At 43.0% G+C, this 72089-nt stretch overlaps 1 protein-coding gene across 2 annotated transcripts; it reads right to left on the reverse strand.

Moving 5' to 3' along the window:
- Positions 1-26503: 26503 nt before the first annotated feature.
- On the reverse strand, positions 26504-59380 carry snx19b (sorting nexin 19b). 2 transcript variants are annotated; one of them, XM_055896002.1, is made up of 12 exons: positions 59064-59380; positions 56847-58550; positions 56016-56154; positions 55795-55895; positions 53817-53936; positions 53022-53128; positions 50709-50802; positions 50418-50589; positions 49055-49184; positions 30781-30965; positions 30178-30265; positions 26504-29409 (listed from the first exon to the last, which is right to left on the reverse strand). In XM_055896002.1, exons 2-12 carry the CDS (start codon positions 58518-58520, stop codon positions 29286-29288), a joined length of 2934 nt encoding a protein of 977 aa, XP_055751977.1. In that variant the 5' UTR covers positions 58521-58550; positions 59064-59380; the 3' UTR covers positions 26504-29285. The 2 variants fall into 2 exon arrangements, with proteins under 2 accessions (XP_055751977.1, XP_055751975.1); XM_055896000.1 differs by having other exon boundaries at positions 59049-59379.
- Between the last annotated feature and the right edge of the window lie 12709 nt (positions 59381-72089).

A 72089-nucleotide genomic window follows, 5' to 3' on the forward strand; every position in this document is an offset into this window, starting at 1 on the left:
TCATCTTCTGCACATCTATCATTCCAGTATTTAATTGCTAAATTGTAATTATTTTCGCCACTATGGCCTATTTATTGCCTTACCTCCCTAATCTTATATATTTTTAAAGTTGTTATTCAAATCCCAGATTGCCCCTCAAACAGCCGACATAAATGATCAAAATATTCTGATATCTATGTTTATTAAGTGGCTTTTGATGAAGTCAGTATAGTATGTGGATTTATCCATGCATGTTATCAAGGTAAGAATGAAAATCTGTTCCACTTTATTTGTAAAACACATGTGAGAGTCACATTTATCAGTTCATTAATTATTAATAGCTTAAAGCTGTATTTTTTTAACGTTACATGCATTTTAAATAGCCACTCTAATTTAATAAAGTACCAATGAGTGTCACGCCCTGGCCTTAGTATTCTTTGTTTTCTTTATTATTTTAGTTAGGTCAGGGTGTGACATGGGGAATGTTTATGTTTGTTGGTTTTGGGTGTTTCTATGGTAAAGGGGTAATGGGGTGTAGTATATGGGTTTGTGTTGAGTTCAGATGTCTAGCGTTGTCTATGTATGTTTAGTTATCTAGGAGAGTCTATGGTTACCTGAATGAGTTCCCAATTAGAGACAGCTGATTTCGGTTGTCTCTGATTGGGAGCCTTATTTAGGGTAGCCATAGGCTCTCATTGGTTGTGAGTAATTGTCTATGTGATACGTTTGTAGCCAGTGTGTGCACATCGTTGTTTTAGCTTCACGATCGTTTTCTTGTTTTGTTTAGTGTTTAAGTGTTTTTGTTTCGTGTGCCTTCTTCGTCAATAAAAGAAGATGGCATATTTTCCTAAAGCTGCGTTTTGGTCCATCAATCCTCCACACGATCGTGACAGAATTACTCACCATAGGACCAAGCGGCATGGAAAGCGGCAACAGGACCTACCTACACAGGATTCATGGACATGGGAGGAGATACTGGATGGTAAGGGGCCGTGGGCTCAACCGGGAGAATATCGCCTTCCTCGTGAAGAGCTGGAGGCAGCTAAAGCCGAGAGGAGGCGATATGAGGAGGCAGCACGGAGACAAGGCTGGAAACCCGTGAGTACAACCCAAAAATTTCTTGGGGGCGGCCTTAAAGGGAGTGTGGCGAAGTCAGGTAGGAAACCTGCGCCTACTCCCTGTACTTACCGTGGAGAGCGAGAGTACGGGCAGACACCGTGTTACGCAGTAGAGCGCACGGTGTCTCCTGTACGCGTGCATAGCCCGGTGCGGTACATTTCAGCTCCACGTATCGGCAGGGCTAGACTGAGCGTTGAGCCGTATGTCATGAAGCCGGCCCAACGCATCTGGTCACCAGTGCGTCTCCTCGGGCCGGCGTACATGGCACCAGCCTTACGCATGGTGTCCCCGGTTCGCCTACATAGGCCGGTGCGGGTTATTCCACCTCCCCGCACTGGTCAGGCGACGGGGAGCATAGAACCAGGTAAGGTTGGGCAGGCTCGGCGTTCAAGGGAGCCAGTACGCCTACACGGTCCGGTATTTCCGGCGCCACCTCCCCGCCCCAACCCAGTACCACCAGTGCCTCCTCCACGCACTAGCTATATGGTGCGTGTCTCCAGCCCTTTACCACCAGGGTCTAAACCATGCACCAAGCCTCCTGTGTGTCCCCAGAGTCCTGTGCGTCCTGTTGCTGCTCCCCGCACTAGCCCTGAGATGCGTGTCACCAGCCCGGTGCTACCAGTCCCGGCACCACGCACCAGGCCTACAGTGCGCCTCAGCCGGCAGGAGTCTGCCGTCTGCACAGCGATGACTGAACTGCCCGTCTCCCCAGCGCCATCTGAGCCATCCGTCTCCCCAGCGCCATCTGAGCCATCCGTCTCCCCAGCGCCATCTGAGCCATCCGTCTGCAATGAGCCTGCAAAGCCGCCCGTCTGCCATGAGCCTGCAAAGCCGCCCGTCTGCCATGAGCCCACTGAGCCGTCCGCCAGACAGGAGCCGCTAGAGCCGCCAGCCAGACAGGAGCCGCTAGAGCCGTCCGTCAGACAGGATCTGCCAGAGTCGCCAACCAGACAGGATCTGCCAGAGTCGCCAACCAGACAGGATCTGCCAGAGTCGCCAACCAGACAGGATCTGCCAGAGTCGCCAACCAGACAGGATCTGCCAGAGTCGCCAACCAGACAGGATCTGCCAGAGTCGCCAACCAGACAGGATCTGCCAGAGTCGCCAACCAGACAGGATCTGCCAGAGTCGCCAACCAGACAGGATCTGCCAGAGTCGCCAACCAGACAGGATCTGCCAGAGTCGCCAACCAGACAGGATCTGCCAGAGTCGCCAACCAGACAGGATCTGCCAGAGTCGCCAACCAGACAGGATCTGCCAGAGTCGCCAACCAGACAGGATCTGCCAGAGTCGCCAACCAGACAGGATCTGCCAGAGTCGCCAACCAGACAGGATCTGCCAGAGTCGCCAACCAGACAGGATCTGCCAGAGTCGCCAACCAGACAGGATCTGCCAGAGTCGCCAACCAGACAGGATCTGCCAGAGTCGCCAGCCAGCCATGAGCAGCCAGATCCGTCAGCCAGCCATGAGCAGCCAGATCCGTCAGCCAGCCATGAGCAGCCAGATCCGTCAGCCAGCCATGAGCAGCCAGATCCGTCAGCCAGCCATGAGCAGCCAGATCCGTCAGCCAGCCATGAGCAGCCAGATCCGTCAGCCAGCCATGAGCAGCCAGATCCGTCAGCCAGCCATGAGCAGCCAGATCCGTCAGCCAGCCATGAGCAGCCAGATCCGTCAGCCAGCCATGAGCAGCCAGATCCGTCAGCCAGCCATGAGCAGCCAGATCCGTCAGCCAGCCATGAGCAGCCAGATCCGTCAGCTAGCCATGAGCAGCCAGATCCGTCAGCCAGCCATGAGCAGCCAGATCCGTCAGCCAGCCATGAGCAGCCAGATCCGTCAGCCAGCCATGAGCAGCCAGATCCGTCAGCCAGCCATGAGCAGCCAGATCCGTCAGCCAGCCATGAGCAGCCAGATCCGTCAGCCAGCCATGAGCAGCCAGATCCGTCAGCCAGCCATGAGCAGCCAGATCCGTCAGCCAGCCATGAGCAGCCAGATCCGTCAGCCAGCCATGAGCAGCCAGATCCGTCAGCCAGCCATGAGCAGCCAGATCTGTCAGCCAGCCATGGGCCGTCCCTCAGTCCGGAGCTGCAGTCCCTCAGTCCGGAGCTGCCATTCCTCAGTCCGGAGCTGCCATTCCTCAGTCCGGAGCTGCCATTCCTCAGTCCGGAGCTGCCCCTTACCCTGGTGCTGCCCCTTACCCTGGTGCTGCCCCTTACCCTGGTGCTGCCCCTTACCCTGGTACTGGCCCTGACCCTGGTACTGGCCCTTACCCTGGTACTGGCCCTTAGTCCGGAGCTGCCCCTTAGTCCGGAACTGCCCATTAATGCAATGGGGTTCATGTGGAGGGGGGTCATTTGGAGGAAGCCTAGGAGGTGGTTAGGGACTGTGGTGACGTGGGGACCACAACCTGAGCCGGAGCCGCCACCGTGGATGGAAGCCCACCCAGACCCTCCCCTAGACTGTGTAATGGTGCGCCCGGAGTTCGCACCTTAAGGGGGGGGTTATGTCACGCCCTGGCCTTAGTATTCTTTGTTTTCTTTATTATTTTAGTTAGGTCAGGGTGTGACATGGGGAATGTTTATGTTTGTTGGTTTTGGGTGTTTCTATGGTAAAGGGGTAATGGGGTGTAGTATATGGGTTTGTGTTGAGTTCAGATGTCTAGCGTTGTCTATGTATGTTTAGTTATCTAGGAGAGTCTATGGTTACCTGAATGAGTTCCCAATTAGAGACAGCTGATTTCGGTTGTCTCTGATTGGGAGCCTTATTTAGGGTAGCCATAGGCTCTCATTGGTTGTGAGTAATTGTCTATGTGATACGTTTGTAGCCAGTGTGTGCACATCGTTGTTTTAGCTTCACGATCGTTTTCTTGTTTTGTTTAGTGTTTTTGTTTCGTGTGCCTTCTTCGTCAATAAAAGAAGATGGCATATTTTCCTAAAGCTGCGTTTTGGTCCATCAATCCTCCACACGATCGTGACAATGAGACATTATACCCTTGGGTAACTTTTAGAATTAACTAAATAGTCTTATTTGACAGTAAAGCTAATGTCCATGACTTAGTTTTGTCTAAAAATACCATGCTATTTTAGACCCTGTCAAGATCATATTGTTAGATTTATGGACGGAATGTTTGGATTTCGACCAAAGGCCTTTTTCCAACTACTCACGACCTTGCTCACATGAACAGCAAGGCTTCAAAATGATATTGGCCATTTGCACTCTCTTGAATAACAACTATGTTATTCAGAAATGTATTCATTGCTGAACACATCCACAGATAAGTCAATGAGAAAACATTCTCATGTAAGGTTCAATAATCAGTAGTCTTTTAGTTACTCCACAAGTTATTCTTAGAAAGAAATTGCGTTGAACATCCAAAAGAGAGAGACACAATAGCCCAGATTTACAAACAATGCTCAAACCCAACATGGCTGCATTTCTTTGACCTGAAAGAAATACATTCGTCTGAAAACAGATGACCATGAATGTTAAGTATTCATGCCCAAAGTGAATAGTGAGAATTATTTTTGAGAAAATGTATTTTTTTTTCTCTTCACATTTTTGTAGAAGACTCTAAGGCCTGAGTACCCTCTTGTTTTGTCAACTGATAAGGATCAGTCAAAAGCAGCGGACCTGCCACCATCTCTCCAACATAATAGGCTCCATGGAATGAGAGGTCAGAGAGCCACTGGGTGACTTTAAAACAGTGGGAAAAGCAGGAGATATCGGAAAATATCACATTGGTTCCACTCAAGGTGTTGTTAGTGTATGGAGAAGGAATTTGGAACTTAGGGCCTCACAATAACTTCATAAACTTCACCTTATTTGTTAAAGTTGTCATCAGCATGTGTGATTCAAAAAACATCTACATAAAGCAAAGTCATGCTACATAAAGCAAAGTCATGCTACATAAAGGATGATATGTAATGTCATTACATATGGTAGTTTGCCAAATCTGGCATAGCCCCATTGCCACCCATTGCATTTGCTTGTGAATGATTTCTCAAGCATCTAAATAGGTCTTATAAAGGGATTAGGAAGGCTTCCCTAAGCCTCAAAAGTTGTAATTTGTGTTAAAAAAAACAACGTTTACAGTAGTTAGCTAGTTTTTCAATAAATTAAACCACTGACCTATGTTATCGGACTATATTCAGTGCCTGTCATTGGTGAGTCCACGTTAGTATAAAACTTTCATTCAGTTTCTCCAACCTTCAACCTCCTGAAGAAATTGGATGAAATTCCAGGGTCTGTGAAAACAATTTCAGAGTGTCATGGCCCTCAATGACCCCAATGAACATGTGTTTTCACAAGAGAGAGAAAAAGTATCTCCATTTACATGATTGGGGTGTGGTATTTCTGGGTCACTGTCCAGAAACCAAATCGTAAGCGTGCAAAAACATCATTAAGACAAGACATCCATCTTCATCTAAATTATAGTGTGTACCACTAGCAGACATTCATTGACCGTCCCTGGAGGCTCCCTTGACTTTTCCTCCTGATACTCACTGCACCATCTGCTACTCCTGAAGGAACATATTTTATGGGTTTGTGATCATTTCCCCAGGAGCCTCAAAGCCTACCAATTATCAAGAAAATAGTGTTCTCACTGTCTCACCTTCATCAAAGCTAAGCACCATACACCCTAAGTGCAGCCCAGAAACAAACATGAAACAACTGGCTTGAACAATGCAGAGAAAATTAATCTGAATAAGCGTCTCTTCTCTATAAGCTTAAAGGCTGGAGCTATGGGATGCCTGGTTAGGGAGGACCTATTTCCCCTACAGTGTGTTGTCAATGTCAAGGCTACTCACCATTCTAGAGGTTGGGGTTGGACACTTCTGCTGACAGTGGATGTCTTCAGAGGGAAACTGTGGAGAATTCAGTTAGTAGGATAGATCAGCTGCCTTGCACACATGGCCTTTTTTACTCACAGCTTTCAGGGTAGAAGCTTGACATGTTACTACTGGACATTTATAAATGGAAATGTAACGTAGTTTGCACTCTTGAGCAAATTGTTTTCGGTTTTGGCCATTTTCGCACTTGTTGCTGAGGTGACGAAATGGAAGTAAAATATGTTGTTGTTTATATATATTTTATATTTATATTTATATATATTATATATTTTAACAATAATGACAATATATTACAGAGTAGATGAAATGACCTCACATATCTCTCCCTCTTTTCATTTTGAAAAATAAACAGCCACCCGCCAACCTTGCCTGAATCTTTTCTAAATGATCTCACCCTTGTGGCATTTTTGTGGCAATTTTTTTCTAAGTCACTAAAACCAAAACCTCTGTCACTTGATACTTTATGAAATAACTTATAATGTTTTTCATAGATGTTTATAGTGGGGTTAATACGCATCTGGATGTGGTAATGCACCAGTCATATCATGATGTCACCCGGGACAAATTTACTGGAGAAAAAAATATATTCAGAATTGTATTCTGATGTCTAATGCGCCAACAGCCTATTAATGTCTATAATGTGTTGTCAATTTAACAATAGCTTGCAGTTGAGTAAGAAGAGCACTGTTGAAGAATTGTTGCAAGAAGTGTAAGCTGAGCAGGTATGCTCTGTTGAGAAAATCCCAATTGTACTGTTTGTTGTCATTCCTGCCATTCTAAGAGTGTCCCCACTGGGCACAGACGTCAACTCAACGTCTATTCCACGTTGGTTCAACGTAATTTCTTTGAAATTATGTGGAAACAGCATTGATTTCAACCAGTGTGTGCCCAGTGGGTCTCCTCAAGGGTCATGTAAAAGCATGGTAAGTACCGGTAAGAGCAATTTCAGGATGTTTGCTGAAGCGGTTTTCTTTGGAGAACTGTTTGTGGCTGACGTGATAAATGAAGATAATGCAGAAACATATTGTCATGGGGTGATTGACAAATGAGGACATGGTCACTAGCTGTGTGCTAACCCCTTGTAACTGCCAACACATAGTTCAATGAGGGGGGGATCTTTGATCGGGGGGACCCTCCGCTGTGAACGTGGTGGATGGAGAGGAACATGTACAACACATCAAGAATAAACATGGATATTAATCACTTGATGTCAAGGGAACGTGTGGCTGAACCAAACTCACTCTTCCAGTTCTGTCTGGGACAACAAATTAATGCATGTGAGCATTTGTTTATTGAAACCAGTCATGGCTGGTATGTTAATGGGAGGACATGTGGGAAACAAGGACTATTTTTTACAATGTTTTTGATTGTTTTTAATGTTTGAAAAATGCAGTGGTGTAATGTACTTAAGTAAAAAATACTTTAAAGTACTACTTAAGTCATTTTTAGGGTGTCTGTACTTGACTATTTATATTTTTACCAACTTTCACTTTTACTTCACTACATTCCTAAAGAAAATAATGAACGTTTTACTCCATACATTTTCCCTGACACCCAAAAGTACTCGTTACATTTTGACAATTCACACACTTATCAAGAGAACATCCCTGGTCATCCCTACTGCCTCTGATTGTCACACCCTGGCCTTAGTTATCTTTGTTTTCTTTATTAATTTAGTTAGGCCAGGGTGTGACATGGGGGATGTATGTGTTTTTGTATTGTCTAGGGTTTTTGTATGTTTATGGGGCAGTGTTCAGTCTAGGTGTTTGTATGTCTATGGTTGCCTAGATTGGTTCTCAATTAGAGACAGCTGTCTATCGTTGTCTCTGATTGGGAGCCATATTTAGGCAGCCATAGTCATTAGGTAGGTTGTGGGTGATTGTCTATGTGTAAGTTGCCAGTGTCTGCACTTATTGTTTGTATAGCTTCACGTTCGTCGTTTTGTTAGTTTGTAAAAGTGTTCGTTTCGTCTTCATTAAAAAGTAAGATGTATTGTTATCACGCTGCGCCTTGGTCCTCCTCTCTTTCACTATACGACGATCGTGACACTGATCTGGCGGACTCACTAAACACAAATGCTTTGTTTGTAAATGATGTGAGTGTTGGAGTGTGCCCCTGGCTATCCATCAATAAAAAATAAACAAAAAATTGTGCCGTCTGGTTTATACTTTTAATATTTAATTACATTTGAGCAATTTCATTTACTTTTGATACTTAAGTATATTTAAAACCAAATACTGTTAGACTTTTACTGAAGTAGTATTTTACTGGGTGACTTTTACTTGAGTCATTTTCTATTAAGGTATATTTACTTTTACTCAAGTATGACAATTGAATACTTTTCCACCACTGGAAAAATGTTTGAGGAGGACCGTCTCTCTATTTTTCCCAGGTGGAGCCTTCACTAAATGAAACACATAAAATGTGTGCTTTGTTTCCTAATCAGTTAAGTGAAAAATCTGATTAAGAGAAAGTTAAAGAAATAAAATCCAGCTCAATCAATATGGCATCCACGCTTTGTCCACACATAAAATATCGGCACAGAGGGAGAAGGCGTGGAAGACTGTAGAGAAATACAAGCCTTTCTCTGTATATCAACACCCACAATTAAAAAACCAAATCAAATCCGGGAGAACACAGTACATAGCTTCATCATGCTATGATGCATATTTGAGAGGAAAGGTCACTCAATCAAAAAATTGTGCCCGACACAGCATTGTGATGTCTTTAGAATTAGCCAAGGAAAATTACTCACACATGAACTGATCAAACATACAATAGAACGATGCCAAGCACTTTGCAGTGTTTTCATCAACAACAGAGACGTCAGACCCACTGGAGACGAGGTCCCTGCAGTATTAAGGAATCTGAGTTGAGCTGTGGACTGTGGTGTAAACGTGATGGGCTGGTGTAAACAGTCCCCCTGTGGTTCTGCAGCTGTGCAAACCAATCGCGCTACCATCTGTCCGACACAGACAATCCCATGATGTCATCGCAAGTGAGGTCACTGCTGTCACTGAGCAGAGTGACCGGGAGTAGCGTGCTGTCAGTCAGGAGTGGACACAGGTGCGGGGACATGCTCAATGCTCCAGCCCAGCCGCCTCACTGCAGTCTTTACCGACCGGCCAAAAGCAACAGCTCATGGCTGGTTGGGTTTTACTCTCCTTCAGACGTCCCCCCACCCACCGCTTTCCACAAAAAAAGCCAACATTTCCCCTTTCTTTGTCCCAGGTGAACAAATATCTGCACACAGGATTTAGTGGAAATTCGATTACCCTGAAACAGTGGAGGAAAGAGAATGTCTCGTAGGGTCATGAGGTCAATGGCTCTTGTTCGCCCTATCATCACAAAGCGGTGTCATTATTATCATTCTATTATTTATCCTCAGATGTTCCCAGTGGAACGTGACATCAAAAATACATCATTGTGTTTGTAAACCAGTAAATAAGACATTATAGCTAGATCACTTATTTTTTCATGACGACATCAAGTCATGTTTTGTTTGTTACAGTTGAAGTCGGAAGTGTACATGCCATCCAGGACCTCAATATCAGGCAGTGTCAGAGGAAGGCCTGAAAAATTGCCAAAGAATCTAGCCACCCAAGTCATGGACGGTTCACTTTGTTACTGATCGTCAGACGGCACCGAAGCATCGGCTCTCGGACCAACAGCTTCTACCTCCAAGCCATAAGTCTAAATAGCCGGACTGCAAAATAGTCCATTTATGGTCCCCAAACTATCTGCACTGACTCTATCTTGTACTGACCCTACACACACTCACTAGACTACGTAGGTGGTCAGACCGGATATAAAGACGTATTTTTCTGGTCGCTAAAAAGACGTTAACAAAACTTCCTTTCACAACTAATATACAATGTGGCCTGGACTTCACAAAAACTATCTTAATGACGTCATTGCAACCAGTTTGGCCCGCTAGGGTTAAAGTAATTATATTTTCTAAATGTGGAGGGCAATATTCCTCAGCAGCTTTGCATTCCAGTTTGTCCCTCCCATACAAAATAAGTTGCTTCTCCTACGTAGTGATCACATCTTGTGTCGTTTCCAAAACGCCAAGGGCTAAAGGAGACCCTGAGCAATCCGCCCCAGGCATCAGTGACTTAGAACGAAACTGGCAGCTCAAGACCTTTGCACACTTCCCGCTGCATGCTCCCACAGCAAAGCATGCAGAGCCACAACCAGAGTCTGATCAGTCAGGGAGGAAACGTGACTGACTACTGAATAATCTCATCCTCCAGATGAAACTAACTGTACATGTATCTGAAAAGCTGCTTTCTGAAGCCCAACAAGTACAGCAGATATTGATAGTCGAATCAGTGATCTGGTTGGAGGTTGTTTTGGAAGGCAGTTAGCAGAGAATGGCCAAACAGGCTGATGTCAACATTTAAGGTATATATTGTATTAAGATAAGATAACCTGATTACTACTACCAATATTCAATGTTATGTGATGCACTGTAGCTACATTTCTATGAGCTGGGAGATTACCCTCCTATATACGAGTGTTGATAAGCAGATATGAAGCCACATAAAGTACTAACGAGAGAGAGAGAGAGAGAGAGAGAGAGAGAGAGAGAGAGAGAGAGAGAGAGAGAGAGAGAGAGAGAGAGAGAGAGAGAGAGAGAGAGAGAGAGAGAGAGAGAGAGAGAGAGAGAGAGAGAGAGAGAGAGAGAGAGAGAGAGAGAGAGAGAGAGAGAGAGAGAGAGAGAGAGAGAGAGAGAGAGAGAGAGAGAGAGAGGCAGGCAGGCAGGCAGGCAGGCAGGCAGGCAGGCAGGCAGGCAGGCAGGCAGGCAGGCAGGCAGGCAGGCAGGCAGGCAGGCAGGCAGGCAGGCAGGCAGGCAGGCAGGCAGGCAGGCAGGCAGGCAGGCAGGCAGGCAGGCAGGCAGGCAGGCAGGCAGGCAGGCAGGCAGGCAGGCAGGCAGGCAGGCAGGCAGGCAGGCAGGCAGGCAGGCAGGCAGGCAGGCAGGCAGGCAGGCAGGCAGGCAGGCAGGCAGGCAGGCAGGCAGGCAGGCAGGCAGGCAGGCAGGCAGGCAGGCAGCAGGCAGGCAGGCAGGCAGGCAGGCAGGCAGGCAGGCAGGCAGGCAGGCAGGCAGGCAGGCAGGCAGGCAGGCAGGCAGGCAGGCAGGCAGGCAGGCAGGCAGGCAGGCAGGCAGGCAGGCAGGCAGGCAGGCAGGCAGGCAGGCAGGCAGGCAGGCAGGCAGGCAGGCAGGCAGGCAGGCAGGCAGGCAGGCAGGCAGGCAGGCAGGCAGGCAGGCAGGCAGGCAGGCAGGCAGGCAGGCAGGCAGGCAGGCAGGCAGGCAGGCAGGCAGGCAGGCAGGCAGGCAGGCAGGCAGGCAGGCAGGCAGGCAGGCAGGCAGGCAGGCAGGCAGGCAGGCAGGCAGGCAGGCAGGCAGGCAGGCAGGCAGGCAGGCAGGCAGGCAGGCAGGCAGGCAGGCAGGCAGGCAGGCAGGCAGGCAGGCAGGCAGGCAGGCAGGCAGGCAGGCAGGCAGGCAGGCAGGCAGGCAGGCAGGCAGGCAGGCAGGCAGGCAGGCAGGCAGGCAGGCAGGCAGGCAGGCAGGCAGGCCCTTAAGTCCTCTAGGGACACTGACCAAATATACCAGCATTTTCCCACCATGCAGCTGAGGGCCCTCAGCAGGTGCAGCTGATTAACAAATCCTACTCTCTTAAGGAAAGTTATGAGAGGGAAAAACTCTTTTCCCACTGAGAACATTTGCTTTTCGTCCATTTGGCTTGAATCCAGGAGGAATAGAGAGCTCAGCTCAGCTGGGTTGGATCCTATCAGTCATCTAACCTCCTGTCTCAACCAAAGAGGAAACTATACTTTCCATCACAAGCTGAAGAGCTATCAGTAAAACTGAATTAGACACGCTTTACCTAGGGACTTTATCATACCATGACAAGTGTAATGTAAATGAGAAATGTTGAGCACACTACATATTTCAATTGAAACAGAACTATGGAGTGTAATTCTAGTGTTAAAGCTCATGTCATGTGTCATGTAGCATAATGGTCAGATCTAGAATCCCATTTGAGAAGTATACTGTATGTGCTAAGATGTTGTTGAAAATTATTTAGCATTTCATTATTAACAAATGTGTATGCGGAATTGGTTGAATTCTGAGGTACTCAACAAATCCTCAACGAAAGAATGGTATAAATACTGTACGTGGACCCTAAATGTCTTGGTTAAGAGGGTGGTCTAGGCTGCTTATCTCTGTGGTCTGTTTTTAAAACCCTCTCTGGTTTAAAAGATATCTCTAGATCTCTGGAGATGGCCATGGCCACTCAAATAAAATGCTGATAGTTGCTGTAAGAAAAGACTGATAAAAGAGGAAACCTTTTAGCTCAGCGCCATGTCCCAGAGCCTGTGTAAGAGAGCATTGCTAACTATTGAGAACATGTATTACATTCTCATAAACACAAAATGGCATGACATATACAATGATTAAAGAGGCAATCTGCAATTGATACATCATTTTTTTTAAACTTAAATTAGTGACATGTACCCACTGATTCTTGATAACTTATAAATGCCTTATAAATGCCTCACGAGCTTAGTTCAACTGTCGTACCCATCAGAACCCAGAATAGAAACTTGTTTAACACCAATGTTTGTAAACAAAGTAAATGTAAACAAACACTATATACCGTTTGTTGGTAGAGCATGGCGCTTGCAACGCCAGGGTTGTGGGTTCAATTCCCACGGGGGGACCAGGGTTCAATTCCCACGGGGGGACCAGGATGAATTTGTATGAACTTTCCAATTTGTAAGTCGCTCTGGATAAGAGCGTCTGCTAAATGACTTAAATGTAAATGTACTGTAGCCTCAAAACATGGTTAAAACTATCCTTTTGATACCATGGATGGTCAGCGCTTACATCCATAGCTCTGTTTATGTGGTTACATTTCTCCAGCCCCATCCCTCAGCTTTTTACAGAAACAGGGGCGGAGAGACGCTTTGTTATTGTTTCAACTGCTGATTGAAGCTTTAAGGTGAGCAATTTGGCATGAGTATCAATATGACAGTATAATGTTATTTGACCCGTTTATGGCAAATGGAATTATGATAATGTACTTTTTGTCTATGTTGAGCATTGCCATATCTACAATCTATTGCCCAGCTCTCACAGCTGCATTTTAGCTGATGCCTATGGTCTCTGACTCCTGTGAGACCATAGTTTAGTTATGAATGCGTATACATGTTGTAAGTAGCCTCTTCATTTCCTATTACATCCACCAATGGTAATACAGCAGCAGTCATCCTGATATAGAAAAAGTCCATGATATGACTTTTGACTCAATATCCTCTCCTTATTATGTAGGAAAGAGTTTGGGAGGAACCGTATGCTTCCTAAAGCTACGGCAGCTACAGTATGTGATGTGTATGGCGAAGTAGCTTGCGGGAGCCTTGTAGCATTAGGTCAACTGACTTGGTGGAAAAGTCAGAGCATCACCTCATCAGATTGGGCAGCCAAAGGATCCAGTTTGTCTTGGCCCTGTATAGTCACAATTCAATTGCCAAGGAAAAACACTACAAATATGGTCTGGACGACACAACAGAGTTACATGTCATGAATATTGGAGTAAATCACAATGGATAGATGCAGGCAAAAATGCTGGACACATGCTGGAAATACAGGATTCAAGCTTTTTGAAGAATCTTTATTAGCTCCCCCAAGCTAATAACGAGGCTTTGGCTTTGAGGGCTAAAAAAGACCATGGTTTGAATCCCAGTCAGTCGTATAAGGACACCCTAATTGACCTATTGAGTGAATATTCCAATAATGTTTCATTGTTTTTCATATTGACATTTCTTTGCGATTACTAAGAGTACAAAAAAAGCTTTTGCCATATTGTCTGATGAATATAGAGGATTTTGAATGGTTCTTATTCTACGGGAGTGACAAGAAAAACAGCATCTGTGATCTTACAAATAACTGTCTAATCAGTCTGCTACCCTGTCATTCATCAAGTGTAACAAGAGTTGAACTCTTTATCTGTCACGCCCTGACCTTAGTTTTCTATATTTTCTGTATTATTTTGGTCAGGTCAGGGTGTGACGAGGTTGGGTATGTGTGTTTTTGTCTTGTCTAGGGTTTTTGTTTATCTATGGGGATTTTGTATGTCTAGGTAATGTAGGTTTATGGTGGCCTGAATTGGTTCCCAATCAGAGGCAGCTGTTTATCGTTGTCTCTGATTGGGGATCCTATTTAGGTTGCCATTTTCCATTTAGGTTTTGTGGGTAGTTGTCTATGGTGAGTTGTATGTCAGCACTCGTTCTATTTAGCTTCACGTTTGTTTTTGTTACTTTGTTAGTTTGTTTAAGTGTTCTTCCGTTATTAAAAGAAGAATGTATTCATATCACGCTGCGTCTTGGTCTCCTCAATACGACGAACGTGACATTCTCTAAATACTTACCTCATTCCCTGCATTACTGGCCGCATTATGAAGGACAGCAGGATTATAATGTTTTGATTTATTTAACCTTTATTTAACTAGGCAAGTCAGTTAAGAACAAATTCTTATTTACAATGACGGCCTACCAAAAGGCAAAAGGCCTCCTACGGGGGCCTTGGATTTAAAAAATTAATACAATATAAATACAGGACAAAACACACATCACAAGAGAGACACAATACTACATAAAGAGAGACCTAAGACAACAACATAACAGCAAAACATGCCAACACTGTTAACACAGTAAATGGATCAGCTGTACTGTTTATGACACTAGAGCCGTCACCATTACAATCTCTCAAGCACACATACTTTATCTACTGTAAACTGTACATGATTAATGGTCATTCAACAGCTTTTCAGCTCTCCTCCAACTCAAACAAGCACCTCAAATCAGATCATTGATGATGTTGATGAATTTTGCTATCGTTTTCTTTTTTGCTCCTTTTCCCCCCTCACACACGTCTCTAAATTAGCAGAAACGTTCACATGACTGCCACTGTTGATGTGTCTAATGTGCCTGTGAACGGATCGCTTTACTTTCCCACCAAAAACTGTCTCTCTGTGCCTCATTGCCTCACTGGCGAACAATGTGATATGCAGGAGCTGTGATGGAGCTGCATCTGTTTAGGCCACTCAGGAATAATAGGAGGGGGAGAGATCAAATTGTACTTGTCACATGCGCTGAATACAACAGGTGTAGTCTTTACCGTGAAATGCTTGCTTAAGAGCCCTTCCCAACGATGCAGAGTTTTTAAAAATCAGACAAAATAAAATATTAGCACAAAAGGAATAAAATACACAAGAATGAAACTATATACAGGGAGTTCCAGTACCAGATCAATGTGCAGAGGTACGAAGTATTTGAGGTAGATATGTACATGAAGGCAGGGTAAAGTGACTAGGCATCAGGACAGATAATATTATGAGTAAAATAAAGAACAGAGTAGCAGCAGCAGCATATGATGCGTGTGTGTGTGTGTGTGTGTGTGTGTGTGTGTGTGTGTGTGTGTGTGTGTGTGTGTGTGTGTGTGTGTGTGTGTGTGTGTGTGTGTGTGTGTGTGTGTGTGTGTGTGTGTGTGTGTGTGTGTGTGTCCGTATGTAGTGAATGTGTGTGAGTTTTGAGTGAGAATGTAAGTGTGTGTGTGAGTGAATGTTGATATAGTGTGTACATATAGTTGTGTGAGTGTGCATCGAGTCAGTGCAAGACAGGGTCAATGCAGATAGTCTGGGTAACCATTTAATGAACTATTTAGCACTCTTATGCCTATTTAGCAGTCTTATGGCTTGGGGATAGAATCTGTCTCTGAGCTTGTTGGTCCAGGAGACAATGCTCTGGTACCATTTGCAGGACTGTAGCAGAGTGAACATTCTATGGCTTGGGTGGCTGAAGCCTTTGGCAATTTTTCGGGCCTTCCTCTGACACAGCCTAATATCGAGGTCCTGGATGGCAGGGAGCTCGTACCCAGTGATGTACTGAGCTCTCACCACCTGCTGTAGAGCTTTGCCTTCAAGGACAGTGCGTTTGCCACACCAAGCAGTAATGTAGCCAGTCAAGATGTTCTTGATGGTGTAGCTGTAAAACTTTGAGGAGCAGAGGGCTCGTGCCAAATCTTTTCAGCCTCCTGAAGGGGAAAAGGGGGTGTCATGCCCTCATCACGACGGTGCGGGTGTGTGTGGACCATGTTAAGTCCTTAGTGATGTGGATACCAAGGAACTTGAAGCTCTCGACCTGCTCCACAACAGCCCTGTCGATGTGGATGGGGTGTGCTCTTCTATAGCCCACGATCAGCTCCTTGGTCTTGCTGACGTTGAGGGAGAGGTTGTTGTCTTGGCACCACACTGCCAAGTCTCTGACCTCCTCCCTCTAGGCTGACTCATCGCCGTCTGCCTGCCACATCATGCCATCAGCAAACTTGATGATGGTGTTGGAGTCGTTAGTGGCCACGCAGTCGTGGGTGAACAGGGAGTACAGGAGGGTACTAAGCACACACCCATGAGGGGCCCCCTTGTTGAGGAGAAGCGTGGTGGAGGTGTTGCCTATCCTCACCACCTGGGGTCGGCCCATCAGAAAGTCCAGGATCCAGTTGCAGAGGGAGGGTTTCAGTCAAAGGGGCCCTAGTTTGGTGATGAGCTTGGAGCGGACTATGGTGTTGAATGCTGAGCTGTAGTCTATGAACAGCATTCTCACATTGTTATTTCCCTTCTTGTCCAGGTGGGAGAGGTCAGTGTGAAGTGCAATTGAGATTGCGTCATCTGTGGATCTGTTGGGGCGGTATGCAAATTGGAGTGGGTCTAGGGTGTCTGGGATGATGGTGTTGATGTGAGTCATAACCAGCCTCTCAAAGCACTTCATAATTACAGATGTGAGTGCTACAGAACGATAGTCATTTAGGGAGGTTACCTTGGAGCTCTTGGGGACAGGGACAATCGCTTGAAAGATTTTGGGATTATGGACTGGGGCAAGGAGAGATTGAAAATGTCAGTGAAGACACTTCCCAGCTGGTCTACGCATGTTCAGAGAACCTGGGAGGGAGGAAGAGGACACACCAACACCCACAGTAGATGGAGAGACTCCCATCTGGATAGACAACTGGACAAGAGAAATAGACATCAGACATCCATCAGAACAGGGAGACAACTACACTTTATGACACCAGAAGGCTAGTATGGCTTGTTGTTCCCCATGTAGGTGTGCCAGATAAGATAAGACATTATTCAGTTATCACTGAAACCTTTGCCCCGCCTCTTACTGTATATTCCCCCATAGAGAATATCACTGGCTTTTGACTGCTGAAACACAAGCTAGTATTAATGATGTATGGTACAACTTCCAAGCTGTTCAACATTGTGTTATTCCTGAAGTATTTATTCCTAGGTTTATCTATGATCATGTTGATAGTACAACTACAAGTATCACCAGGAGTGCAGTGAGTGTAATAACACTGGCAAGGTATACAGTTCGTAACGGCTTTGCTCATATTGTCTGTGGTACTGCTTTGGGTAACTGTCAGCTACGTATTTCTCCAGCAAATAAAAGAGGGAAAGAAGGACAGATGAGGTTTCTGTTCAGGTTTTGTTTTCAGTTATTGGATGGGAAACATTCCAAGGGGAAGAGAAAAACTAAAAAAATGTATTTTGCATAATCATATACTTGGAAAAAGTTATGTGGAGAATCAGTTTGATTTAAAGTGAAATATGAATCCCTCCCCGTTATGGATCCAGAGACATATAACAGATATTATGTTAGACAACTGTCTTCATTCAACCTGAGGTCCAAACTGTGGGGGGAGAGAATGGAGTACTGCCCAGAATGGGTGGTCTGTCCATAGAAATAGACTACCCAATGGTCGAGACACAGTCTGAGGGGCTTTGTCCCTTCTAGTAATTATTTTCTAAGGGTCTGTTGCTCAACTGTCTCGACCAATGATGTATATAAACCCTAGATTGCTGATCCTATGTATTTCACCATTGAGACGCTTTGAAGCAGTTCTCCATAGGAATGAATGGAATTCTACAGTATTTCAATTAAATGTTTCAAGGACAAAATTACATGTATTTAAGTATTATTTTGCTATTGTGGCAACAGTAACATTAGTCATCTCTAAATATTATACTTTAAGGATATTTACCAAATATATATTTTTTAAATGTAATGTGTATGTTTAGCTCATAATATAATTTAAAGTATGCATTAAGGTGTCTGTAATAGAATAAACATGGCAAAAAATAATGTAGACATTAATACATGCATTTCTATAGATTCCAAAATATTTTTTACAACGGTGGGGTAGTGCCAAGATGGAGGCTTCAACACAGCGCCCCATACAGTCATCTAGTATATACATAAACCAATGGTCTCAACTCAATCTAACTTTAACATTTTAAACAAGGACCCAATACTTCCAATTATTTTCTGTGATTGAAACTCCAAGGCCAGCTGAGCCTGTCCTGACCTGTCTGTTAGAGAAGCATGATTGAAAAAGACAGCCGCTGCCGCTGAGAGACAAGACAGAGGTATTCATCTGTAATTCAACATAGCAGACTCCTGAGAAGCAGCAACTCCACCCTTGCAGATGGTCTTGTCAGTGGTACGACTATATCCATACAGTGATGTACCCTTTGGAAGTGGAGATCATTTAGCCTGGTCCCAGATCTGTTTCTGTTGTCTTGCCAAATCCTGGCATGATCAATGGCAAGACAGCACAAACAGATCTGGGACCAGTCTAGGTATTATTTTGGGGGTAAATGAGGAATGATGCTCCGGGTGAATGGATAAGGGTTACTTTGTAAGATGATATGGGAAGTAGAGTGGATTTCAATGCAGCAGGTCAGGTTTGATCAGACCATCTGTCACCAGAGGAAAGGCAGATGTAATACATGACTGTGCCTACAGCTTTTGAACTGCCAGAACCAAATACTTCCCGTTTTATTTCATCAATTCATCACTGCTGCCAAAATTATGCATGGCAGCATGCAATTTAATTTAATGTATTTTTTTACTCCATCTGAGGGGGAATATTTCTACCTTCTACAGAGTAAAATGTATTAACTTCTATATGAAAGTGTTTTTCCCCCCTTATCATGCAACTCAGAACCAAGTATCCATTGTACAAAACGCCACTGACTTATAAAGAAAGCAAATATTTGCTATTCTTCCATAACAACTCTGGACCAAGCACAGAAACATAGGATTTAGCGTCTGCCTGAGGACATGCCAATAGGAGTTCACTTGTGCAATAAACTCTTAACATGACAGCACTGTGCAGTATCTGCTCTTTGTCGTCAATTGGCAGTTCCCAGTTAACGCTCTGCTCAATCTCCCTTTAAATGGCCCTATGTAAATCTTTCCTGAGATCAAGCTGCAGCCTGATAGAGTCAAACAAGGGTCAGGCTTTGATCATTGACCAATCAGGAGCACCATAAAGTCAGTTGCCATCTAAGAAGTCTGATAACCATCAGGTCTCCCTATAAAAGAGCCATTTTAATAGGAACAAATTCTATCCAAATAAATCCTGTTTTCTTTCTTTCGATTGGCTCTGGGGTCACAGTCATTTGGAGTCACGGTAATGGCACCAGTCATTCATGAGTTAACCCCTTCTTTGCCTTCTACTACCCATGCACTGATAGCTTGGCTTGGGGAGGAGCTGCACAGTGGAGCAGAGGTAACTCAATTTTGTGAAATGGATGTCAATTTTGAATCCGTGTGTGATCATTAATGTCTCCATATATTTTTCCTAAAAGGTCCCTTACGAGCAATAAAGCGATGGACCAGCAATGAAATGTATGAGTCTTCTCTAAGACAAATGAACTTGAATTGAGATGCTCCTTTGAGGAGTATGATAAACAGAGGAGATCTTATCATTATTTGCCCAAGATTCCTATCATGGCTGATGCATTTCTCTTTAATTGACTAAAGAGCAACAGCTGAGACATCATAAGGAGTTATATTAACGTGGTATCACAAATCAACAATTTACTTACATTGATTTAAGTGTTAGTACAAAGGCTCAATAGTATAGGCAGATACAATTTGATAATAATAGACATTGAATTTATGTCTGTGCCCAGTGGGAAGCAACTTTATCAAGGAGGAAACTGTTGATTTCATGTGAAAGAAAGCAAAGTCTTACAATCTGAGTACAGCAGCACACTGGCCTAAAAAGGCTCTCATGTGTAAAGTGCAACCACAAATACAAAGATGGATGAAATGAGTCAGATACTTAGCTTTTCAGGAGAGCAGTAGGTTTGTGTTTCGGCATAGTATGACTAATGAGCTGTATGATCATCAGCAAATACAAAGTTCTGTGATCTGCTTGGGCTTTTCTCAAACATTCATTGCATTCTATGCACCTGTTAGATTTGGCAGCAATAGTGATGGGTTCCCTACCAGACCACCGCTGTTCAGCCAAACCTAATGACTGAAACTAAATGACTATCTAATGATCTGTTATGAAGGAATATTCAAATTGCTAAGGGCATTTTCAATATCGCAGGCATTAGCCCTCTCATTTTGTTGGAGCAATCAAAACAAATATTGTCCATTCGAAAAGACAGGTGCAGTCAATTATGGGAAGAGAATAGATTTTGGTCACAGCTGTGAGTGAGAGCATTTTCTCAGTCTGTGATCTCCGGCCGCATTGCGACACAGTCAAACTGATATTTACATCTGAATCCTCTGAATGAAACGACTGTATTCCTCCCATCTCTCGGCATCAAATAAAGTATAACATACAGTGATGCTTAGCTGACTGCACATGCAGAAACTAGAAAGTACTCAATTATTTGTAGACCCAAGGAGGGTAACACTGCTTTCTGAATGGATTATGAGTATTAAAACATTCTGAAAGGAGGTAACTTACTGACTGATAGAAGAGATGAGAAGATACGGTAACAGGTGGATCCCAATGTTTTATGTTTTATGATACTGCCTCCCTGTTGTTGCTACATAAGTCATGTGGATTTGCACTAAAACTCAACTATTTGACCAAAGCTCCCCCTGGGGGCAAATGTGCTCACTTACAACCAACAAAAATGATATGAACATAAAGATGGACAGAAGTAATTTATTTTTGAGTAGAATATTGTGCAGGTGTGCATAACGGATGTTTAATGTTTTTAAACTCTTGTGATATCAGGGGAGAACTAGTGTTTCATTAATTACCAAGATAACCAACAAACCAGCACAGTACAAAGAATCACACCTTTCTGTATTTTCTAGTTGCAATGCAAACTATTTGCCAAGCTTCATCTGAAGATCTACACTGATCTACACTTGGACACTTGGAAAAGATACACTGGATACTATCTGTGTAGCTACTACAACTATAACATAGAGCAGGGAGTTTGTCAATCGACATGTACCTTGGCCATATGACAGGAAGATAACAACCACCAGAGGACACTGTTGTACAGCAAAGTGACCTTCCTCACCATCTCCTACTGTCACATACCGTAATGAACACACACCCCGCCAGGGATCATATAAATCAGAGTGTGTGGCTCAATAAAGACACAGTCATGATCTCATGGATGACTGAAGTCAGGGATATTTAAACTCATGTTATAGTGTGTTTCATCGACATTACAATAACATTTAGTAGGATAGGCGTGGTATGGTGTGCAGATCATGCGTTAAACATTTTATGTAAAAAGGAAATACTTTTTGAATATTTCACCAAGAATAAGAGGTAGGATTAAAGGTAATATATATGCTAAACTATGTATACACGTTTATATTATAGCATATATCATGCTCATAGATTCGATGTATAAAGTCACTATTACAATGAACAGGAGAGGTTAAAATAATAGCCGCAATGTGAGACACATTATACAGAAAAACATATAGGTTACAAATAAGTCCACCAATGTGGTATTACTAGTAAGCGAAGCGAGCTTAAAAGACTACCTCAAACTTCCTTGTTCTTCTATCCCAGTAAAATGTCTGCCTGGCACGTGTGTCTACATAAGATCGAAAAGAAAACTAAAGAAAACAGGCACGATGTGCCTTTCAACACTGCCAAAAACCCAAAGCGTGTCAAATAATGTTGGAGATTCAAGCTCTGGGGATTTCGTAACTTTCAGTGAGAACATATGTTTTCGATGTAAATGAGGACATGAAGACTGGTGGGGTTCCTGCTGATTTTAAACAAGTCTTTCTTTTATTTACTCGATTAAAACTCGATGCTGTGTGCCAACAACAAATACCTGTGGGCACCATCCATCTGGAGAGCCCCATCCATGCATGCCTTGCATCAATGCTATGGCCTAGTTGTGCCCAAAACCTGAGCAACTAACTATATGGATGATCAAAAGTTATTTCTTTTTCAACTTACTGCTTGCTCATGTAACGGATGTGAAATGGCTAGCTAGTTAGCGGGTGCGCGCTAGTAGCATTTCAATCAGTTACGTCACTTGCTCTGAGACTTAAGTAGTGTTGCCCCTTGCTTTGCAAGGGCCGCGGCTTTTGTGGAGCGATGGGTAACGACCGTGCTTCGTGGGCAACCGTTGTTGATGTGTGCAGAGGGTCCCTGGTTCGCGCCCGGGTCGGGGCGAGGGGACGGTTTAAAGTTATACTGTTACATTCACTTGGGGAAATAGCTGTCAGGGGTGAAATAACATAAAAGTCACCTTTGGAAATGACAGAATTAACATTACAATTTTTTATATATATATATATTTAAATGTAAAAATGGAGACATACTATTCTATATCCTCTCTCCCTTGTTGATTTATTCTCTCCTCTCTCAAGGAAGTTATTCCATGCTGGGGCACAGACATGCATTTTCTCCCCCAAATGTTCCAGCTTTCTGCATAGTGAAAATCGTACAATTTTCAATATCCTTGCTTCCCTACTCAATGTCCTGCCCCAGTAAAGGAGCTTCATCGATTTACTTGTTCTACTCTCCGGTGAAGAAGAAGCTTCTGTATAGTGGTGGGGGATGGGGAGGAGTTCACCCCAGCAACCACAGGCCTCGCTCTGGATATGTGAGAGAAGACAGATTGGCCTGAAAGCCTGCTTCCTGGGGCCTACATTTTACTGACATAGAAGTCTCTGACAGCCAAAAGCTGGAACCTTCTCAGTTGCCCCAGCGACCCGGGCCTGACAGCCTATAAATGTGAGGTTATGGTGGATCCATAAGTATTTCCTTTCACCCCAACACTGAGTCTGTGTCCTAATGGGCCATGGTCAAAAGTAGTGCACTAAATAGGGAATAGGGTGTCATTTGTGACGCACTCCTGATTCTCTGCAATACAAAATCAATCTCCTTTGTTGCACTCGGTTTCTGATTAAACAAGGCACAATTTTACAAATTCCTTCTAAAGAGAGGGAGGCGTGGAAAAGTGCAGTCACTGTGACGTGTGGCCTGCAGAGGCATGTACTCTATGTACTGTAGATAGGCAAACTGTTCCCTGGCTCACGCCACATCACAGAGACCCCCCACAGTTTGACAAAAGAGGACACTCAGAGCCTTCGTCCCAAATGGCACCCTATTCCCTATACAATGCTCTACTTTTGACTAGGGCCCGTAGAGCGAACTATGTAGGGAATAGGGTGCCATTGGGGACACACCAAGCATATCTCTCCAAAAATAGCTGGCCAATTCAATAGGACAGGGCCTCTGAAGGAACAATCAAATTCAAATAACTGCCACCTCGCATAAGATAGAGAGAATACCCAGATTTTAAGCCTACTCATTCATCATACTGTAGCAAACATTTACAGAGTGTAAATGTTAATATGACATCTTTATCACTACATGTAAACCTTAACATAGTTCACATTGTTTCATTGATGGACTGACACACACACACGTTGATTATGTTTGAATGAGGGACAACTTCTTTTTCGGTCCTTTATGTTAGTTGGGCAATCAGAACCCATTGGCTTGCATAATGCAGTTCAACCTTTACGTTGTATAATGCACAGTTATTTGCCTTTCTGCTAAAGTTAAACACGGGTTCTGCATCAGTGAAGCCATGGTCAAGGTTAGCTAGGCTACACTAACCAGCTTGGTCTGTCCATGACTATTGTGTAGGGGCTTGTCCACCCATCTGCGTCAGATCTTTGCATGGGAGCTTTGAGTTTTGTGATGTACATACCCATATAGAAATATAATTATGCATCACAAAACCATGTCAATCATATTGTGTGTACCCATTAGTGTTCCGGTCAAATTGCTGTGGTCTAAGGGTCATTGTCCCTTCTGGTAATCCTATTTCTATGCATACACTTTCCCCTGGTGTGTATAATATGTATAGAGTGTGATATACCACTAGATAGCTTCTGTGTATGTTTAAGGGGGCAAGCCAAGCCTTAATGGTTCAGAAAACCGCCCTCTTAACCACAGTTCCAGACCAGAACTACTGTGTATAGCCTAGTCAAACCAAATTATTCCCCTTTTATCATCTCCACTTCACCCAGCTATTACGTAAGCATTCAATCTAATCAAAGCTGTCACTGAAACGTTCACGGGAGTAGAGGGAGAGAGAAAAACTGTGGAAACACGATACAGATCAGTTGATGTGGATCCCAGGCACTTCATGGAAACATCGACAGAGAAAATCTATCTAAACATTTGCCCTTGGTTGGATGGGAGACTTTCATGATAAACAAACCTAGAACGTAAGTGCCTGTTGGGGACACATTTAGCTAATCTCCATGCTGGATAACAGGCGCAGAGATGACGATGATGATGGTCTTGGGTGAAGCTGGAGATGTGGGGAGTTGGCGGTAGTCAACTTGATTTGACAATTGTGTTTAGTATGTGTACTTTGAGAAAAGATAATTCATGAATTAAATAATCGTCTGACTTGTCATATTGGGCACTTCAAAGGAGGTACATAAAAGACCATGTGACAATGACCCTGTTCGTTAACAGTTTTGACTAGATTTTAAGAGCAAATCCTTTTATCGCCATTGGATTATACTTCAGGGTCATTTAGTGCCATTCTGTAAAAAACTGTTTGGGATTATACAAGCAAGCAAAGAACAATCGGTTCCAAAGGTCTGTTCTGATTTTAATTATGGTAGGTCTACAGATTTCATCCATTTTCCTTATTACCATCGGAAGTGAACCATTTGTCTTCAGGGCACAGTGGGGAACTTGGCAAGGCGCTTCGGCAGATTTATTTTTTCACACTGATCCATAAGAATAGAATTTTGAGTAGTTGGATTTTTGATTTCAAATGAATATGCAAACTTAAACTCTCCTTCTCACAGTGGGCCAGAAAGATATGTGTGTGTGTGTGTGTGTGTGTGTGTGTGTGTGTGTGTGTGTGTGTGTGTGTGTGTGTGTGTGTGTGTGTGTGTGTGAGACTGCGTTTGTTTGCGTTTGTGTGCATGCACGTGTTTGTTACAGCTATCGTTTTATAAGAGATCACTTGAGAACATGAGTGATGAGGCTGCGAGACTCACACCCTAGGGTGAGTTTCTTTGGATTATTCAGTAAATATATTGGTCTAGTCACAGTGTTCGTGCAACGCTCACCCATGTATGGGTAGTATAGTAGTATAATATTAGACTGGGCTTTTAGACTCCAGAGTAGGCCATAAACATCAGAATGTACCACTCCTTTGGAGACAGCAAATCTGTACCAAAATATTTGGCTCTCATTGGTTGGTGGTTGTATGCATTTGGTTTTGTAACTTCAACAAGGGACCAATGCAAAGACCAGGGTCATGTTAAGTAGGCTGAAACTGGGAGGGACGACCTGGACTGAAGAGCGTCTGCTAAATAAATGACCTGTTAGCCACCAAATTTCTATTTCCGTTGCAAAACTTTTTAGAACTGTTTCAGATGCATGTCCTAATGAACACAGACCAGATTTGCATGTTCTAATGAAAATATTCCTTGATAACACTACTATTTTACATTTACGTGTTTTGGCAAAGCAGGCCCTGCACAGAATACCATTGTTCTCCGGTCAACAGGTGCTCCCCTCGACTCACCATATGGCTTTGGTTAAAGATGGCGTCATCAGGATCAGGGCATGGACACCTGCAGACAGTGTTTTCTCTCTTTACACCTGTGTTAATTTATGGTATAGCCTCTCGTTTGATCAACACAGAGAGACAAAGGCCAAACAAAGCTCTCAGGTACAGAGGCAATGACTGTGTTTGATGTTGCAGCTCTGGGCGATTGTTTAAAGAAGATGGATTACCTATGTTCCATTCATGAACACATCCTGGCCCTTCTTAAATGGGAACATGCTGGCTATATGGCTCTGAGTTATAAACGATTTAGCCAATGAAACGCTCAAATCAAAAGAAATTACTGGGCCTTAGCCTCACTGTTACGGTCTGGAGAAAATGTGTTTGCATTCATGTTAAATGTTGATGACACTTGAGCTAACGCTGAGAAATAGAATGCATTGTTATGTAGTTCTAGTGTATTGTACAGTTGTCATAAACAGGCGTGAGCACCTTATAAAGTAAACTATTAACAACCATTTTGTGTCATTGAGGCAATCTCCTACAAAGAGAAACATAACGAATAATTACGCTTATAAGATATAAAAGCACGTACATCAATTTATTTATTTTTTGCCTAGTTTGATAATAATTGAACAACAAATGGTATACACTTATCAACTTTTGGTAATTTTATTGGTTTTGGAAATTATCAACACCAGCAAATGTAAAACCTTGTGATGTAGTCCAGTTATAACACACTGACAGAGTTACAAAGAGTCACATTCAAAGCATTAATATGTACAATTCTACACTCAAAAAGCCTTCACTGGTGTAAACTGAATTGGGATTGTAATGTCAAATCAGACATGTAATTAAGTGATAAATTGTATTTTCTTAATCCCAAATCCCTCCCCTCTGACCTTCTCCTCCAATGTGTTTTGAGAAGGAGGCAAGGAGATAAGACAAGAGGAATTGAGGAAAGACAATTGAGAAAGAGCTGAGGTGTTGACAAAAGGGAAGTTAGGGAGAAATGGCGAAACTTCAATGGAATAGCAGCTAGCAGCCATTGCGTGCAGAACCCTTCTGACGAGAAACCAAATAAATGCCAAACAATACCACTTCTGTAAGTTAATTAATCACTGATAACTTATTTTTATCATGGGGTAAACAAATTATTGTGTCTATAATGGCACCATACAGAGTACATAAGATAAATTGACAAACTTTTTTTTTTTGTTCAGTACTCAAACAACTTGCTACAAAAGCCACATAACAAACTTTCACAGATTTGCAATGTGTTCCATGTGAAAACGGCACTCACAATTTTGTCAAATGAGTTATGTGTTGAACATGAACATTTCATGTGACGTGATACATTTGAGGACAGGACAACTGTCTTGCAAAACGCAAGCTACCCCTAATTTTCATCGCAAAGGATTCAACAGGGATAGAGGTAACAGCTAGGAACGTGTTCAGGAGGGAATAAACATTACACAACATTCAGCACAGCATCAGAACACACCTTGTCACTGGGGTTTGCTACTACTTTGTGACACGATGTACAAAAGGCATGTCCACAGACTACATAGTAAAGACAGACGAGACCTCTTCCAGCCATGTTTAAGGCAATTTAAAAGCATTTCCTACAGGTATTAATTCTCTTCGGTACCACTGGTATCCCTGTCATTCTTTTTGAGCAATACACATTTTCACAGAAAGCATCATTACAATCGAACAAACAAGTTAGACACAATCAAATAAATCAATCACGTTAACAAGAATACAGAAATAAAGAATGACTGCAATATTATGTTCTTTTAAGACAAAGATGAGAGTGCAACGGATTGTGTAGGACACATTGGACCTCTGACATCAGACGTACGCTACTATGCTGACTGCATGAGCTTTACCTGGCGTCAGACCTACTGTACACATATAAAGGCAATAATAAGCATCAGTAAGAGTGAGGAATGTCAAACACGGTGAACATCTTGTGTCACGGAATGCCAATGTTGAGAAGTCTTTGTGCCAGTTTCACAGACATAAGTCACACATAGTTAGGCGATTGCACACCAGCATGACCCAAAAAGATTTGGGTCATCTCAGATTGTTCTGCCAATTCTCACATAAAAACTTAATTGGGAGGAAGGATGTTTCACATGCTTTTTTGAGAAAATCCTGATGAAAATTGCCATTTTAGGCCCTTTTACGACCTACCTATACATGCCTCCTGTAAGACCCTATGATCTGTGAACAGTACGTGGTACAGACATCTTGGTGTCATTATCCTCCTTATAGTGTGTTCTGAAATATGGAGTATGTCTAGATTTAAAAAATAATAATCACATTAACTGATTCAACATTAACAACATTATTATAAATATCTCAAAAGTACCATTTTTTATTTAGCTTCGCCATATTGTTTGGAACAACATGCTCTTAAAACACATCACATTTCCAGAGAGGGCTCTCTGCTACTTTCAAAGAAATTATAAATGATATACATCGAAATGTACATTATAGGTCATTAACCAAATCACACCCTCCTGTAGGATTGCACATTCAGAAAATGTTTTCCCCATTAACTGTGTTGGTGATGCTCTTAAAATGTATCATAACTTTAAAAAGTAGCAGAGACCACTGAAAATTGGATGTACTTGTATAGTATATTACTTAAAACCACCATTTCAGGCCCGTGGGAAAAGTGGCCATCAAGAGCTTCAAAGTGCAGTGGCCTTCATCATACAAGTTCAAAACGTGTGAGTGACCACTTTAACAGAACCGTATCAGTGGACCATATCAGTACGAGCCAGGCCTCAGGGGGGTCCCAGGAGTGAGGGAGTACAGTATTAATGCAACACAGCACATGTGCTGCTTGGTGTAGAGCCAAGGGGATCAAAAGAAATAGGGGCATATAACAGAGAACACAAAGGCAAGTCATCCCGAAAGGGCAAAGCACGACACAGTAAGCCTAAAGTGGGGAAAAATCGAACTGGACTTCTCCAAACCACTAGCGATTCTAGTAAACTTCTAGCTCCAACAGGATACAGAAAGACCACGAGGGATAACGATGGTGTGAAGTCCATCTGAAATGAGTTTGGTACAAAGCTGGAGGTTTTAGGAAGCAGGAAAAGGGTGGATTTGGGAAGTTTGGTGTGTTGGGCTTTTGGAGATCAGAGAGGTATTCTGATCAAACAGAAAACAGGTGTTGGGTAATCAAAGCTGCTCCGGATGTGTGGCCGATGTTTGAGACCCACAGACGTCATGGCCTAAATCGGAGACAGACCCGGATGACCTCGGGTCCAAAGTTTCAGCGGTGAAGGTGGCGACACATGAATAATGGAATTTATCCAGATGCGCTAGGCTGGACTGCGGGGGCTATTCACTGACACAGTTGATTAAACGTGTGTGTGTGCGTGCGTGTACCCGAGGATCTCTCCCACGGCTTTTATGGTGGTAGTTTCTCTGCGTTTTTGGACAGACTTTGCAGCAGGGTTTTCTGAAAGTCCTCCTCAGATGTTTCAGGGACGAGGAACTCGAGGAGAAGGTCCCAGATACAGTAGACCAGGTGTCTGTACAGTGTAAGAGTCACAGGTTAAAAGGTCAGGGGTCTTCCAGAAATCTGCTGTCCAACATTTCCTCTCTCCAAACGTATACATCATTTCATTCTGGCAGGTGGACATTTTAAGTTTGTTTAAAATTTTGAAAACTTCCTTTGTGGCTAGCGAATTTTACAATGGGTCAAATCACAACCTGATATTTCTGCAATTGTGTTGCAATTTCCCCCATTTACATTAAAGCATGATTTAGACAAAAGCATATAGGCCAAGAGGACCAAAACCTCCTACAAGGTTCAACGAGCAAAATTACTTCAGCAATGAAATCCTTACAATTGAGACAACTTTCTTGATTCTAACAGCATGTTTCAAACACTACAGGGACTTAGTTGAGTCGTAAATATATTATACTGTACCTTACGCACACACACCTTATTTGAACATTTCAATAAGAAGATTAATTGTGAGACATGCTGCTATAATCAAAACTAACGTATCTTAAGAACAAAGGGCTGGCAATGTATAAATATTCAGCTTTATGCACTGGAAACGTGTCTGGAAAGAGGTATATAATATCAAACACGCTATAAAACTTGGCTGATGCCCACTGATTCACAACCAGCTCATCACTTGGCTTTAGAACCCTTTATCAATACCTCATGTCATGTTCCTTCATAATCTATTGCAAGACCATGATGTCAGGCTCTTTATATCATGGCCAGACAGACAGGCAAGTGGTGTAGTGTACGTTACTTTGTTGTGTGTGTGTGTGTGTGTGGTCACCTGTTTATGTAAGGGTCCTGCAGAGATTCCAGTGCAGTCTGCCAGCTTAGTTGGTATTTGTCTGAGCCCAGCATATCTGAGAGAAGATCTGTAAACACAGAAGAGTACAAATATAGGACCGTGAGGCCGCACAGGACTCCACAGGGAAAAACTAAAAACCATAGCTAGTTGGATATAGTGAGACCCTGAAATGGCTTCTTAGAAAGATCAATAGTTAGTTGAAATGATTTAATTTACATTAAATACCATTGTATTGCACATAAGCAATATCTACGACTGTAATACTGATGAATTATATGTTTGCAGAGCTCGATAGGAATGAGTGTGTATGGGAGTTTTTCCTGATCATGTGCTGTACTGGACTCCAGACCAAAGTTATAACCTAGTTCCTTTTTCATGGTCAGGTCACAAGGTCAGGATACACTCCTGGGTCATGTTTATTAGTAAAAATTAAAAAATGTCTACAAATAATAATTGGAATGGAAAAAGAAAAATTAGCGTTTGCTATTGAACAAGTCCATAATCCCCCGGTTTCAGTACATTTCCTTCCATTTGGTGCCTAATGAACACCAGCCTGCCTCTTCATTATTAGTGATCCCTTACCTGGCAATAGTCTCATGAGGCAGTGCAGAGACTGCTGCTTGGTGTCCTCCTTCTGTTGGTGGCTGCGCTCTGGGCGGGGCTGAGCTGGTAGGCTGCCCCCCGGCCACACAGCCTCCTGGAGCACCCGCAGGTAGATCACCCAGTACTGGGTACAGGTCAGGTTAGCCACGCTAACGTCAAGCCACCTGCAAGTGACAGACAACACACACATCAGGGACGTGATCAGGACAACATATTGTAGATAGAAAATCAGTAAAGATATAGTGTATTCGGAAAGTATTCAGACCTGTTGACTTTTTCCACATCCTGTTATTTTACAGCCTTATTCTAAAATGGATTAAAACAAAATATTCTCCATCAATCTACATACAGTACCCCATAATAACAAAGCAAAAACTTTTTTTTAAACATTTTTGCAAATGTATAATTTAAAAAACTGAAATATCACATTTACATAAGTATTCAGATCATTTAGTCAGTACTTTGTTATATATATATATATATATATATATATATATATATATATATATATATATATATATATATATATATATATATATATATATATATATATATATATATATATATATATATATATATATATATATATGGGGAGTTTTTCCCATACTTCTCCGCAGATTCCTTCAAGCTCTGTCAGATTGGATGGGGAGCGTCGCTGCACAGCTATTTCCGGGTTTAAGTCTGTGCTCAGGAACCCAGTCGGAGGTCCTGAGTGCTCTGGAGCAGGTTTTCATCAAGGACTGATCAGTTCATCTTTCCCTCGACCCTGACTAGTCTCCCAGTCCCTGCCGCTGTAAAACATCCCCACAGCATGATGCTGCCACCACACTTCACCGTAGGGATTCTCCCATCTCCACAGAGGAACTCTAGAGCTCTGTCAGTGACCATCGGGTTCTTCTTCACCAAGGCCCTTCTCCCCCAATTGCTCAGTTTGGCAGGGCGGCCAGCTCTAGGAAAAGTCTTGGTGGTTCCAAACTTCTTCCATTTAAGAATGATGGAGGCCAATGTGTCCTTGGGGACCTTCTATGCTGCAGACATTTTTTGGTACCCTTCTCCGGATCTGTGCCCCAACACAATCCTGTCTCGGAGCTCTACAGACAATTCCTTCGATCTCATGGCTTGGTTTTTGCTCTGACATGCAATGTCAACTGTGGGACCTTATATAGACAGGTGTGTGCCTTTCAATTTCAAATCAATTGAATTTACCACAGGTGGACTCCAATGAAGTTGTAGAAACATCTCAAGAATGATCAATGGAAACAGGATGCACCTGAGCTACATTGAGTCCCATAGCAAAGGGTCAGAATACTTACATAAATAAGTATTTTTATGTACAAAAATATCTAAAAACCTGTTTTCTCTTTGTCATTATGGGGTATTGTGTGTAGATTGATCAGGGGGGAAAACAAGGCTGTAACGTAACAAAATGTGGGAAAAATCAAGGGGCCTGAATATTTTCTGAAAGCACTGTAGAGCTGTAAAGATAGGAGGTCAGTGTGGGAGTAGGGTAAATGTTCATGAATAGAGGATGATGGCAGAGAAGCAGAAATTCCTGATGAATCAGGGAATATCACATCAGTAAAATTATCAGGACAACATAGAAAGTTTCACTGAGTATGAATAGAGGATGACGGCAAAAAAGTAGGAATTCCTGATTTAGCAGCAAAAAGCAGCACATCCCTGCACGCTATACAACGGATATGTGAGAGGCTATTCCAATGGAATAATTCCAAGAGTGCAAACCCTCCATGTCTGGCATTCCAGGTAGGCTCAACCAAATGCTCAGCGTATTTGGAAGATTTAAAATACTAGGCTATTTGGACACGAGACGGTATTGCCTTCTTGCTTGGTTCGTGCAGCATGTGTCAAACCAGCAAGCGGACGTGAGGTAGCCTTGACATTCATCCAGACTGCGAATCTACAGCATTGACAAGCTAAGATGTACCTGTGGAACTAATTTACGTGGTGAAATACCACCTGGAAGCACGGATCACGGCACAGTGCAATCCCGATGTCATCACAGTTCCTTTAGTTGAAACATCAATTTACTTCTGACAAGGTAAACCGTCCACTTCTGACAAGGTAAACCGTCCACTTCTGACAAGGTAAACCGTCCACTTCTGACAAGGTAAACCGTCCACTTCTGACAAGGTAAACCGTCCACTTCTGAATGAAGACGTTGTGTATGGCGATACTATCACATAGAGAGGATATTTAACTCCCAACGAGATTAAAACCCAGACTGACTTACATAATGTAGGCACAGAACGCAGCAACCCGCCACCCACATAACGTGCAGAGGTTTTTTGAGCACAAGGTAATGGCCGTACAACATTCCAATAACTTTATAGAAATACTGTAAATACTGTAAAATGCCACTAAAATATGTTCAACAGAATATGTCCTTCAAGGCCAAATGTCATGCTTCGTTCATGGCACATTTCATGTTCCTTTAATTTAGTTATTTCATGCCAGGATCTTTCGTCCTGTGTTGCCACACACTGTTGAGGGACATGGTCGGCTCTGGGAAAACGTGGATCTTGTATTTGTTTTCTTTTCACTATCTTACACCTTCTCATTCTTAATATGTTTCATAACAGCGAGGCTGGCCTCTCAAACCAATGCATGATGACATCCTGACATCTGTGTGGAACCATGATGTGGAACTGTGAGATAATGTTACTGTAAAGCCTATGAAGGATTGCCTGCTAAGAACCTCTGGCAAGATTGATGTGAGCAATTATTATCGTTGCACATATGTTGTATGCCTTGGAGGGAGAGAGAAGATAAGTTAATAGGAAAAATACATTCCAATGAGAGAACTTCTGAGTTCAACTAACAAATAACAATGACTAGGAGTTCTGAGGAAAATACAACTTATGTAACACAAGTAATATGGATTCCGTACAAAAATGTGTTGCACATTGAGCTCAATACTTCCTTGAATGAAGAAACTGTCATGTCTCACAGAGCAGCTATGAATTCTGGGAAGTGGACCTTGGTATTGGTTTGCCACGGATCTCCTACTCTTCACGCTTCTGAAGTTTACTCTGCCGTTTTATTTTAGCCCCCTTGGAAGGTGGACAATGATGTGTGTCTGTTCAACGCCACATACAGTACTGACCGGAGGCAAGTGCATTTGCCTAAATATTGGTCGCTTACGACGACAAAACAGCGGAGACGAGTCGAAAACACAAAGACGTGGGCACGAGCTGCCAAGGCCAAACTTACTTTCTTTCAGCCAAACATTATATTTTCCCCTCATTTGAGAAAATCTTTGGACATTGCGGCAGATCCTGCTGAAAGCATTGGGAACCTCCCAAGTCTCCCCCGTCTATAATGTCATGGGAGGGCTGGTCTGGTCTGGTCTGGTCTGACATGCACGCGGTCGTGGTTTATGTCTTGGGGAAGGAGCAGTCACTCCAGCTCCTCCTACCAAGTCACTGGGGAGGTTTATAGCAGCCCGACTGCACTATTTCATCAGGAAACACGGAGGCCCTGGAAACACTCCCAGCAGTGATGTCTTTCACAGTCGGCATCAGAGTAAGTCATGTTCACGTTGAAATAACCTCGCCCTGACTCGGTGCACCTGGTGAAGGTCTCCTGCCATGAGTAACGATGCAGGGAAACCAACCTAATAAGTAAGCCTACACAGTGGGCGATGTTGTCTCTGGAAAAGATCATGCATCTTGCTATATCGATGAACGGCACCCAATTCCCACCACCACATACTTTCTAAATATGTAATACAATACTTATTACAGTATCATTGATGAAAATGAAGCAACACAACGCGCAATAGCTAACCAGACACTCAACATCAGCGTCGGTGGATGGAATGCAGGTCTCTCTGGGATAACAAGAAGACAAAAGCTGCACTGGTCCAGACAAACCATTTAAGGGCTGACGTTGGACCACAGCTAATGTAAGGAGATGGAACTAAAAAAGCGAGTTGTTCGGAATCAACAGTAGTACATTTTATTCCTACTACTGACCCGTCGGGCAGTTTATGAAGTGCAGTCCATTTTGACTGGCAGATGCTTTGACAGGGACACGCAGCATTAGCAGAGAATACATTTCTCCACCTCAGGAAGAATGGAAAAAAAGGGTTACTAAGCTCTCCCGTAGCCAGCCATGTTTAAACAATCCCATTTCAAATTCTAATAGGTGCCTTGATTTCTTCTGACACTGCAAAAACATCAACGTGATAACTATATTTATTTTGGAAAAGTGCCTAATTGACGTGAAATTCGCTCAGAAAAAGTGACACAGCCCACGACGTGGTGTTGTTCAGGTGGGCAATGGAAAGTGGAGTGAGAAAGACAGTTAATTTATTGTCTGACAGACAGAGACCGACCCTGATGCACATGCTGGGGGGAACCCTTAAATATCAGCAGATTTGGAGCATATTGGCTCTGCTAGTTGATTGTCATTTCTTCTCACTGGAACCCTTGGTGGAACTCCCTAGCTGCTTCGAAGTGACATGATAGTTGAAATAGAAGGAGTGGACCCCTCTCTCACCTTCATTTAATACCTTGATACACACAGGGTTAATGAAAAATGAATGGAAAAGCATCTTTTTTTTTTACGTAGACCAGGGGTGTCAAACTCATTCCATGGAGGGCCTAGTGTCTGTGTGTTTTTGGTTTTTCCTTTCAATTAAGACATGGACAACCAGGTGAGAGGATTTCTATACTAATTGGTGACCTTAATTCATCAATCGAGTACAAGGGAGGAGCGAAACCCTGCAGACGCTGAGCCCTCCGTGGAATGAGTTTGACACGTTACGTAGACGATTGTCAAAGTGAGGACTTTAGGATTGAGAAGTCCATCAATGAAGAAGGCACTATAGCACTTCAGAATGAAGAACCTGTGCATTATTGTTAGGGTTATCCTGCCATGGCAGTGGGCTGCGAGCCTGTCAAACCAGTTTAAAACGTGAGGCCTGTCTGGGTTCAGACTTTAACACTCATTCCATGTGATCTGTGTAAAACCATCCGGTGCCAATCACAAACTGTAGTTATTATTCTAAAGTCTTGGGTGAAAATAACACAAGGACTTGGGACTCGGCAGCCAATAGTAAAAACACTTTTTCAAACAATAATGTGGAGAAAGACATGAAAGTGTTTTTATGGAGCTCAAACAAATGGGGAAATAAAACGACTACTTTCTCTAACGTCGGACTCCAGCACAGCTGAACTAGCAGACATTGTGTACTAATTTAGAAATAGCCGCTGGATTAAAAACCCCATCCAAATCCTGCATCACACTTCAGTTTAAATTACGACAACGCTTAAAATCGTCTCGATGACCTAAGAAATATCTGATACATTTCCACTTCACTCAAGACTCAAAATTGCATTGAGTTAATTACCAGAATCAAAACATCGAACAAAAGTCAGAATGATGGATTTTAAGCATGGCCTGAGTGCAGGTGTTAGTGAATGCAGGTGTACTGTGTGTGCACAGGGTAATTTAACAAAAAAAGGCCATCGTCCAACCATCCATCCAACTGCTAGTTGAATTCCCACAATGCTGTTGCCAAACAGAGCAAGATGCCAAGGCAGCCAAAGAGCTGAATTCCATCAATCTATTTAGCTAGCAAAATAATCAAACTGGGAATGGAGGTCTGCAGCCAGCCTTTAAACAACTCATTACATGTTAACAGACTGTTACACAAACCCAGAGGCACACTGGACTGAGACAAAGTGTTCCTCCTCAGTGCAACGTGCCTGCCTTAGCTCACAGTTATCATTTGCATCAACAATAGTAAAGTCTGTCATACACAACAAGAGCATTTTTCTCCTCAAACACCTAAACCAAGGTCCGGGGAAAGATTCCAAGGGCCTTAAAGGGATACTTCAAGATTTTGGCAACAAGGCCCTTTATCTACTTCCCCAGAGTCAGAAGAACTCGTAGATACCATTTTCATGTCTCTGCGTGCAGTTTGAAGGAAGTTGTTAACTAGCTTTAGCACGATGACTGGAAGTCCATGGGTATCTGCTAGCATGTTAGTAGATACCCTTAGACTTCCAGTCATTGTGCTAACGTTAGTTAGCATTGGCTCACAAAACTACCGCTAACTTCCTTTGTACTGGACACAGACATAAAAATAGTATCCGCGAGTTCATCTGACTCTGGGGAAGTGCCAAAATCCCGAAGTATCCCTTTAATGGAAGACTCGTTTGTTTGTAAAAACCTAAACCACACAACCACACGGACGTAATAAAGAGTGAAAGACAAACAAATAAACAAGTATTACAGTACGGCCGGTTATACGAGAGCTACATCCCCAAAGTGGCTCCAGATGGGCTGTGCTGCAAAAACTCTCAGATGACAGCTAGCCTTATAATGAACGAACATGGCCTTTAGCTACAGACCAACAACACTGACTGGAGAGGGGGACAGCTAGGGATTATTTCTGACCAAAGAGACCACCATATCGTACAACAACAAAATGAATGCTACTCCTCAGTCCAAAGACAATAGAAAATGGTATGGCTAGGCCACCGCTAACTGCCAATCACCTGAAACACAATGCCATTCTCCATGTATCAGAGCGCTAATGACACATCCACAAAACGTCTATTTGGAGTTTTAACCATAAGCAAAAAGAAACAACTTAGGAGCTTGAGATAGGATAAAAGTGAACAGAAATGTCTTCCGACAGACGGATGTCATCTCATCTGCTTGACGTCTTTCTTCCTCAACACCGGTAAAACCACCTCTACTTCAGTCAGAGGCGCTGCGGCTGCATCTGAACCCTGATAACATCTCTGGACATCGATGTGAAGCCAAGACATTGTGTACTCTGGGTCTCAATTAGTCTCAGCCCTCAAGGCCAAGTGCTACATCAGAAGTTTGTGTAAAGTACAAGAGGAGAGATCTCAGGCTTAAATCAAAGCCAAGCCAGAGTTTACATCTCCGAAGAGGAGAACATTGGGCAGATGGCCTGAGCAATAAGGCGCATCATTGAGGGGCTCTTGAGAGGTCTGTCTCTGTCTGACAAGTCCTGCTAGAGGAAACTCAACTGTCTATATGTCCAGAAGAGGGGGGGGGGGGGTTAAGGCTGATAGTTCTGTGTGATGAGGGGTGTGTGGGACAGGGGCATAATTTTCAACTTGTAAACAGGATGTTGCCCCCCTACCACCCACACCATAAAAAAGCTGTGTCCTCTTCACTTGAGAGCTCACAGGGAAGAGCACATATTTTTTTCTTATAACCCAACATCTTGACTGTCCATAAATTGTAAAGGACTTACGGGAAGTCTGCCGCTGTATGACTCATGTTAATTACAGGCCCAGCAGAACCTCATAAGGAATAGAGGTTGGGGGGCTGACAAATAATGACACAGCAGAGTGGGGGCTACTCAGTGGCAGTGCTGGGGCATCATTTGAAGAGCTATAGCACTGCAGGCATACTATAGACACGCACTACTTGGCTCATTGCAGCTCCCACTAAAAGGGGCTTAGGGGGCAATGTTATAATTCTCCTCTGGATCTGACAATGCCTTGGAGGGAGACTCATGAGACTGTTAAAAACCAGGGGTGGATATTGTGTGTGAAGTCCTGTGAACACGTGTGGTTGCACATAGGCCTGCCAGCACAGTGTGATCATCAGAGGGAGACTGATAGCTTGGTGAACCCCTCAAATAACCCCTATTGACCTCAACAGAACACACTATGTTGTGCTTCTACATAGGCCTATTAGGCAAGCTTAACAAATTGCTTTCGATCCGAATCTGTAGTAGAGACATGGAGAGCATTTCACTAAAACTCACACAATGCAATCCAAAATCCCTTAACAATCTCCCTCTGTTCTTTGCGCACAAGTGGTCAAGAGAGGTTAAAATACTAAATGAAAAAGATGGTAGAACAACATGTTAACAAAGATTCAGAAGCCTTTGCGAAATATTTTCATTACAGAACCATAGATTATCAAGGGTTAACTATAACTTGATACCTCAAGCTATTAAAATGCCATAGTTATCTTGTTGCCAGAGAGTTCTTTAAGTTTCTTAAATTCATTATAATGTCAGTCTCCTCTGTGATTGTTGATGGAATGCATTCAATACACTTCCAGCGTTGATATTACAGCACAAAGTGCATGGTATAAATAACCACGTGGCAGACTTGAGCTGTGCTTACCGTAACCACCTCCAAGAGTGGGAAGTCTTTTGGATGGGACAAAATAAGCAGTTGGCCAAATTGGCCAATGTAGTTGTAATGAAGTGTTAGTAAAAGCCCCACTCTATACAGTCGACTTCCTGGTAAGAATGGAGGAGTGTGATCATCTGGGGTGCATTTCTCTTCAAATAGATCCATCTCCACTGTGGTCTTTATTCTGAAAACCTTGTATGGTGTCTGGTGTCCTAATCATTCTGGCATGCCTGGGTAAGTGAGGAGAACGCTGCATCAGAGAACTAGTGCTTACCAGACCTGGGTTCAAATAGTATTTGAAATACTTGTTTGCTTGAGCCTGCCTGGAATGTGCCAGATGGGTGGGGTTTGCACTCTTAGGACTATTTCAGTGGTCCCATTCCACCAGGCGAGCTCAATCAAGCACGGCTTAAGTATTGGAAAGATTTCAAATACTATTTTTAAAACCCAGGTCTTGTGCTAACATGTTCCGTTGAAACCTCTGTTGAGCCAATTAGCATCCAAAAGGTGTCTGGCAGACTGAGGCCTCCAGGCGGATCGTGAGCCAGAAAGGCCAGCAGGAGCAGCACAGTACAGTACAGTATTACCTAGTTCTCCTCTGGCCTCTACAGGCATTTGATGTGTCTGTTTCCACTGAGGCACAGGCTGGCCTAGCCTAACCAGGTATGGTCTGGCGTCATCAGATCACCGTCTACATCCACCATCCACCCCATCCATGCTATGTCGGTGTATGTGTGTGTACACGTTTTACTATACTTGTGAGTACCAGAAGACCTCACAAGAAAAGTAAACCAACTAAAATTCAGAGAAGTGAGGAAATGTTGCTGTCCTCACTTGTAAAAAATACAATTTTGGGGTTTGGTTATGGTTAGAATTAGGGGTTTGTGGTTAGGTTCAGAATTTGTGTTAGGTAAATAGGATTTTGAATGGGGATCAATTGTTGGTCCTCACAAATATAGTAAGACATATCTGTGTGTGTGCATCTGCGTGTGTCTTGTGTGTGTCAGGGGCTGTTTTTATTGGGAGTGTCGTGGCACCGCATTTCATCGGCTGGTCAACACACTGACATCTAACGTTACCGACCGTGTGTGGCTGGGGCAGGTTTTCAGAAAGGCTGATTTCACAGTCTAGTGCATCACGCCAGGGACAGTTAGAGGCTGTGTCTCTCCAACATCCATCTCAAAGTGCCCTTTTCCTGCTACTAGTCTCAGACTATAGATCGTATCCCCCTTTGATTCACCTTGCGCATAGGGCAGACTTCCTTGAACCAATTTCTGGTAACAAATGGCATGTAAGTCTATACCAACGATTGTGGTCTGGAGGACTACGGCATTTTAGCTACCATGAAAACCATCAGAAAGTTGAGAAAGACTGGATACTGCAATGGCGTGGAAACCAAAGAAAGTAGAAGGAAAATGTTATACACCTAACATTCCAATATGATTTGGGTACTGGCTTGACACCTAACACAGGCAACACAGCTCATAGAAGTCAGAAACAGTATTTGCATGCCTGTGCCCCTGTATGTTTTACCAATTACCATACATGGATTGGATGAGTTACTTTGCCAATAGCCTGTTTCAATTCATGGTTGTCATTTGCAAACCCTTAACTTCCATACATATTAGTAAAGGAGAGTGATTGAATATATGCAGCCTATGAGACAGTTATAGAAGACGTAGTAGCAGACCAGTCAGTCTGGGTGAAATACACGTCTCTCACATGAGAAATGAGAGGAGGAACCTGCCAGACAGTATTCCTCTCTGTTAGTAATTACTTGTGGGTTGGGGCTTGCCAGACAGAGCAATTTACGGCAGCAGGTGACATCTCATCCTGAAAAGAAAATCACCCAGCAGAATTTCCTTGTGGTCAGAGCGGCACCCGACGAGAAGAATACCAGGAGCCATGAGCGACCGCCAGCCCAAGATAAGCACGGACCAAGAGAGGGTGATGGAGAGGAGCTGTACTCGCCAAAATCCCATCCTTATGAAAAAAGATTGCTGTCAGAGTGGATTGCAGTCAGAGTGCAGTATCACTGCAGTACGCGTCAGTATAGCTGCAGTTAAGAGTCCGGTATAAATGCAGTATGCTGCGTCTAAAATACCACAGCCAACTGCACTTTTACTGCAGTTTCAAAATGGCAATCTTTTTTTTGTAAAGGCAGCCTGGTCATAAATAAATAGTACCTCAAAGCTCAGAAGACCGCTCCAATCAAATCCAAGATGTCAATCAACTCAAGTGACAGTTTCAGAAACAAAGCCTAATCAAAAGGCTATAAACACTTTATGGCAGGGCAACTCTAAATATAGCGGGAAGGATAGTTATAACGACATTTATATAAAAACATCAACGTCAATAAAAGTAAACCCCTCTGCCACTAAACCACTTGAATCACTGCTTAACCCAGGGTTTCCCAAATTCGGTCCTGCCCACCCCCCTGGTGCACGCTTTGGTTTTTGCCCTAGCACTACACAGCTGATTCAAATTACCAACTCATCATCAAGCTTTGATTATTCAAATCAGTTGTGTAATGCTGGGGCAAAAACCAAAACGTGCCCCCAGGGGGGAGGGGGGCAGGACCAACTTTGGGAAACCCTGGTATAACCTACTAGGGTAATCCAACATTTCAATACACATGGCTCTCTTTTACTGAGCTTCAACTAACACATGGTAGTACCTTGCTCGTACTAACTAGCCTACAGTCTAATTTGACTTTAGAACTCAGATGTTACACATAATAAATGATTCAATACGAAGAAATACCCGTGAAGGCAATTACAATCAGAGCCCAATCAAAATAACTTTAACTGTTGAATTAATTAGTTTAAATTCCTTAGTTTAAGAAAATATAGATTGAATGCTTGGTCAGGAATCAGTAATAAAGAAAACTGAGGGCCAGTCAGGCTAGTATATGCATAAAAGATTGTCAAGTTGTGCCTGCAACGATTCACGTTGTTGACACTGGGCTGCATTGCTTTAGCTGAAGACTACCATTTTTGGTCAAAGGGGCATTGATCTGTTTGAACTAAAATTACCCAACAACTTTTTTTTGAGCCTGAGTCACTGCAGAACTATGCCTTTGGTTTGTCGTAGCAGAGCACGTTGTCCCCATGCAGCTCAGGTGGAAGAAAAAGGTTGGCTGAAGTGTGAACAAAGGCATTAAGCCTACCGCTGACTTCACCTCACTGACAATGACAAGTGCGTTTATCGCTTATCAAGGCTAATTTTACCCAGCTTCAGATCGTGTTGCTGGTTGTGCACTTTTCAGGAATCAAACAATATCTCCCCTGGACCCTTTTGGGCTGACTGTGTTGACCAGAGTGGACTCCATCATGTCCTTGATGTCCACTGTCAGGAGCACGGGGGTGAATGCCACTAAATGGTGCAGCTTAAAAGGGAAACTTCACTCAAATTAGAATTTCGGGTTTGTTTACCTAGCCACTGTCCAAAACCGCTAACTTTCGTACTTTTAAACCAAAAACCAATAGGAAGTCAATATGTCTGATATATGCATGTTTTAAATTGTTTTAAAATTGCAAGTATCCTACAGACACAGCTAGCTGACTGAACTAGGGGGAATACAGCGTAGAACCATGTATTTCATAACGTTTGCTTCGGCAGGGGGAAAAAAAACCTCACCAAGACATGATCCTTGCCTGGCAGATCACTAGAACCCACACAGGGTGTCCGGACACTTTCCGCCAGCCATGCTGTTAAGTAGTGGTGGGTAACGATGGAACCAATGCAGCCTGGTCCAAACCTGATTGCAACATGGTCACGAGGAACCTTCCCTCCATCAATGGCCTTTCTATTGGGTACAAGTTCAACACTGATATTGCTCATTGTCTTTGTCTCGGACAGCATGATCACACTGTTGAAGAGGGTGCCGTGTCAGAACAGACTGTTGGGGATGTCACACCTCAACAGAACAACGAGTGATAAGGGCTCTTTTCCATCCCTGCTATGCCAAATCTCCTGGAAACCAATGGCCTGACCACCAGTGCAGTGGACTCAAACAAAAGCTGGGCGCCTGCAATGGGGTCTTCCTCCACCCCTCCTTCCCTGCTGGGTGAACAACTCATAACTCACAGAGTATGAAGCACAGGAAGACCCTCTGTGCAATGAAAATAACCAGCACCATTGTTAGAAACCACCATCTCTGAAGGATGCTTATTTTGGGGCCAATCATTTAGGCTGAACAGCCGAACTCGCCCTGGCTGTCAATGAAAAACATTCACCATTAAAGAACAACAAAGCCTCACACTTACTTAACTCTGGATAAAAAAAATCAGCTTTGACACCTCCCCAAAAAGACAGTTAATGAAAAATGTAAGTTGAGAGAAATAAAAAGTCTATACTGGGACAAGGCGGAATCTATAACAGGACACCAACAGAAAAACATTGCCTTGAAACAGCTGGTGTTTTTTTAGGTTCTAAATAAAAATAATTCAAGCAAACTATTGGGTAACAGTAATACACATCTGTAACATTTCGGGCCTGTCCACCAGTATACTGGCAGGACCCATCATTCAATCTTTCCCCTCCGAAAATGGATGTCGGCTGTGGACTTGGCGGGAAGCCCTGCTGTACACTACAGCGCAAATGACCCATTTGACATGGCAAAACATGTCACTGCATGGATCTGCTCCACACATGACAGCAGAGCTGGAGAGCTGGGCTGTACAAGCTGTGGTCAGACTGGTCCTAAACTGGGTTAAAGATGTCAAACATACAGTAGAGTTGTTTGCCGCCTCAACTCCATCACAAACAAGTGCTACATTCAACGTCCTGAGAAAGGCAGTGTGCTGATGGAGTCGTAGGGTATTTCAGGTGCCACTCCAGCAGGGAACACCTGTACTTTGTCTATTCTGTCAAGGGTCATACTTGGCTTGCTGTCGATTCATTACCCAAATATGAAGTATTTTCTGGACTTGGGGAGCAAAATGTTCCACACTGGAATATGTTATCAACTATGCTCAGCTGAGGCAAAAGGTTGCACCGAAGTTAAGCTACTTCATTCAACTTGACTACTGGGAGGTTTCAATCATCACTTCATGTATCACTGTTATGTCAATGCCAGTAAGACTGTGACATTGGATGCTAGAACAACAGTCCAGTACTATATAGGCATGCCCCCGTCTCAAACTAAAACTACAGGTGTCAGAAATCGGATCCAAAATGAGCAAAAAGAGGAAACTATCATTCTATTGAACTGATAATAGACAGGGGCTAAAGGGTGAAAATGAAATAGAATGGGAAAACGGTACAGGCGATGTGATACAAAACAGTGGAGAAGGACACAGACACCTATTTTTCAACACCTCTTCTCACCTTGGGAATGCATCTGAACACATTTGAGAGCCATGTCATGCAAAACAGATCTCAGATTCCCTTGGCTTAAGATAGTCCCTTAAGTACACTGATGACTGAAGGATACTGCACATAACAAAACAAGCATATCATCACCCTGTGGGACCACCTTATGGGGAAATGTGGTATATTTAACGCTTACGACGTTACTCACTGTTCAGAAACCAGACAGAGTGAGAGGACTGTTTGTGTGAAGTTCATATCTGTGTATATGAAATTGTTGTCATTCACAAAGCCTAAAGATCATTTTGCTGCTGTACCCTGTGAGGCTACAGAATATATAATATGTCACTAAGAAGATGATTTTATCCAAAGAGAGTTACAAAACAGTGAGTGCATAAATTGAGTATGTGTGTATGTGATCCCTGCAGGAATTTAACCCATGACCTTGGTGTTGCTAGCACCACACTCCTACCAACTGTACCGGACAGTATATGAGGAATATTGTTCAATGCGATAAGATTGTCAGTCATTCCTTCGATGCCGTTCCTCTGAAGATTGTGCTTGCTTCATGTACAGACAAAAAGACACAAATATGGCCTCGAGTGGATTTTCCAGACTTCTGTCTAAGGGTGAATATTTTCATCTTAGATTGTCCCAGTTTCCAGTCTATAAAATTATGCATCTCCCTAACCAATGCCTTGGACCCCATTTACGAGAGCATGTCTCCAGCCAAATCCTTCACACAGACGTTGTGTGTTGGAGGCCGGGCTCCATCCACTCGCGGTTCTTGATTAAAGCAGAGCAGACATGCAAGCGGTGCCGGTGACAGTCATGGACCGGGTTTCCATGGCCCGCATCTCCTTTGCATTTTACTAAACACTTATGTCATACTAAATAGGTTTAGCGCTGGTTTCTTGGCGTTTTAACTGTAAGTAAACAACTCAAACTCTGAAGTCATCGATGCACTGCACTGAGAAGTACTGCGAACCTTTAATCAAATTCGGTAGTGTCTTGAAAACCTGAACAGATAGACAGTACAGTCAACAGTAGCCAAAGCTATATGCCTAGTAACTTAGCCTAGCTAACCTTTCCCTTGTTAGAGAATTTAAAGAGTGAAAGAATTTAAAACGTGTTTTCATCTACTGCTATCTCCAGAGGCTATCTCCAGGGGGCCTTAGGGTATAGCTAGCATAGCTGAGCAACATGTAAAAAGATGAGGACTAGTTGCGACAGTGAGAACGGTCTCTGCTGACAGACTGATGCTTTAAATAGCTCGGACCAACAACACAGGGGCCACTAATACAGGGCCCTCTGTCTTTAGGGAGGGTTAGGTGACTTAGATCACACAAACCCAGAACATTGTATGCATGTTGGGTTTACTGCTACAGGTTCAGCTATACCCGTCTATGACCGAACCTCTGTGAAGTTGTTGCTGAAGGCATTCTCAGAGAAGGGAAGCCAACCAAACATATCAAATTCAAGATTCAGAGGTACCTTTACGACACCAGAAGTACCTTTCTTTCCATTCAAGAAAATACACTTAATGAGCCTAAATTCAAAATGTCAACCTCAAAACTATCTTCTCAAAAAAGCAACAGTCATTACATTAATCAAAATCCTTCTATTAATCTTAAAGAGAAACACAGTTTTTCCTCATAGAATTAGATTGAACTAGGAAGCTTCTACTTCATAAACAGGATTGGTCTTGCACATGGCCAATCACATCCCAGTCTGGCTGAGGCTCAGCTCACACATCAAGGCCCAGGGGCCCCTGTGATACGATACTTTCCGATGCTCCTGTCGAAACGGAAACCCTCGTAAAAGTCGTTAGAGCGGCAAGAGTCAGAGGAGAAAATCTCATTAGGAAAACAAGTTAGCCTAAGCATTATCACAGCATCACCGATATTTATTTTGAATGGAACTAGGTCAAGCGTTTATACACCATCCCTTATGCTTTTAATCTCAGAGTAGGAGTGTTAGTGCCGATATAGGATCAGTTTTGCCATTTTGATCAGAATGAATACGATTATATGGATAGGGGGGGACCTGATTCTAGATCAGCTCTCCTACTCTGAGACGCTTTGTGAATACAGTCAGAGTTCTCCAAACTGCTTCTAATATACAAGGACGGCAGAAATAAATGTTGTCAATTAAGATGAAATGCATTATCAAGATACTATCATTAGGGTCTATCAAGCTTTAGGATACCTTGGTAGGTCTACTGATCATAGCAGAGAAGAACCTACTGCTTCAAAATCAGTTTTCCCACAAAGAAATGGAAACAGAAGCAACTAATTGCATAACATAGGCCTACTGTAGGTACAGAGGCACTGTGGAAAGTTATAGAACAGCAGGTTGAGGAAACTTGGAAATAATTGATTTTCAAAGTGATTAATATATCTTCCAAATCAATGTGAATCAATGCAATGTGAAATAAATAACAGGACTCTGTGAAATGTGAAGAAAACATCTGTCTCGGAGCAAAAGGAAAAACATTCCTTTAAAATACGAGCTCCTGACAGATGGTATTATTGTGAAGCCATTTGAAGGGACCATGAAAGACACGTTTATAACTGCGTGCGTGTGCGTGTGTATGTGTGTGTGTATTGCTATCCTTGTGGGTACCGGAAATATGTGTGTGTGTGTGTGTGTGTGTGTGTGTGTGTGTGTGTGCGTGTGCGTGTGCGTGTGCGTGTGCGTGTGTGTGTGTCTAGCCCTGAGTGAGAGCATTTCGGACTCGGACAGTGGGGAGAGGCGAAAGGTCATTGGAGAATTAGAGAAAAATCTCCTCGCTTGAGACTACCCTTTCAAATAAATGACCGTGACACAGAGGCATGCAAAGTAACAGGCTACTTGACCGCCAAAATAACGATTACCCTCCGAAGAGCCAACATACCTGTCCCATATGTACGAGGAGAGGAGCATGCCCAATTTGACTGGAGCGTGGAGCGAGTTCCCCAAAAGCTGGAGAAGCGGACTTCTCTCCCTCTCCAATTCCGCTCCAGTAGCGCTCACTTCACGAGCTCAGGACATGCCCGGCCCAGCATGCATCTGTAGTCTACTTGTGTGCTGCTATAGCCCCTTGCTTTAGCTACTGTCATGGAGTTCGCTAAATATTTTCATAAAGAAACTTATGAAACACTCAGGTGCAAAATCAAGGTGACTTCCAAAGATCAGGAGGACCAAGAGCAAGAGACCCACTATGGAATCTGAAAAGACACGTATCTCGAAAGCATGATGGTGTACTTACTATGTGCACTTGCTAACGGAAAGGAATGAGGTGGGTAGCTAGCAAAGTGTGTCATTATAGCAAAGTATTTATAACCAAAAATCCGATCTCGTAAAAAGTTTGGTTGATTTTGGTTCTATTATCTATAGAATAGGCTATCATTGATTTTGGCTGAATAGGCCTGACATATAACCTCTTTCAAGGAGCTTTCTGTTTTGATTGGGTTATTTTGCCTAAAAACCTTTCGGCCTACCTATATATTATTTTTAATTTTTTTACTCTGCATCCCTGCCCAGCCTGGCAAGTGGCCCAAAGGGTGTTTAGCATCCCTAGTGGCTCTGCAAGCGCAGAGAAGGTATTCTCCGCTGCTGGCCTGCTCTCCAGGCACTATTGCATCAGCCACAGACTCTGGCCAAATTCGTGTTTCTAAAAGTGAATAGGCCTAATAAGACATTTTTCATTTAATTTAATTGTAAGTAAGTCATAGCCTTTATGCACAATTTATAGACTATAATAATTGAATACAAAGAAATGTTGTTTAAATGCTGAGCGCTTAATGTTCATGCCAGCCTAGCGTGTCTCACTCACAAATGCTTCATCATTTATTTATTTGGAGGCTATAACCTTGAAATAATAGGCTAATAATAATAATAATAATATAGCCTAAATAATTCATTTTCGTTCCTTCTGAACGATGCTTCTTAGTCTCCCTGTCTGGCTCCTAACCTATTTAGAGTGTTTATATGCTGTTTAATATGACATGTAGCCTATTTGAAATGATGAGCGTTTTTTACTGTCACCTTTTCATGTTGTTTATTAAAATACGTTTCATTCAAATCATATGGTTTGGTTTCAATACTTCAAATCTAAATGATAGGTCCAGGTAATCACAAAATTGGTTAGACTGTGATTTTAATGAATGGAGCAGCAGATTTTTTTCCTGTGAGCATGGAGTGTTTTTTAGCGGAGCGGTTGTAAAGGACGTGGAGCGCCGAAGCGGAGCACAAGCATCGTTCAGTGAGCGATGAGCGGGATCTCTGACCGCACAACTCCGCACACATGCTCTGGTCCCAGTACACAACATCGCTGAGGTGCAAATTCTTAACGAGCTCAGAGATTGTACTCTTGCACATTAGAGGAACAGTTTCCAGTTATTCAGCAGAAACCACAACAACCACATTGGCCCCTTTTATAAACTCCTTGAGATATGTAAGACACCTTACTTGTTTGACAAAATAATACTGGAACAATACTGTATCCACATAAGTCTTTTGCTAAATGCTTAATTCTAATAAGAGTTTGGGTGCACAGTAAGTCAAAATTAAATCCACTCACACAGTCAATCTTCTGAAAAGGTCCATTTCGAAATTATAGGTTCCTGATTTCCATATGTTCTGATATACAGTACTAGATATGGGAGGTCAGTGGCTGACTGGTAAGTGGTGACAGATGTCAACTAGTTTTGGGGGACTTGTGCTCTATGGCTGTCCATGCCATCGAAATAGACTGGAGTAGAGTAATAATTATATTTCTATGGTCCATGTATCAGTACCTGTCAATGAGGGTTCCAAACAGCAGCCGGATAGTCTTCCGGATGTTGTCGGTGCACAGCCAGCTCCACTGGTCCTTCATTAGCAGACACATGATGTCTAGGGCCACGTCAGCCAGGGCCGTCTCCGCCACTGTGGACAGTACCACAAAACACACATCAAATACACACACACGTAAACGACACGCATGCACACACACTTTACAAAGTAGCCCACATTCTTGAAACAAGCACAATAAACACCATAGGTTTGAAGCCTTGTGTATGTATCACTATTTACCATGCATTAGCAGTGGTCCAAAGTCAAATAATTTAGAGAAAGCAACTATATCTCAGTTTTCAACCAAAAATACTAAATAACATTCTGGCTATGAAATATGAAAATCACAAAACACAAAAGCCTCATGTAAGTGTTGGATATCTACTGTATGTCAACATTATTGGCAAAATTTGTCAGAGGAAATCTGTAAAAAGGAAAAAACCTATGATACACACAATGTCAAACATTGACACAACCAGTAACCTCTTGCTCCTGGACAGATTTCTCAGCATAGACAAAAGAAATACCCCCAACAAATGTTTGCAAATACTTCCCTCTAGTGGTGACATTATAGTACTGCATGGGTATCCTGGTCACATCATTCAGGTTAACTTTTCAACCTTGAAATGTTCAGGAGTGATCTGGATGTTTCAGACCTGTCTGGTTAGTGAGAGTGAGCCAGACGGCTCACCATGAAAGTCTGGCCCACATCTGAAACGCATCTCCTTCAGACAAGACAACGAGCAGACTTTAAACATGGAAGCCCTAGCAATTTGGATTCAATTAAAAAGGGACATGCTCATTCCAATGTCGAGTCATGGGAGAATGAAGTCAATGAGATCACAATTTTTTTCTAAGGCCATTCACTGGATCGGAGACATACAATAGACTGCTGGTCTTCCATGTGTGGAGAGAAGTAATAGGCAAGATCAGTTAGAGGACCTAAACCTTCTGTCCAAGTAAGAAAAGTAGCAAATCCTGTTTTTATGTACAGTAAAAAACATTTCACAATGAATGAGCCATTCAAGCTCAGTCTGGAGTGGAAGATGTGGGCGGAATTGTGCTTCCCCTGACTTCACAGTCACGCCACACTGTCCGCCTGTCTGTCCACACAGTAAGAAGCATGCATTCACGCACGTACAAACAGACACTGCCGGGATGAACAGAAAGCGGTCATGGCGTAAAGATCCATTATCACAAGATTTTTGTATGAACTTAGTTCCTGTATTGAACTAATGGGGCATTGAACAATATTGTGAGGTGTCATTGTGTACGTTTACGCACCCACCACTACTAAAATATCCACATTCTTTGCACAGTCCTTACCAGAGTCTTGAATGGATGCACCTGGTAAATTATTCCGTGTGCACCCACAGCCTCCAACTTCTACTCTGAGGCCTGGACAGCCTTCCCTCTCAGCCTCTGCGTCACACATCACCGCTAGTTCCTGCTCCTTAATAAAGGCCTCTAGACCAGCAACCGACAGGCCGTTAAACCCCTGCAAAAAGAGAGGCATGACAAACATTCATGCGTTTAAGAATTAAAAACTCTTAGAACAAAATGTCATGCAACAATCGTCACTGTAGACGAGAGACCACAGCACAGTGAAGTACTTACTGTGCTCCCCTCATCTAAGCAGTATAGCACTTTAGGCCTCATGTCAGACACATTAAGGACTGGGGTGATTTTGCTGGAGAATCTTAGCCGGGACCTGTAAACAGACACACATATCATACTTTATTTATTTAACAATACATTTCACAAAATGTCATGCGCATTTCATAATGAAATAATGTATACATATATATACACACAGATATCTATCCATCCATACATCCACACACAAACATATATATATATATATATACACATACATACCGGGTGTACAAAACATTAAGAACACCTTCCTAATATTGAGTTGCACCCCCCTTTTGCCCTCAGAACAGCCTCAATTCCTCAGGGTATGATCTCTACAAGGTGTCGAAAGCGTTCCACAGGAATGCTGGCCCATGTTGACTCCAATGCTTCCCACAGTTGTGCCAAGTTGGCTGGATGTCCTTTGGGTGGTAGATCATTCTTGATAAACACGGGAAACTGTTGAGCGTGACAAACCCAGCAGCGTTGCAGTTCTTGACACACTCAAACCGGTGTGCCTGGCACCTACTACCATACCCCGTTCAAAGGCACTTCACCCTCTGAATGACACTTTACCCTCTGAATGGCACACATACACAATCCTTGTCACAATTGTCTCAGAGCTTAAAAATCTTTCATAAACCTGTCTCCTCCCCTTCATCTACACTCATTGAAGTGGATTTAACAGGTGACATCAATAAGGGATCATAGCTTTCACCTGGTCAGTCTGTCATTGAAAGAGCAGGTGTCCATAATGTTTTGTACACTCAGTGTATATATTCAGGGTTGGACGGATTACTTGAAAAATGTAATTACAGATTACATGACAATAAATGTAATTTGTAAAATAATCCGATAGATTAATCAAATTGAGTAATGTAATCTGATTACTTTTTGATTAACACCTTGGTAAATCAGCATCTGCTTCGTCAGATTATCTTGCAGAACAATCAGTTCCCTCTAAAGCTTACTGTAAACTTCCCAGTCGAAATAGTTTGAGCATATATTATGACAACATTTTGGTGTTTGGCAGAAGTTTTTTGGGCTGTTTGAGCACACAAAATGTTGTCTTGAAGCTTGTCGAAGTTCGGTAGCCGAAGTCTTCGCCCCTTTGTCAGTGATTGGTCAACACTAGGGATTCTTCAATGAAGTGTTGTCATTCAACGACAGACGACGAGTTTTAATGCAAATCTTTTCACCTGAGAAATACTGCACCAAAAATAGTTAAACTTAGTTAGATATACAATTGTTTGACTAAGACCTCCAAGGCAAAAATATCCAAATGAATTACAAATTTATTGAGTTATCTTAGATTAATTTAGACTATTTTGAAGAATTGTACTGGCTATGTTGTTGATACGGCATCTCAAGAGGGACAAAAGCAAAGGAATATTAACGGAGTATGCGAGCAGACGTTCACTTCGCCTAGCCGAGCTCTGCTAGGAGCAAACTGACCTTATATATGCGGACACCTTTACTCTGCCCACTCAACCCCAGAATCCTTGGGAAAGTGCTGGCTCAACTTTTTAATGCATCTTCTTGATGAAATGGCATCACTAAAACGTCAGCGTTACTGTCAAGTTCCAGGAAAAGCTTTTCCAACGCTCATTCTTTGATTGTGAAATTATGGGCCTACATCCTTCCACCAAACAGATTGTGGCCAGCAAAATAGGAAATTGTCATGTCTGGCCCTCCCTTCATGTAACAGTCTGGTATGACTTCAAAGACAGACAGATAGGTAGGTAGATTTCAGTGTACTCATTTCCACTGAAACTTGAGATTTAGCAGAGTAAGTAGCGGTTTGTCGTATCTGTCATGCAAGTTCTTGGGAAGTGAACAGGGTGTTGACTAATCAAAAATGAACTTTATACACAAACTTTTTTGTGACTTTTTTGTGGTGAAAAACATTTCTATGAAACGAAACCAAGCAGATTTCAAAATAGATTAGAACAGAAAGGAAAGGAAAAGCTTCCATTCCCACTGAAAGGTGACTTCTCAGCAGTGTGGCTCAAAACAGCTTTCAAACATCTGCCATTTCTGTGTGTTTGAGGCAAACACCTACAGCCCACATCTTGATATTAGAAGAAGTACTGCAATATGCAATCAGCTGTTTTTTTAAATGTAACTGTGATCCAATTACACATTTAAAAAATGTAATCTGGCCTGATTACAGTTAAATAAATAAAAATATGTGATTACCTAATACATGTAATCCGTTACTTTCCAACCCTGATTCTATTATTGAGACACCATTTATTGTATTGTTCTACAGAAGGAGGAGTTCATTTGACTTACTTGTTTTTCTTATCTGAGGAAGGCTTTCCCTCGGAGTCTCCGTCCATGTCTTCTGTAGGGCTCTGTAGCTCTGAGCGAGGAAACGCCGTCTTCAAGGTATCCACAATCTACAGAGCCATTTGTTCACACAGTTACATTCCCCTACGTATTTACTGTATTTGGACAGTGAAACAAAAGCGTTTCATTTGGCTCTATATTCCAGCATTTTGGATTTGAGATCCAATGTATTATATGAAGCGACAATACAGAATGTCACCTTTTATTTTAGGTTATTTTCATTCATATCTGTTTAACCGTTTAGAAATGAACACTTTATGTGTTTAGTCCCCCTATTATAGTGTATTAAATTGAGTAAAGGTTTAGTATTTTGTTCCATATCCCTACCTCGCAATGACTATATTAAGCTTGTGACTCCACAAACTTGTTGGATGCATCTGCAGTTTGTTTTGGTTATGTTTCAGATAATTTTGTGCCTAAAAGAAATGAATGGTAAATCATGTATTGTGTCATTTTGGAGTCACTTTTACTGTAAATAAAATGATATGATGTTTCTGAACACTTCTACATTGTTGTGGATGCTACCATGATTACGGATAATCGGGAATGGAACGTGAATATTGAAAAAACATTCTAACTTCTCACCATTATCAATTACAGGGGAGGTAAAATGTTTGGGGGTGCAATATTGATGCCTCTAAGTTCCTCACTCTCCACATTGAGGTTTTCTGTACAGCATCTCCTTGTTTCTAATGCATACAGGCTTAGTGAATTAAAGTGATTATCAATAACACATACCTTGTCTATGTGTGATACGATGAACGGCTTCTTGACAAAGGCAATTCTTGCATCTGTATTAAGAGCAAGGAACTCCTGCATTTCTTCACTGTTGGCAGTTTCGGGTATAGCACAAAGTTGCTGAAAAATAGGGGTGATGAGTGTTAGTTTTCAAGTAACAATAAAATAACATTTTATTTGTCACATGCTTCGTAAACAACAGGTGTAGACTAACAGCGAAATGGTTGCTTTCTGTTAGTCTACACCGGTTGTTTACGAAGCACGTGATTAATAAAATATTCAACAACTCCACAAATTTCTTGTTAACAAACTATAGTTTTGACAAGTCGGTTAGGACATCTACTTTTTGCATGACACATGTAATTTTTCCAACAATGGTTTACAGACAGATTATTTCACTGATAATTCACTGTATCACAATTCCAGTGGGTCAGAAGTTTACATACACCAAGTCAACTGTGCCTTTAAACAGCTTGGAAAATTCCAGAAAATTATGTCATGGCTTTTGAAACTTCTGATAGGCTAATTGACATCATTTGAGTCAATTGGAGGTGTACCTGTGGATGTATTTCAAGGCCTACCTTAAAACTCAGTGCCTCTTTGCTTGACATCATGGGGAAATCTAAAGAAATCAGCCAAGACCTCAGAAAAAAAATTGTAGACCTCCACAAGTCTGGTTCATCCTTGGGAGAAATTTCCAAACGCCTGAAGGTACCACGTTCATCTGTACAAACAATAGTATGCAAGTATAAACACCATGGGACCACGCAGCCGTCATACCGCTTAGGAAGGAGACACATTCTGTCTCCTAGAGATGAACGTACTTTGGTGCAAAAAGTGCAAATCAATCCCAGAACAACAGCAAAGGACCTTGTGAAGATGCTGGAGGAAACAGGTACAAAAGTATCTATAGCCACAGTAAAACGAGTCCTATATCGACATAACCTGAAAGGCCGCTCAGCAAGGAAGAAGCCACTGCTCCAAAACAGGCATAACAAAGCCAGACTACGGTTTGCAACTGCACATGGGGACAAAGATTGAACTTTTTGGATGAATGTTCTCTGGTCTGATGAAACAAAAATAGAACTGTTTGGCCATAATGACCATCGTTATGTTTGGAGGAAAAAGGGGGAGGGTTGCAAGCCGAAGAACACCATCCCAACTGTGAAGCACGGGGGTGGCAGCATCATGTTGTGGGGGTGCTTTGCTTTAGGAGGGACTGGTGCACTTCACAAAATAGATGGCATTATGAGGATGGAAAATTATGTGGATATATTGAAGAAACATCTCAAGACATCAGTCAGGAAGTTAGAGCTTGGTCGCAAATGGGTCTTCCAAATGGACAATGACCCCAAGCATACTTCCAAAATTGTGTCAAAATAGCTTAAGGACAACAAAGTCAAGGTATTGGAATGGCCATCACAAAGCCCTGACCTCAATCCCATAGACAATTTGTGGGCAGAACTGAAAAAGCGTGTGCGAGCATGGAGGCCTACAAACCTGACTAAGTTACACCAGCTCTGTCAGGAGGAATGGGCCACAATTCATCCAACTTATTGTGGGAAGCTTGTGGAAGGCTACCCGAAACACTTGACCCAAGTTAAACAATTTAAAGGCAATGCTACCAAATACTAATTGAGTGTGTGTAAACTTCTGACCCACTGGGAATATGATGAAAGAAGTTAAAGCTGAAGTAAATAATTCTCTCTACTATTATTCTGACATTTCACATTCTAAAATAAAGTGGTGATCCTAACTTACCTAAAACAGGGAATCTTATCTAGGATTAAATGTCAGGAATTATGAAAAACTGAGTTTAAATGTATTTGGCTAAGGTGTATGTAAACTTCCGACTTCAACTGTATATGGCAATGAGAAATATTAAATTAAAGTGTATAATACATGCAGTTTACAATGTACAAAACAAACAAAAAAATATTGTTTTAATTCCCAAGGCTTGAGTTAAGATGTTACCAACCTTGAGGAAAGTCTCGAGCAGCCCTTTCCTGGCCTCAACTTTGTCACTGTCCATGTTACCGAACGGCAAGTCTGGAAATATTTTCTTTGGTCCTTTCACATCTAAACCATGTTAGTGAGATCAGTTAGAAGCTGTAAGAAAGACACCCAGTCTAGTTCCACATGACACATGGAACTAAAACGCCTGAAAACGCCTGTCATTGTTCAGATAACAATACTTACTTTTGATGAGTTTTCGCAAGTCTGATTTCTCCTCCAAGCGGGTCTGTAGATTGAGAAACTCACTATATCGCCGGTTGACCGTGTGATAGGCAACTGGCTGGATAGACCCTGGGATATTAGAGTCCATTGCTGTTTCATACTGAAAGACATATGTTTTAGCACAAAACAAACTAGATTAATATAGACAAAAATAATCTCGAAACTTCCCTTTCCACTACTTACCTTTTCTTTCCTCTACTCGGTGTTCTGGCCTTAAAACCAACACACCTCATCAATGATCAGAATAAGTTGTTTTAGCAGCGTACAGTGGGGAGAACAAGTATTTGATACACTGCCGATTTTGCAGGCTTTCCTACTTACAAAGCATGTAGAGGTCTGTAATTGTTTATCATAGGTACACTTCAACTGTGAAAGACGGAATCTAAAACAAAATCCAGATAATCACATTGTATGATTTTTAAGTAATTCATTTAATTACGAACAGGTCTGTGAGAGCCGGAATTATTACTGGTTGGTAGGTGATCAAATACTTATGTCATGCAATAAAATGCAAATTAATTACTTAAAAATCATACAATGTGATTTTCTGGATTTTGTTTTAGATCCGTCTCTCACAGTTGAAGTGTACCTATGATAAAAATTACAGACCTCTACATGCTTTGTAAGTAGGAAAATCGGCAAAATCGGCAGTGTATCAAATACTTGTTCTCCCCACTGTATATGAAGACACATATGTAACCTAGCCTATTCAAACCACCAACATGTAATGTTCTCCATACTGTTCTCCATACATTAAACAACAAACAGATTCACCTTGCAATAATAACTCACCTTGACCGTGTAGAGAGTGTACGGGTGCGAGCCGGTGCCACGGTGCTCCTTGGCCGTGATGGTCCCGGGGATTCGAAGGTTCTGGATGATGATTGGGCCTTCGGGGCTGCTGAGGGGCTCAAAGCTGAAGGAGGGCAGGGGCGCCATGGGGGAGGAGGTCTGCAGCGGGCCGCTCACCGACGCCGTCAGCCCATTGGAGTGGCAGCCCACCGCCAGGTCCACGCTCAGCAGCTCTCTCTCTGGGCTAGTGCCGCTGTCCCTCATCTCCAGGTCCTGGAGGCTGCTGAAACTCGAGGGAACGTCCTCCATCGTGGTGCACAACACGTTAGCGAAGGCTTCGGGGTGATCCTGTTGTTCAGAGACCAAGACTTTGGGGGAGGAAGTGACCTCGGCTAGACCAGGGTAAACCCGGAGGTCATCCTCCAGATCCATGACGCTGCTGATGTCAGTGGGCGTGGCACACTCTCGAAACCGGTCCGACAGCGCTTCCTCTGCACCAATCAGAATCAGGGACTCCATTGAGCTCCTCTTGAAATCTGTCAGAGGAGAGTCCAGGTCTGAGTCGGTCTCTTGGTAGAACGGGTTGGATTTGACTGGTCTCAGGTAGTCCATTGGACAGATACCAATGTACTGTCTAGCCTGTCGAGGCTCTTCTTCCTCTATACTATTCTGAGGGCAGTACAATTCTGCTGAGTCGATGATATCGTAAGCAGCCAACTCAGGTGTGGCAGACTCTATGTCGTTAGGTGTTTCTGATAGGATCCTTAAGGGTAAAGAGCAAGGGACCTGAACGTCTTGCTGTGGCTGATCCTGCTCTAAGACAGTGAGATGTGGCAGTGATGGTGTTTTTGGTGGTTCTGAGGCTTTGGGGGCTTGCATACTTGACTTGGTGAAAATGGAAACGATTAACAGGTTCAGCCAGTCTGGATCCGATAGTTTCGTAATGAAGGGGAGAAGCACATTGCATGTGATGAGCTCTCCGACCACAAACCTTCCCGTTCGGGTTTCCAGGTGAGGCGGTGGGACAAGAACATGCAGCAGCAAGTCAACAATAGCCCTGGCGTAGTTCACCTCCATGGCCGAGCTCTTCACAGCAGGGTGAGGTGTGCAGACCCGGGAGTATGCTTTCCAGAGGCTGTTCTCACCATCCGGTTGCCTCTTCAGCTCGGCCATGACTTCTTTGGCTCTCAGGTAGCTCTGAAGGTGGTCACCACACAGGTCCAAAACTCTCTGGGTCAGGACCTTCCTGTCCACTCTTCTTGACCGATTCTTCAGCTCCATCGCCATGGAGTACATGGCACTTTGCACCTCGACCTCAAAGTGCCGCTCCGAGGACACTATGCAGTACCAGGAGGACACAAAGTCTCTGATTATCTTGCGCACGGTGGTCTGTATCTCGTGGTCTAGCTGCCGCTCACTCTCAGGCGAAGGAGGGACCCTTTCCAATTTGATGAACCGCTCTAGGTGAACAACACTGTTGGAGTCCAGGACAGCCTGAGATCCCAGCCAGCCTCCCATGACCACCAGGAGGCTGGTGAAGACACACAGCAGCCATACATTCACCAGTAAATGGAAGAGAATCAGCCATGTCAGAAGAGCTCCAAAGCCCAGTAGGCTCCTCTGACCCAGTAGCTCCGCCATGGTCCACTGAATTGGGCCAACAGTGTGAGACATGGCTCTTCATATGACTTTTATATTCAGTGTCTACAAAAATAAATAACATAAGTAACGTTAGATTAATTTTACATTATCTACCTGGCAACACAGACATATCTAGTGAATTTATTATCTGTGATAAACTACATTTCTTCTCTGCAACCTACAGGAATAATTGGTATTATTGCTTGGTTAGCTGAGTAGCTCTGGCTAGTAGCAGCCAGTGGACTGGACCTAGCTAGCTAGTTAATGTTATACTAGCTAACGTTAGCTACTGTACTAAACTAACTAACGTTAGCTTTTTGCCATGTAAAAGTGACAATCCACATAGCTAGCTTCATCTAACGATTTTGTAATTACACATTGACTTTACAATTAACTGATGACATGTTATATTATATTATTGATATGATGAGATGCCTGGTTATTCATGGTGGGGGTGAGAAAGCTACTGTTAGTTTGCTAGCCGGGTCGTCTTTCCTTTCGTTAGCTTGCTACAGTAACGTTAGCTAGCTAGCCAAGCTAAATTACCCTTGCTAAATGTACCTTAGTCAAATGTACCCCTAGCTTGATGTTCCGGAAAGTACGACAAGTAAGATGATACAAGCAGTCATGGCAACTGTATCACTTGCAAGAAGCTGGCAACGTCTTGTTTTCTTTTTTTGACAGCTCCATCAGTTTGTTTACTTCCCGTATCTCTTGAACCAGGGTTGCCAGGTCTACAAAAATTCTAGTCAATGACGTCTCAAAACTGATGCAAATTTTTCTGTCCACAGCAAGAGAGTTGCCACATTAATCCAATAAACCCTTTTTCCATAACGCTATTGAGCGAATTAAGGAATGTCGACGTAATTTGTAACTACGTAGGCTAAAATGCAAAATACGGTTTTCCATCCAAATAATAATTATTCCGAGCTTAAATATACAGTACCAGTTAAATGTTTGAACAAGCGTTCTCATTCAAGGGTTTTTCTTTATTTGTACTATTTTCTACATTGTAGAATAATAGTGAAAACATCAAAACTATGAAATAACACATATGGAATCATGTAGTAACCAAAAAAAGTGTTAAACAAATCCAAATATATGTTATATTTGAGATTCTTCAAAGTAGCCACCCTTTGCCTTGATGACAGCTTTGCACACTCTTGTTATTCTCTCAACCAGCTTCATGAGGAATGCTTTTCCAACAGTCTTTAAGGAGTTCCCACAAATGCTAAGCACTTGTTGGCTGCTTTTCCTTCACTCTGAGGTCCAACTCATCCCAAACCATCTCAATTGGGTTAAGGTCGAACCCCTTTAATGGATCCTTGAAGAACCTGTTGACCTTGGGGTACATTTTTTAACTAAACCCCCGCATAACAATAAAACAATAATTTAGTTGTCAGTGTTCGTCATGAGTTTAGTGGTAAAGCAGAATAAAAAATCCAAATAATGAGGTAAACTCCCAGCAGAGTCCCAAGTCCAATTGGTATATCCTCTTCCGTGTTGATGAAAATGTGTTGATGTTCTCCGTATCCATAGCAATGAATGATGATTATGAATGAATGATTATGCAGTGCATGGTGATCGAACTGGTTTCCTGTTATATCATCAGAGGTGTAGGGAGGTCTGTAAATCCAAAAAGTAGTAGACAGATGTTTATACAGATGTTTAACAAAACATGCACATGACAGTATTCATACCTTGGTTTTTGTGGTAAATGTGAATGAAAAAAAACTGTTTTGATAATGGTTTTCATACACATACCTTGTCCATAATGTAGAGGCCTATGGGATATTCATTGAAGAGGTAAGGGAGGAGGATGGCATGTGACCTGCATAACATACCAATACCAATTGATATACCTTTGTATGTCTCCTCATCTACATACCTGCAGACACAGACACAAAAGTGAGCAATTCAGTCATCGGCACCCAATACAGCTAGCCTTCAACATATTCTTGTAGCATACATATTCTTACCTCTTTATTGATTGATATCCATAGAATTGAGTCCATTTTCTATTGTATAAAGATTTACACAAATATGAAAAGACAGACGGTATTATCATAAAACAATATCAATTTAGATCATATAAGGGACACAACCCTTACCTTAAATTGAGGAGATCTTTAAATGTTTCAGTTAAATGCCTGGACCTGCAGTCCTTTCAAATTCAAATCCAAATCTTTCAGTTGGGCAGTTAGGTTCCTGCAAGAATCCCCACCAACTAAGGTTAATCGATGAACCCCACCTCCTATGGGGTTCATGGAAGAACCTTTTTAGGGCAATTTTCAGTGCCAAGAACCCCAAAGTTCTTAGAAGAACTTTGAGGATCTTACAAGAACCCTTGTTGAACCCCTCATGTTTAGAGTGTAATATAGTTCTTAATCTATTTAGAATGGTATCATGTTGGGGGTTAAGACAATGGGATAATTCTGTATTCCGGAAAGCACATTTTCAGAATGTGTCACACTTTACCAATACCCACACTACCTGATGCATGAAAAAAGTCCGGGCTGATGGAAACATGAAATGCCGGTACAATTTTATAAATGTTGACAGACAATTTGTTATTACGACATAATGTGATCTTTTTGTGTCGGTAAAATTAATTATGCAAGAAATGGCGGTGGAAACACCGTTATGCGCCACTATTGACATAATAACCATCATATCGAAGTAAACGTAGAGTCACACGATGATTGTTATGTGGTTCTCCCACTGTGACTAGGGAAAGCATGCAGTTTATTGGGCTACAGATGAAATAAGATATGATGAGCTTCACAGGGTGGTGAATGTGTAAGTAATGTGCAAGGTGATGAGTTTGATGCTCCTTTGCAATTAATATCGAGGATCTTATTCTGGTGACATGATGATCGATGCTTGACTGCCTTTTAATCGTATAATGTAGGTAGTCTACTCGCACTGTATGTGAGAACTGTTGGCTAGAGCACATGTGCCAAGACAACGCAACAGTTTTGTGACAAAACCACCAGTAGAGTTGAAAATGCGATGGAAACCCATTTAACTTGTATTTTTCATTTGGTACATGGGAATTTAGGGACAAGTTAATTTTATGTGCACTACGTCACCATCACGCACAGCCTTTTATCCGCATAAAGTCCGTTTGATTAACACATCTCTATTGGGAAAATGCGCATGTTATTGTATGAAGATTTTAGTATATTCGCATGAAAATCTGGATGGAAACCTTTCTACTGTCAGCTTTTTTTTCATGTTTAGGCTACACAACACCGTCCCTGAGCGTGCATTCACATTCTCTCAAGATGCTGAAAGAAAGAAATCATATTTCTCTACTCCTGTTCCCGAGACAAAATTAACATTTGGTGTCTAATTTTATTGCAAATAACACTTAATTCTGTAGGAGTTGATATTGTAAGAGGCTACATGTGAGGCCTACAGTCAGTGTCCAGACTTCAGTTACTATTCCAACGATTAGGCCTAGCTGTTCCCATCTGAACTTCAAAAGGTGCGCAAACCAGGGTGTCATATATTGTGATAGGCTAGTCTTTTACTGGTACGGCGCCTGATTATTATATTTTCGACCTAGACTCCAGGATCAGCTAACCACATCGTATGTTAAAGCAATCTGACAGTCGATGACGTTGCACGCAGCCATTGGTTGATACATGCAACGTCTGAACAAGGGAACGCAACCAAATTCTTTAGTTATAAAGATGATAAATGAAATGCATTTTATCTGCGACTGCCACAACTGGTCATAGCTGCATCTGATTAAACATGATTGATGTCACTGCTTGGTCAGGTGAAAAATGTGAAAAATGTTTTTGTCTTGTCAGATATCCACGATGATTAGATAATAATAAAAAAAAAATTTAAACAGTCAAAGAAACAGTCATAATTAAACTGATATTCCACGTGTTTGGGTTAGGTATAGAGAGGCAATTGAGTGTGCATAGTAGGCTACACTGTTAAGGTAGCCTGGGCCCTGTAGCATTTTGATGACATTGTTTACATGACACGATCTATTCTATTGCTATACTAATGTCCTTTAGCAATGTTCAGTTGTTCGGCGGCTGCTCAGATTACCTGAGAAAATATACCACACAGGAAATCAATGTGGCACAATGATGTGTGGAAAATGTCTATGAACTCAAATGCTAAGCTGTCGACTATACCCACTGCCAGTAAAAAGCCATCCAGGCAAATGTCAAAGTTTTAATCATGAGTCAGTCAAGGAAGGTTTTTGCTCATTGTTCAAATAGCCACATGGTGCCTTATTACAGTATGTGAAGAATGTGAGCAATATTGTTGTGGAACTTTCAGCTACCCACAACAATGAGGTCCTTTAAAAAAAAATGTCAATGAAGCCATCTGTCATTCATTGTCAAGATGAATGGGGATTAATACCTAAACTTCCACACTGAGTAAAAGATAAAGAACAAGAAGCATGAAGACAAGGCCAGAAACAACCCCTAGCACCTACAGTACCAGTCAAAAGTTTAGACACACCTACTCATTCAAGGATTTTTCTTTATTTTTACTATTTTCTACATTGTAGAATAATAGTGAAGACATCAAAACTATGAAATAACACATATGGAGTCATGTAGTAACCAAATGTTTTTTTAACAAACCAAAATATATTTTATATTTAAGATTATTCAAAGTAGTCACCCTTTGCCTTGATGAGAGCTTTGCAAACTATTGGCATTCTCTCAACCAGCTTCATGAGGAATGCTTTTCCAACAGTCTTTAAGGAGTTCCCACAAATGCTAAGCACTTGTTGGCTGCTTTTCCTTCACTCTGAGGTCCAACTCATCCCAAACCATCTCAATTGGGTTAAGGTCGAACCCCTTTAATGGATCCATCTCTATTGGGAAAATGCGCATGTTATTGTATGAAGATTTTAGTATATTCGCATGAAAATCTGGATGGAAACCTTTCTACTGTCAGCTTTTTTTTCATGTTTAGGCTACACAACACCGTCCCTGAGCGTGCATTCACATTCTCTCAAGATGCTGAAAGAAAGAAATCATATTTCTCTACTCCTGTTCCCGAGACAAAATTAACATTTGGTGTCTAATTTTATTGCAAATAACACTTAATTCTGTAGGAGTTGATATTGTAAGAGGCTACATGTGAGGCCTACAGTCAGTGTCCAGACTTCAGTTACTATTCCAACGATTAGGCCTAGCTGTTCCCATCTGAACTTCAAAAGGTGCGCAAACCAGGGTGTCAATATATTGTGATAGGCTAGTCTTTTACTGGTACGGCGCCTGATTATTATATTTTCGACCTAGACTCCAGGATCAGCTAACCACATCGTATGTTAAAGTAATCTGACAGTCGATGACATTGCACGCAGCCATTGGTTGATACATGCAACGTCTGAACAAGGGAACGCAACCAAATTCTTTAGTTATAAAGATGATAAATGAAATGCATTTTATCTGCGACTGCCACAACTGGTCATAGCTGCATCTGATTAAACATGATTGATGTCACTGCTTGGTCAGGTGAAAAATGTGAAAAATGTTTTTGTCTTGTCAGATATCCACGATGATTAGATAATAATAAAAAATAATTTTAAACAGTCAAAGAAACAGTCATAATTAAACTGATATTCCACGTGTTTGGGTTAGGTATAGAGAGGCAATTGAGTGTGCATAGTAGGCTACACTGTTAAGGTAGCCTGGGCCCGGTAGCATTGTGATGACATTGTTTACATGACACGATCTATTCTATTGCTATACTAATGTCCTTTAGCAATGTTCAGTTGTTCGGCGGCTGCTCAGATTACCTGAGAAAATATACCACACAGGAAATCAATGTGGCACAATGATGTGTGGAAAATGTCTATGAACTCAAATGCTAAGCTGTCGACTATACCCACTGCCAGTAAAAAGCCATCCAGGCAAATGTCAAAGTTTTAATCATGAGTCAGTCAAGGAAGGTTTTTGCTCATTGTTCAAATAGCCACATGGTGCCTTATTACAGTATGTGAAGAATGTGAGCAATATTGTTGTGGAACTTTCAGCTACCCACAACAATGAGGTCCTTTAAAAAAAAATGTCAATGAAGCCATCTGTCATTCATTGTCAAGATGAATGGGGATTAATACCTAAACTTCCACACTGAGTAAAAGATAAAGAACAAGAAGCATGAAGACAAGGCCAGAAACAACCCCTAGCACCTACAGTACCAGTCAAAAGTTTAGACACACCTACTCTTTATTTTTACTATTTTCTACATTGTAGAATAATAGTGAAGACATCAAAACTATGAAATAACACATATGGAGTCATGTAGTAACCAAATGTTTTTTTAACAAATCAAAATATATTTTATATTTAAGATTATTCAAAGTAGTCACCCTTTGCCTTGATGAGAGCTTTGCAAACTATTGGCATTCTCTAAACCAGCTTCATGAGATAGTCACCTGGAATGCATTTAAATTAACAGGTGTGCCTTGTTAAAAGTTAATTTGTGGAATGTCTTTCCTTCTTAATGTGTTTGAGCCAATCAGTTGTGTTGTGACAAGGTAGGTGTGGTAAAAAGAAGATAGTCCTATTTGGTAAAAGACCAAGATCATATTATGGCAAGAACATCTTAAAATAGAAAAGCAAAACAACAGTCTATCATTACTTTAAGACATGAAGGTCAGTCAATGCGGAAAATTCCAATAACTTTGCAAGTTTCATCAAGCGCTATGATGAAACTGGCCATCATGAGGACTACCACAGGAAGACCCAGATTTACCTCTGCTGCAGAGAATAAATTTATTAGAGTTAATTAACTGCACCTCAGATTGCAGCCCAAATAAATGCTTCACAGAGTAACAGACACATCTCAACATCAACTGTTCAGAGAAGACTGTGTGAATCAGGTCTTCATGGTCAAATTGCTGCAAAGGAACCACTAATAAAGGACACCAATAATAAAAAGAGACTTGCTTAGGTCAATAAAGATGAGCAATGGACATTAGATCGGTTGAAATCTGTCCTTTGGTCTGAGATTAGGTTTTCAACCGCTGTGTCTTTGTAAGATGCAGAGTAGGTGAACAGATGATCTCCGCATGTGTGGTTCCCACCGTGAAGCATGGAGGAGGAGAGGAGGTGTGATGGTGTGGGGTCGCTTTGCTGGTGACACTGTCAGTGATTTATTTAGAATTCAAGGTACTCTTAATCAGCATGGCTACCACAACATTCTGCAGCGATACGCCTTCCCATCTGGTTTGCGCTTAGTGGGACTATCAATTGATTTCAACAGGACAATGACCCAAAACCCACCTCCGCAATATGTCAATCAATCAATCAAATGCATTTATAAAGCCAGTAGAAAGAAGAGGAAGGGAAGCGCTACTAAGGTACACAATAGTACATTTTGGTAGATAGAAGGTGCTCTTTGGTAGAAGGGGTGAATTGGTCATCAAAAAGAAAGGAGGACCAAGGCACTCTTCATATAATTAATTAAAATGCCTTCATTAGTATGGCATGTTCAATAGAAACAAAGTTTTTTAAACATGCCATACTAATAAAGGCATTTAAATTAATTATATGAAGAGTGCCTTGATCCTCCTTTCTTTTTGATGACCACATATTTATAAAGCCCTTTTTACATCAGCCGATGTCACAAAGTGCTATGCAGAAACCCAGCCTTAAACCTAGAGAGGAACCAGGCTCTGAGGGGTGGCCAGTCCTCTTCTGGCTGTGCCGGGTAGAGATTATAACAGTACATGGCCAAGATGTTCAAACATTCATAGATGACCAGCAGGGTCAAATAATAATAATCACAGTGATTGTAGAGGGTGCAACAGGTCAGCATCTCTGGAGTAAATGTCAGTTGGCTTTTCATAGCAAATCATTCAGACTTAGAGACAGCAGGCGCGGTAGAGAGAGAGAGAGAGTCTAAAACAGCAGGTAGCACGTCCGACAAGGTAGCACATCCGGTGAACAGGTCAGGGTTCCATAGCCGCAGGCAGAACAGTTGAAACTTGAGCAGCAGCTGATGGACTGGGGACAGCAAGGAGTCATCAGGCCAGGTAGTCCTGAGGCATGGTCCTAGGGCTCAGGTCCTCTGAGAGAAGAGAGAAAAGAGAGAAAGAAAGAAAGAAAGAAAGAGAGAATTAGAGAGAGCATACTTAAATTCACACAGGGCACAGGATAAGACAGGAGAAATACTCCAGATATAACAGACTGATCCTAGCCCCCCGACACATGAACTACTGCCGCATAAATACTGGAGGCTGAGACTTGAAGGGTCGGGAGACACTATGACCCCGTCCGACGATACCCCCGGACAGGGCCAACCAGGCAGGATATAACCACACCCACTTTGCCAAAGCAGAGCCCCCACACCACTAGTGGGATATCTTCAAACCACCAACTTACTACCCTGAGACAAGGCCGAGTATAGCCCACGAAGATCGCCCCCGCGGCACGAACCTGAGGGGGGCGCCAACCTGGACAGGAAGAGCACCAGTAAGCCAGTGACACAGCCCCCATAATAAGGTTAGAGGCAGAAAATCTCAGTGGAGAGAGGGGAACCGGCCAGGCAGAGACAGCAAGGGCGGTTCGTCGCTCCAGTGCCTTTCCATACACCTTCACACCCCTGGGCCAGACTACACTCAATCATAAGACCTACTGAAGAGATGAGTCTTCAATAAAGACTTAAAGGTCGAGACCGAGTCTGCATCTCTCACATAGATAGGCAGACCATTCCCATAAAAATATAAGAGAAAGCCCTGCCTCCAGCTGTTCTAATTCTAGGAACAATAAAGATGCCTGCGTCTTGTGACCGTAGCGTACGTATAGGACAAACCATCCACAGAGACAGACTGATATCTTTCTGACAGATAAGATCTAAACCAGGCCAGAACTTGTCCGTGTAGACGAATTTGGGTTTCCAATCTCTCCAAAAGAATGTGGTGATTGATGATATCAAAAGCAGCACTAAGGTCTAAGAGCACGAGGACAGATGCAGAGCCTTGGTCTGACGCCATTAAAAGGTAATTTACCACCTTCATGAGTGCAGTCTCAGCGCTATGATGGGGTCTAAAACCAGACTGAAGCGTTTTGTATACATTGTTTGTCTTCAGGAAGGCAATGAGTTGCTGTGCAACAGCTTTTTTCCCCCAAAATTGAGAGGAATGGGAGATTCGATATAGGCAAATAGTTTTTTATATTTTCTGGGTCAAGGTTTGGCTTTTTCAAGAGAGGCTTTATTACTGCCACTTTTAGTGAGTTTGATACACATCTGGTGGATAGGGAGGCGTTAATTATGTTCAACGTAGGAGGGCCAAGCACAGGAAGCAGCTCTTTCAGTAGTTTAGTTGGAATAGGGTCCAGTATGCAGCTTGAAAGTTTAGAGGCCATGACTATTTTCATCAATGTGTCAAGAGATATAGTATTAAAAAATGTAAAGAGGGGGCCTCCCGGGTGGCGCAGTGGTCTAAGGCACTGTATCGCAGTGCTAGCTGCGCCACCAGAGTCTCTGGGTTCGCACCCAGGCTCTGTCGCAGCCGGCCGCGACCGGGAGGTCCGTGGGGCGACGCACAATTGGGCTAGCGTCGTCCGGGTTAGGGAGGGTTTGGCCGGTAGGGATATCCTTGTCTCATCGCGCTCCAGCGACTCTTGTGGCGCGCTAACCAAGGGGGCCAGATGCACGGTGTTTCCTCCGACACATTGGTGCGGCTGGCTTCCGGGTTGGAGGCGCGCTGTGTTAAGAAGCAGTGCGGCTTGGTTGGGTTGTGCTTCGGAGGACGCGTGGCTTTCGACCTTCGTCTCTCCAGAGCCCGTAAGGGAGTGGTAGCGATGAGACAAGATAGTAATTACTAGCGATTGGATACCACGAAAATTGGGGAGAAAAGGGGATTAAAATAAATAAAATAAAAAAATAAAAAATGTAAAGAGGAGTCCGTAATTTGCTTTCTAATGATCATGATATTTTCGTAAAAGAAGTTCATGAATTTATCACTGCTGAAGTGAAAGCCATCCTCTCTTGGGGAATGCTGCTATTTAGTTAGCTTTGCGACAGTATCAAAAATACATTCTGGATCGTTCTTATTCTTCTCAATTAAGTAGGAAAAATAGGATGATCGAACAGCAGTGAGGGCTCTTCGATATTGCACGGTACTGTCTTTCCAAGCTAATCGGAAGACTTCCAGTTTGGTGTAGCCCATTTCAGTTCTAATTTTCTGGAGTCTTGCTTCAGGGCTCGGGTATTTTCTGTATACCAGGGAGCTAGTTTCTTATGACAAATGTTTTTTGTTTTTAGTAGTGCGACTGCATCTAGGGTATTATGCAAGGTTAAATTTAGTTCCTCAGTTAGGTGGTTAACCATTTTTTGTACTCTGATATCCTTGGGTAGGTGGAGGGAGTCTGGAAGGGCATCTAGGAATCTTTGGGTTGTCCGAGAATTTATAGCACGGCTTTTGATGATCCTTGGTTGGGGTCTGAGCAGATTATTTGTTGCGATTGCAAACGTAATAAAATGGTGGTCCGATAGTCCAGGATTACTAGGAAAAACATTAAGATCCACAATATTTATTCCACGGGACAAAACTAGGTCCAGAGTATGACTGTGGCAGTGAGTAGGTCTGGAGATATGTTGGACAAAACCCCCCACTGAGTCGATGATGGAGGAGGTCTTTATTCCAGTGAGATTGCTAGAGCAAACACTGCCATGTTTAGTTTTGCCCAACCTAGATCAAGGCACAGACATGGTCTCAATGGGGATGTCACGTTCCTGACCTATTTCTGTTAGTTTGTTGTATGTGTTAGTTGGTCAGGACGTGAGTTTGGGTGGGCATTCTATGTTTTCTGTTTCTATGTTGGTTTAAGGGTTGCCTGGTATGGCTCTTAATTAGAGGCAGGTGTTTTGCGTTTTCCTCTAATTGAGAGTCATATTTAGGTAGGTTGTTTCACAGTGTTCGTTGTGGGTGGTTGTCTCCTGTGTCAGTGTTTGTCGCACCATACGGGACTGTTCGGTATGTTTGTACATCGTCATTTTTGTGTAGTCTATTTTTCCCTGTTCGTGCGTTCTTCGTGTTTTATTGTAAGTTCGTATGTCTAGGTTTGTCTACACATTCATTTTGTTATTTTGTTAGTTAATTCAAGTCTAGTTCGTTTTCTGTCTTAGTTGTTTTGTCGTGTCTTAATTAAATCATGTCATTTCACAACGCTGCGCCTTGGTTCAATCACTACTCCTCCTCTTCGGATGAAGAGGAAGAGGATTACCGTTACAGAACCACCCACCAAATTACCAGAACCAAGCAGCGTATGTTCGAGCAGGGTAATACACAGGACTACTGGACTTGTGAGGACGAGCTGGATGGAAAAGGTCCTTGGGCACACATTGGGGAATATCAGGGGCCGCGCTCGTGAGGAGATGGAAGCAGCGAGCCCAGGAGGTGGTATGAGGAGGCAGCAAAGAGACGTGGCTGGAAACAGGAGAATGAAGCTCAAAACCGGATTTATGAAGGTACGCGGTTAGCACGGAAGCCCGTGAAGAAACCCCAAAAATTTCTTGGGGGGGGGGGGGGCTAAGAGGTAGTGGGCCAAGGGCAGGTAGGAGACCTGCGCCCATTTCCCAGGCTAACCGTGGAGAGCGGGAGTACGGGCAGACGCCGTGTTACGCAGTAGAGCGCACGGTGTCTCCTGTAAGTGTGCATAGCCCGGTGCGGGTTATTCCACCTCCCCGCACTGGTAGGGCTAGATCGAGCATTGAGCCAAGTGCCATGAAGCCGGTTCTACATATCTGGCCACCAGTACGTCTCCTTGGGCCGGCTTACATGGCACCAGCCTTACGCATGGTGTCCCGGTTCGCCTACATAGCCCAGTGCGGGTTATTCCACCTCCCCGCACTGGTCGGGCGACAGGGAGCATTCAGCCAGGTAAGGTTGGGCAGGCTCAGTGTTCAAGGGAGCCAATACGCCTGCACGGTCCGGTATTTCCGGCAATACCTCCCCGCCCCAGCTCAGTACCACCAGTGCCTACACCACGCACCAGGCTTCCAGTGCGTTTTCAGAGCCCTGTTCCTCCTCCACGCACTCTCTCTGTGGTGCTGTCTCCAGCCCAGTGCCTCCAGTTCCGGCACCACGCACTAAGCCACCTGTGCGTCTCCAGAGCCCTGTACACACTGTTCCTTCTCCCCGTACTCGTCCTGAGGTGCGTGCCCTTAGCCTGGTACCACCAGTGCCGGTACCACGCACTAGGCCTATAGTGCGCTTTGAGAATTCAGTGTGCCCTGTCCCTGCTCCCTGCACTAGGCTTGAAGTGCGTGTCTCCAGTCCGGTGCCTCCAGTTCCGGCACCACGCACCAGGCCTACAGTGCGTCTCAGCCGGCCAGAGTCTGCCGTCTGCCCAATGGCGCCTGAACTGTCCGTCTGCCAAGCGCCGCATAAACTGCTCGTCGGTATTGAGCCTTCTAAGCCGCCCGTCTGCCATGAGCTTACAGAGCCTTCCGCCAGACAGGAGCCGCTAGAGCCTTCCACCAGACAGGAGCAGCCAAAGCCTTCTGCTAGACAGGATCAGTCTGAGCCATCCGTCTCCGCAGCGCCATCTGAGCCATCCGTCTCCGCAGCGCCATCTGAGCCATCCGTCTCCTCAGCGCCATCTGAGCCATCCGTCTCCTCAGCGCCGTCTGAGCCATCCGTCTCCCCAGCGCCGTCTGAGCCATCCGTCTCCCCAGCGCCGTCTGAGCCATCCGTCTCCCCAGCGCCGTCTGAGCCATCCGTCTCCCCAGCGCCGTCTGAGCCATCCGTCTGTCCCGAGCCATTAGAGCCGCCCGTCTGTCCCGAGCCGTCAGAGCCGTTAGTCAGTCAGGAGCCGCTAGAGCCATTTGTCAGTCAGGATCTGCCAGAGCCGCCAACCAGACAGGATCTGCCAGTGCCGCCAACCAGACAGGATCTGCCAGAGCCGCCAACCAGACAGGATCTGCCAGAGCCGCCAACCAGACAGGATCTGCCAGAGCCTGCCAGAGTTAATTCAAGTCTAGTTCGTTTTCTGTCTTAGTTGTTTTGTCGTGTCTTAATTAAATCATGTCATTTCACAACGCTGCGCCTTGGTTCAATCACTACTCCTCCTCTTCGGATGAAGAGGAAGAGGATTACCGTTACAGGGGATAGCTGAGCTGACTACACTGACTGCGCTAGGGGCAGACTCCACTAAGCTGGCAGGCTAGCTAACAGCCTGCTGCCTGGCCTGCACCCTATCTCATTGTGGATCTAGAGTAGTTAGTGCCCTGTAAGGGCTATTTGGCCAAGGAGAGTGATGGAGTGCTGCATCAGATGACATGGCCTCCACAATCACCCGACCTCAACCCAATTGAGATGGTTTGGGATGAGTTGGACCGCAGAGTGAAGGAAAAGCAGCCAACAAGTGCTCAGCATATGTGGGAACTCCTTCAAGACTGTTGGAAAAGCATTCCTCTTGAAGCCAGTTGAGAGAATGCCAAGAGTGTGCAAAGCTGCCATCAAGGCAAAGGGTGGCTACTTTGAAGAATATAAAATACTTTTTGATTTGTTTAACACTTTTTTGGTTACTACATGATTCCATATGTGATATTTCATAGTTGTGATGTCTTCATTATTATTCTACTGTCACGCCCTGACCTTAG

The sequence above is a fragment of the Salvelinus fontinalis genome, chromosome 33, assembly GCF_029448725.1.
Source record: "Salvelinus fontinalis isolate EN_2023a chromosome 33, ASM2944872v1, whole genome shotgun sequence".
Lineage (NCBI taxonomy): Eukaryota > Metazoa > Chordata > Actinopteri > Salmoniformes > Salmonidae > Salvelinus > Salvelinus fontinalis.

Coding starts and splice junctions, on each gene's coding strand:
- snx19b (XM_055896002.1), bottom strand. CDS start 58,520: ATGTCTCACACTGTTGGCCCAATTCAGTGGACCATGGCGGAGCTACTG. Junction 50,590..50,708: donor GCTTAGATGAGGGGAGCACA/GTAAGTACTTCA, acceptor CTCTTTTTGCAG/GGGTTTAACGGCCTGTCGGT. Junction 29,410..30,177: donor CAGGACCCTTACATAAACAG/GTGACCACACAC, acceptor TACACTGTACAG/ACACCTGGTCTACTGTATCT.